General features: G+C 26.4%; 1 protein-coding gene across 1 annotated transcript; it reads left to right on the top strand.

Annotated features, from left to right (window-relative positions):
* The first annotated feature begins 46,501 nt into the window (after positions 1-46,501).
* Positions 46,502-48,245, top strand: LOC145828892 (kelch-like protein 26). Its single transcript, XM_082936638.1, has 2 exons — positions 46,502-46,546; positions 47,439-48,245. Exons 1-2 carry the CDS (start codon positions 46,502-46,504, stop codon positions 48,243-48,245), a joined length of 852 nt encoding a protein of 283 aa, XP_082792764.1.
* Positions 48,246-72,089: the final 23,844 nt, after the last annotated feature.

Below are 72,089 nucleotides of genomic sequence, written 5' to 3'. Positions count from 1 at the left end.
TTAAACGATTTTAATGAGACGTAATCTTAAAAATTGAAGTTCAAACTAAATTCAAAATATGATGTAGTATTGTAAGTTAAGTTCCAAGTGAAAAAAAATATTTTGCTTAAATGTCAGCAATTAACTTGTCTCGAAAAGTTATATTGTTACCAGACATTCTTTTGAAAAATTTGTTGCTTTAATAGCGTGTAATTAAGTGTGGATATTGGGACTTACTAAAATAAAAACAATGAACACCAAAGTAAAAACAGAAAAGTTGATTGAAAAAACAAAACTTAAATCTTATAATTTGTTTCCTTAATTGTCCGAAATATTATAATACCTAATTTTAATATATATTTTTTACTCTAATTAAAATAGTTTTCAATTAGCACCTAGTTGTATTTAGATTTATTTTATTTTTACGTCCAACTTGTCTCAATTTATGTTCAAGTTCAGTTTTACATTAATACGAAATAAATGTTTAAACGGGTTAAATTAATATTTAAAACAGCTTAAGTTATTTTTTAAGTATTTAGATAAATTTTGTCAACTTAGTTTTATTATTTTTTTTTTGTCAAGTCAAAGTGACGATTGGCGCAAAATATGGCACTATTAAAAATGATGCCACGCAGACAGAGCGCTTTGTACAAAGTGCAATCATAAAAAATTAATAGTTCGTGGAAAAGTGACATCTATGCAAAACTGACGCTATGAAAAAATAACTCACCGAGCAAAAGTAATGCTGAGTAAAAATAACGTGAAAAACTGATATGGTGGGAATTGATTCAAATGGGAACTGATCGAGTGGGAACTGTGCGCGGGTTGAACTGAACGGTTCCCATTAAATGTATAAAAATTAAACTTAAAAAATCACAAAGCTTTTATTTTAAACTCATTATATTGCTATAAGTAAGTAAAAAAAAATCACAAATAACGGTTGACTTGACATACCAAGAAGATTTGAAAATATTAGTTTACTACTATTCTTTGAGTATTCAAATCATGCTAGCTTCTGAAAACTTGTTAAGTGCTTTGGGTATTTTAAACATTTTGCATATTGTTACGTCACACAAGCTAGTATGCTTAGTATCTGAAAAAATATTCTAATAAATTAGCTACTGATTTAAAAATATTTGTACTCATGTTATGATCAATCAACTTAACTTAATTAAAACTCTTAACAGTTTTATTGTAATAAGTTGGACAATTATGACAAAGCCATTTATAACATTTGTAACTTCATATTGTAAATTTCGATAAGTAAAAGAGTAGTTATAATTATTCCAAACTTTGTTATTTTTAAATTTTACACATTTTGTACTTTTGTTTAATAATGACTGTTTAAAATTTTAGGGATTTTGCATTATTTGTTATCTTTGTCACATAAGCTGCTATGCTAAGTATCTGAAATAAATACTATCTTAAAGTTACGACCACCATATCACTGTTTGCAATGGAAACCACTTTGTTCCAACAGCGATCAATTCCTACCCGCGTACAATTCCCATCCAATCAAATTCGAACGACCAAAGGCTTTAGTAATAGTAAAAAAAAAAAAGTTAGTGGTTATCGAGCGGTTCCAAGTAATTCAAATAAACTGCATTAGAGACATTTTGGAAACTATGGAAGTTTTAATTATTTTGTATTTTTAAATTATAACTATTTTATATTCTCAAAGTGATAAGTTTTATACTAAAAAGTTTAAAAAATAAACAATTTACAGGCACTTTATAAATTATTAGTATATGTTATCAAAAAGATACTAAATTGAGCAAGTCATAATAATTATACTATATACTTATTGTGTATAGTAAGCTACCGTTTTGTGCAGTCTAACTTTATTCAAATTTTAGTTATGGAAACATAACAAAATAAATAAACTACTTAATAAAAAAAAATTAATGCCCATAGGGAATGGACAATTAAAAACGAATAATTGAAACAAGATTAGTCCGAACTCATACCATCGTATTTTCTTCTTTTTTAATACTTTCTCTTACGACGATATCTTCTTTTCCTCTTTCTATTAACATCATCGTCATTCTGATAATAACCGTCACTTGTGGTGAACGACTCACACATCTGATCAAAGATTGTGGTGCTTCTGGACGTGAGCTCTTTGCGCTTTATCAGAGCGAACTTGTTCCACTTGACTCGTATTCTGTCCCACGGCTCGTCGGGGTTCGAGGACAGAAACTCCGGCTCCTTTGCCAGGAACATTCGCGTTATGCTGTCAACGTAATGTTCTTCCAATTGGGAAGAATTAGTGGAAGGCATTTTATTTCAGTGGTTTTTTGCTAAATGAATGCAAACTAAACACTGTTCATCAAATTTTATAACTAATACATACGTCATAATAGAATTTTGTAAAACTGCTGAAATTTTGTTTTTGTGCATTTGCATATATAGTTTTGAAAGCAAAAAAATATTATGTTCCATTTAGTTCGTTCTAAGCTTTATTATGTAACAGTATTTTAATGTCTGAAATAATGCTTAAAAATTATCAATGATTAGAACGAATAAATTGTATTGACTGTCATAAAAAATGATCTTTTATTATTGTTTTTTAAGCATAACTTTAATGAATCATATATACTTTTTCATATAGTTTTCAAAGATAAAAAATTACGTTAAGTAAGTCATCTATGAATTAAATTCGTAAGTTTTACTAATTTTAATTTTATACATTTTAAAATGGTTCTAGCGTTTGTTAATAAAAGTGTGTAAAACTTGTAGTGTTGTAAACTTTCAAAAAGAATTTATGCTTAAATATAACACTTTACTTTTAAAATAACTTATATGATGCTGAAAAAGTTTTAAATCTCCTTTTTTTCTCTTCAAACAACTTTGTAAATTTTGATATTAGAAATATGGTTTAGATAAAAATTTCCTATTTAAAGCAAGAAAGTTGAGCGAAATACTTAACGTCTGTACGGTACAGATTTAACATGTTAGTAGATATAATTACTCTTTAGTACTTCTTAAATGAAGGAATATGATTGATGTAATGACATACTTTTTACTGTATTTGGGTCCTAATTTTATTTCAGCTAATAAAGTTTGGGTGAGAAAGCAAAAGATGTATAGATAATATTTTCAAAAGCTTAATCATAGCTTGTAATTATTCTAAGCTAATAAATCTTTTAACTTCAGGTAAAATTTCCTGACTACTTATTTTTAGTTTGTTGAACTTTAGAGTAAGCTAAAAAAATAAGCATTTTAACGTGTATGTTTAAAAATTAAAATAAAATGTGGTAATGTTTTAGAAATAACCGATAATTTTAATACTTATGTACTACACTTAAATTATTAAAGCTGATTAATTGTTTTCTTAACTATACGGATATTCAAAACAAAAGTTTTTAATTTTCTTCAAACTTTTTATATAAACACTATGTTAGAAATTTTAATTAACAAAAAACCTTTGATAATTATATACTCAACTTTTTTCAAGATTTACTTAATTGAAAACAAAAAGTAAATCGTTCAAATTCTGCAAAATTGTTTTAAAAACTCATTAAAAACAGAGTTAAAATAAATGAATTGTAACTAAAATTTTTTGAACCATAAATCATTAAGAGACAACAAAGAAACATAAATAAGATATTGTTTCTGTAAGAATCAACAAACACAAGTTTAAGTTCCATTTGGACACAAAATAAAAATAATAAAAGTAAGTTTTTTTGGTCCTGTTGTACTCCCAATATTCATCTTTGATGGTGTCAAAAAAATAGTACGCTGTTTTACTTATTAGACGTGAAGTGTTGTTTACTGACTTGGTTTGTGCTTTCAAGTGCGTTTTAGCAATTAGTGATTATACATACTTTAAATTAACAGTATAATGAAAAGTTTTTTATTTTGACTTTGCTGTAATTTTTAAGAACTAGGGGAAGTTCCGTTGTTTAATAATAAAAAATACTTTTTTTCCTACATTGTCCTAGCGAAAAGAATGAAGAAGAGTAAAATGTGATTCTCTTCTAGCAAAAAGTAAGAGTAATGTTAAAATGAAATTTTCTTTAAAATTGGTAAAAAGAGGAAGTCTAATGGAATACCAGTTTAACTGTAATGTGTTAGTTGAACATCAAATATTAAAAAACCAGTCAACCAGAAAGTAAGTTGATCTGAAAAAATTTTACGATTTTAAGATAAAGCTATAAAAACCAGCCAATATCAATCAAATACTGCAATCAGAAGTGATATTCTAGTCAGTCAAGACCTTTCAGATTAATTCCATAACTAAACATGTTTGTTACTTTATTGTTCATTGTGAAGTTCTTTTTTAATTAATGTTTGTTATTTATAATTGATTTTTTTGTTTTAATTCCAAGCAGATAATTCTTAATTTAACTAAACATTGTTATAGTTAATATTACATACCTGTTGAATTTAACTTCTGTTTAAAAATTTTGACAACATAAACAGTATTTTCTAAAGTATTACATCCTTTATTTTTAAGTGTGTGATATGTTCTTTAATATGTAAACATAACGAACAAAAGTCATTCCTAGCTTTCACAAGTAGCATTAAATTTCTTTAGATATCATTTAGTTCTAAGTTAATTTCAAGTTTAGTTATGGTTTTTAGTGTGGTTGTACACATTAAACTATAAATTTACAATTTATAGTTGTTTTCAACACTATTCAGTTTTTAGAATTATTACAAATTTGCAAGAATTTAAAACAGGGTTTACCAAACTAGGTTAAGTTGCCCCCTTCGGAGCCATTATTGAAATTTAGGAGGCCATAAGCAGCAAAGGGGATAAAGGGGGGCCACATGGAGGTCTATGCGGTCATAATGTGAGACGACTTCAACTAGACATTTTGAAGTTGATGATCAAAAGCAATAAAAAACTGGTCATGGGCGATTTTTAAAGGTAATGTTGAAACATATACTATATTTTATAGAAAAAAACTTAGGAAATTTAGGGAGACAAAAGCTGTAGAAGGGATAACCACAAGGTCAAAACTTAAAATTCACACACTTACACTAGATATTTGGAGTTGACAATGAAGATCAAAATAAGGTTTTATGCATTTTTAATGATAGTTTTTTATGAAATCTATAAAAAGAGAAATTAAAAAATATTAGGAAACCTTGATTTAATAGAAAAATATATGTTATATTTATAGTTTAACATTATTTTTATCTTTGATTACTGCATTTAGAGTAGTATTGAAATCTGCTAATCCAATATAAGAAAATATGTGTAGTAAATACATTATTTTAAAACAAACAAACTAACCTCTAGTAATTTATATTTAAAATAAATTGAAAAGCTTTATTTTCAACAAATGAATATTTTTAAAGGAAATATATTTTAAATCATTTAATAATGGATTTTGAATGCAGTATATGTTTAGATAATTTGTTTTTAGTAAACACTGATGTTTCTGTTACGCAATGTGGTCACGTTTACCATAAATCTTGTTTAGAAAGTGCAACGCAGATTAACAAAAGATGTCCAATATGTAATACTGAAAATATAAACGTTGTAAAAACCATATATCCAAATGTCTATAAAGAACTCAATTATAGTTGCTGTTCAAATGATACAAAAGAATTTATTGAAGAAATTTTAGACAACGAAAGAGAAAAAAGAGTAATATTTCTAAATATGATTAAGAAACTAGACAAAGAAAACACAAGTCTAAAAGAAACTAATTCAAGTTATCAAAACAACCTTAAAAGTGTTAAAATGTTTCTACAATGCTTCCACAAAGATATTAAAGACCTGAAAATAAAAAACGAACTAATCACATCAGAGAACAATACATTATTAGCTGAATTAAAAAAGTTTGATAATGGCAAAGAAAACGTACCCGGAATCTTAAATGTCAAGTATGGAAAGCAAATTGAGCAAGATTATCGTAATGATAATCTTTCTGGCGAAAACTTTTATGATTCATGTAATGATAGTTGTTGTAGCGATGAAACTTATTATTCTTGTAATGATGATTGTTCAAGATGTAAAGAATCTTTTGTTTTTAAAGGTTCGTTAGATTTGGAAAAATATATAAAAAATACTTATTTTTAATTTTTACTTAGCATTTTTTAGTGTATCACACCTAGTTATTGATTACTAATAACATTAGTCTAATAGCCGCTTTTATTAATAATAGTTTGTGATTTTGTAATTAAATGATTTTTTTTAAGCAAAATAACTTTTGATTATTAATATTTTCTCTATTTTCTTTAACAATATTTACAGACTGGAATAGCAGTAACGAGAATGAATTTGATAAAAAGAACAACAAACTGCAAAGTTCTGGTGACAAACTGAATATAAGTTTATTGGATAAACATTCACAAAAGATTATTTTACACGAAGTAAATGAAAAGCTCAATGACATGAACGATTGCGAAAATAAAACTATTATGTTAATAGTAGTGATGTACCGGACCCACAATTTCGGGTCCGGCCGGACCCGGATCCGGACTTTTTTTTCAAGCTAGAATCTGGCCGGAACCGGACCCGGACTTTTTTTTCAAATTAGAATCCGGCCGGAACCGGATCCGGACTTTTTTTTCAAATTAGAGTCCGGCCGGAACCGGATCCGGACTTTTTTTTCAAATTAGAATCCGGCCGGATCCGGATATCAGACAAAAATGGCAATATCCGGCCGGACCCGGATAGTGAGTCCGGTACATTACTAAAATAAACTAGCCTGAGTCAGAATGAGGTTTTTAAAAACTGAAAAAAAGAACTTTAATCTAATAATAAGTAGAACAGCTAGCCACAAGGTTTACAAGTTTAGATGTTATTTACAATTAAAAATCTGAAATCAAGTTCATGAACAAAATACACTAGAAAATTACAAAATATTGAAAACTGGATCAGCTCAAACTCATTCAAAATCTAAAAGAAAACTAGCCTGAGTTTTTATAAAAAAACTAAACTAGCCTGAGGCAGTCAAAGATTTTCTAAAATTCCCAAAAATTTTCAAACTAGCAGGGTTGCCACTGTTTAATTCAATAAAACTAGCTAGAGTGAGTATAAACAAGCCTGAGTCAGAATGAGGTTTTTAAAAACTGAAAAATTACTTTAATCTAATAATCAGTAGAACAGCTAGCAAAGGTTGACAATTTGGTAGTAAAGTTGTGGACTGATTGTGGTACACTTAACTTATTAGTACTACCCATCATAATTAAATCCTACCTTATTTAATTAATATCTAACAAATACTAAATTCTAACTGAGACTACTTTCTATAACCAGACACGACAGTTTTGAGTGATGAATCTTTTATATAAAACACAACAAGAAATACTAGCATATACAAAATTATTAATTACTTTGGTAACACTTTAAAAGCTGGAAGCTATTTAAATCTATATCAAAAGACTTAAAACAAAAAACTAAAATTTAAATAAAACTTTTAGTAAACAAGAAACTGTAAAATTTTTAATAAACTATTAAACTATAAACCTGGCTTAAATATTTAAACAATTAATCACCTGTTGAAATATTCACTTTTAAGACAAAACACCACTACTTACAATAAGCATTCACAAAAACGTTCAAGATATTTTGTTGGTTCAAGCTACACACCAAACTAACTAACTGCTTACATATAAACTGCCTGTCATGTTCTGATGTTTTGTTGCATCAGTATTTAGTTTGAAACATTTCGTCATATGATTCTCATTGGCTCGTACATTCAACCGTATTAACTCTAAATATTCTCTGAGCTCGACTTTAAACAATAAATAATGCAAGTATTCATTCCAAAGTTTTCAATTTTACAACATATGTAAAGAGTTGCATTTCATGAAATGTGTATTTATAGTTTAAATGTAAACAAATGTAAATTAGTCACATGTACAAAATGAGCCAATCACGGTAGGTGTTTAATTTTAACTGACAAAAATGAATCTTATTAATTTTCACAGGGTTTTTTTTTGAAAAAATACTTTTCAGTATGCTCTTTTTTACTAACTAGATCCGGGTCCGGCCGGATCTCTGTAAGGATCCGGCCGGACCCGGATCCGGACTTTTTTTTCAAATTAGAATCCGGCCGGAACCGGACCCGGACTTTTTTTTCAAATTAGAATCCGGCCGGAACCGGATCCGGACTTTTTTTTCAAATTAGAGTCCGGCCGGATCCGGATATCAGACAAAAATGGTAATATCCGGCCGGACCCGGACCCGGATAGTGAGTCCGGTACATCACTAGTTAATAGTAGAAAGGATAATCAAATTTGAGAAGGAGAACAATTTCATAAAAGAACAAAACAAAAAAAATCAGGTTGACCTAAAATCATTTAAAGCTTCACTGAAAACCGCTCAAAAGGATACTGAAAGTTTAAAAGAAAACTACAGAATGTTGCAGAAAAACAATAGAAAAATCCTGGCTAAACTAAATAGTATAAAAAACTTAAAAAAAAGTGTTAAAGTTGACCACTCTGAAGATAAAAGAAAGAAAAAGTTAACAAAAGTAGACAATAACCATCTCTACAGGAAAAACCTAATTAATGGTTTGTTTACATTAAATAGTTTGGTTTTATTTTTGGAACCTTTGTATAAATTTTATTAACATATTTTAAAACTATTGTAGTTCTTAAAAAATCAACAAAATTTTCATTTTATACTTATTATATTACTTGAAGTACTTTCAAATTTTTCTATACAAAACAAGTTGATTATAAACTTTAGTTTCTTTTATTTACTTTACATTAAACTTGTTTGGTGAGAAGAATTTCAAAATAGTTCAAACAATATAATGAGTAAAAAAAAACATTTTTTTTTTGTTTTGAAGTATAACACATTTTATATATCGAGTTAAGATAAAGACAAAAAAATCATAATGAATAATTGACATACTTTAGGACAGTTAGTTTAAGTATCACATCATTCTTACTGTTCTAGCTTTGTATATGTTTTATATATCTCATAATCTATAACTCAAAAAAGTGATAACAAGGAAATTAATTTAACAACAATTTAATATTTTTTTATTTGAGATCGACATTGAACTACTTGATAAAACATAACTTAAAATAAACAGAAAAAAAGATAGAAAATAATGATGATGTGCATAAAATACAAAGTATTGATGATAGAAACAGTATAGTAATAACTGGTGGAATAACAACAAAATCACAGAGCGGATCGGAACCTTACATAGACAGTAATGCTGTTTACATATATGATTTCAAAACAAACACTTATAATTTACACTCAAAACTAAGTTCTTCAAGGTTCCGTCATCAATCTACTACTATTGGAAGTAACATTTATTTATTAGGAGGTATGAGAAATGACAGCATATTATCCGACAATGAGGTCTTAACAGTTGGTCAGAAGTTGACAGTTCCACCAATGCGTAACGGAAGAGAACGTTTCGGAATGTGCTCATTTGCCGGGTGCATTTTTTTGGCCGGAGGAATTCATAAGAAGATGGAAAGTTCCGCGAAGTGTGAAGTTTACAGCGCAGAGAGTAACGAATGGAGTGAAGTTTGCAGTATGAACACAAGTAGATTCGCGTTCGCGTTGACATATTTCCAAGATAAAGTGTGGGCAATCGGTGGTGTTTCGATCATGAATGTACTGGACACGGTGGAGTTGTACGATTTAGGTGAGAACAAATGGACAACAGCTGACGTCAGGCTTCTTCAAAAACGAGCCGGTCACAGGGCTGTGGTTCACGACAAAAAAATTTTTGCCATCGGTTGTATAAGTGATATGAATATAGAAACATATTCAGTAGAAGTTTACTCGAGCGTGATGAATCAAATCACTTGTGTGGCTGACATGAACATAGCACGCTCATACTTTGGATGCAGTGTACTTGGTAACAAGATTTTAGTCTTCGGGGGTTATTTGAACGAAAAACAAATGAGTGATTCCGTGGAGGTTTATGACATTGAAAACGATGTTTGGTCAAAAGGTCCAAGTTTACCTATCCCGTTAGCTTCTTTTGGTTACTCAACTAATAATAAGTTATCTTACTGTTATGATAAATATCTTTCTACGTACAAACTTATATGTTTAGTAATTTTTTGAAATTTATTTATGTTTTGTTTAATAGCAAACTATGATGTAAATTTTAATAACGAGTTTTGAATGTTTTTATTAATAACATTTCATAATCGATCTTTTTGACTACTCGAAATTTCTTGAATTTATTGAATACTGACATCTAACTTTTCTTTTTTGTCATATACTTATGACTACTATTAAGTTTTAAGATGGTAACTTAAAGTTTTGCACTAAATTAAATATAAAAAGTAGATTAAAAAAGACCTCTCTACGCATCTAATTTAAGTCATAATATTTATATAAGCTTTTTGTAATCTAATTGATCTAAAAAAAAAACTATCTTTAAGTAAATTCGATTTTAAAAATCTATTCTGAACTATTGAACTTAAAAGTGCAAAAGAATCTTTAACAACCTATTATTATTTTTCAATTTTTAATTGAATATAAAAAATAGAATAAAAGTAAGATAAATATAGTAAGCTGTTTTACTTATTAGACGTCATGTGTTGTTTACTGACTTGGTTTGTGCTTCAAGTTCTCTTTAGCTTGATTATAGTTACTTTAATTAAACTGTACAACAGAATCGAACTTTACAATGAACTTTGAAAAAAATGCAAGATTTTAGTTTTTATCTCAACAAACATCTCAATTTTTCAGTATTATTTACAACTACTATTACTTCAACTACAAATTTTGAATTAATCGCACTACATCTAGATTATCCCTTGTCCTTAGTTCACTTTATAAAGTATAAGTGTAACAAATATAAGAGTTTAAAGTTTCTTTTAGTAGGCAATAAAGTTAAACATTACGGATAACAGGTGTTTTTTAACTAAGTCTAGCTCGGCAAACTGTTACCCGGTCGATAGGTTGCGGCGAATCAAACATACCTGGTCTGCGATATCTGGAATGCTTTATTTTGTAAGTTCAATTTGTCTTGTAACTTGAACAAAAAGTATTATAATTTCTAATAGATTTAATGTTTGGACGGAAAAAAAATAAGCTAACGATATTTTCAGAGGACTAATTACAAATATTTTCTTAGAACAAATTTACATGTGCTAAGTTCAGTCATATTATTTTTATTTCACAACAGTAGCAAATTTTAAAATTAATTAGATGAAGTACTAGCTAATTAAAAAACAAAACAGCTAAATCAGGTGTTTTTTAATAACTCATGGCTAAATAAGGTAAGATATTTTCCTAACCATTCCGGAAAGGTTAAAAAGTATCAAGTAAACTTACATTTGGTGTTCATATCTAAATTCGTTTAGATTCTTTCAACTTACATATAAAGTATAGTAATGAGACTTCTTTAATATTAATATTATTAAGATAGCATTAGTTTACAACGTATCTTTATTTAATGTTTTTACAGTTTGAATTGTTTATTTTTTAAAAGTTAATATTTATTTAAATTTTTTAAATCTTTTTTTGTTTTCTTCAAAATTAATTTAGTTATATTTTAGTGTTAAATAATCTACGATTAAAATTAATTAACTTCAATCTCCTTTAAAACAAAAAATAACCTTATAAGTTAGTATCATCACAAACTTAAACTTTTCTATAAAAACAAATTGTCACTTATTAATCAGCCTTAAATACAACAACTTAAATTTAAACGAGTCTTTTCTGAAAATATTACTTTATAATATTTATAAAACAAGTAAATTAATCACAAGCAATTAGATATTAAAATGTAAATTAAGAATGTAGTTATGCATTTAAAATGCTTGATATAGAAAAATTAAAACAATGGCAGCTGCATTATATTTTTTACATAAATATCATTTTAAACTGAAGGTCAATTACATAACATATTCTCATTAATTTTGAGAGTGACCAAAAGCGTAACAAGTTGCATTTAGATAGACTGTTGAATTGAACCCTTTTTTAATTAAAAATAAATCAACTCTCGCAGATTTTTTCAATACTTACAATTTACTTTTAAATTAATTACATGTAACTTTACATCTTTGATACCAAATATAAAAAGTAATACTTACAGTCTCCTTCATGAGTTATGTTAACTTGGAATTCAGCGTGTTTGTTTTGTTTCTAAATTTTATAAACTACAACATTATAATAGTAAAAGATAGACTCTATAACAAAAACAGTTTGTGAGCTTATGAAAAGTTTAAGTGTTACTTCATTTTATGAGTACTAGTTGGTTCTAGTGAATCAAAGCAATATACTATTAATTGTATCTAGAAGATGCTTCTAATCAACAATCCACATAAAAAAAATTCAACTATCAACTTTTAAAGTCAATGGTTTTAAACGGAAACCTATTTCATTTGTTTTAAGTAACTACACATACTTCTTTAAAACATTAAGTGTTGAATTAAAACAAAAAAAAAGTCTGTATATTTCAAAAAAAATAAACGAATATATATCACTGACTTTATACTTTAAAAAATCTAAAAATTTATTTTATTACACGGTTGCCACTGGTTTTTTGAGAAATTCCTTTAAGGTTTTCTGAATTTCTTCCAGGTTTTTAAAAGTACACGTATTTTGGGTTTACTTTTAAATCAAAGTTAAGTTTAATCGTGTTAAGTAGTATAGTAACATTAAGATGATACTGTAAAGCGACTCTAAATAAATTTTAAGATAGAAAAAAAATGATGATGTCAAAAATTTTTATCTATAAGATAGATATTTGGTGAAAAATCAAAATTTTACTACTTATTATGTTAAATTGTTTAAAATTCAAGATTATTTTGTGATATTTGTCAGAAATTTCAGGTTTTTAAGTTGTTTTCTTTCAAACTCCAGGTTTTTCCAGGGTTACAGGTTTTATGGCAACCCGACCATTAGTCTAAGTTTGCTAACATTATAATTTTACTTTTGAATTATACTAAAATCAAATATACTAGAAGTACATTTAAAGGTGGTAAACTTTTGTTACGAATGCAAACAAAAAAATTACCATAAGTTTAAAAAACACTAATACTGTTCTTAGAATTTTATGGAAATCGAAAGCAGGGTTATAATAAAATAAAGATGAAAGATAGATTTAAAAGTAAAACTAGATAAACTTTTACAATAACTACTATTATTTTTAGACAAAGCTTAATTGAATAAGAATCATCGATAAGTTCAACTTTTTTAACCAGTATAAAATAAAAAAAATTGTCAAGGGCAAGACGTTAAAAGGTATCCGTCAGGTGATTTTCGAATACTGATAGGTTTTTCGTGCACTAGGTACTAGAACCAAATGTTTTGAGCGTATTTGTTTTGTCGGTTCATAATATATAACAATAATTGATATTATTTATTAAACACGAAAAACAGTTCATCAATGAGATGAATAAACATAGCTGATGTGCAAAACATTTTGTTCTGAACAGTCTTGCTGAACTAATAATGACAAATATGCAAAACTAAGTTATAATAAGATTGGCATTAAAAATTTTTAATAGTCTGTTAAGTTTCAATTGAAAATCCGTATAGTTAAAAGTTACACAAGTTACTTTTATTTTTATTTAAGTACTTATCGTTACAAAAAGACCGCTAAAAATGTTTTTTAATCAATTTTATCGAAAATGTAACTAACGACTTTAATGTTTTCTTAATTATTTAGCTGTATTAACGAACTTTATAAAGGTTTTGAACGATTAACACTTTTTCAATTTCATATCGATTCAAGTTTTTTTGTAGTTTTTACCATATCAGTATAAAGCAATCTACAGAAACGTAAACATTTGTGAAAAAAAACTCGCTTTTCAAGACCTTGTTTATTTAGCTTTAAGTATTCGTTTATACTAAGTTTTGTACTGACAATTAGTTTTTACATTAACTATACTCTCTAGATCTATTAGTTTCATAAATATTGAACAAATTGAATACATCTAAAATGTATACAAATAGGTCAGTGTAGCTTTCTGTTATTAAATAACAAACTATTGTAAAAAATCTATTTCAATGCTGTATATTTAGTTTAAATGATGTGAGAAAATAAAAAAAGTAAGTGTGAGAGATGATCTTGTACTATTGAAATGGTTTTGGTGAGTCAAAAAGAACTTAACATTTTATAATTTATGTTTTTTTGTGTTACAAAAGAGCAAATACAGATAGAAGATATATAACAAGATGAATTTTAAAGTAGATGAACCTCAAAATAAACTAACATGAAGAACTAACTTTTATTTTAAATTAAATTGACTCTCTGTGTTGTATGTTTTAAGATTAAATATCTGTGGTTGACAAACATACAAAATTGAAAAACTTTTGAAACAGGGATGACAATATCATTTCCTGAAGTTTTATCAAGAAGATTAGAATCTATTAAATCAGAAAAAATAACACAATAAGACAAATAGCTTGCAACAAGAAGACAAACTAAAAACTCAATAATATAATATTTTTTCAAGAATAATATTAACTAATTATAGTTTATTTTTTATTAAAACATGTTTTAAAGATTTTATAAATGCTTAGGTTAGTTAAAGTTTTTATTTTTACAAGATTAATATACACAAATTATAGTTTTTTTATTGTATTTTCGAACTTTATTTTTTAACTTAAACTAGTTTTAAAGATTTTATAAATGCTTATCTAAGATTTTTTAGCAAAGTTGAAAGATTTAAATTGTACATTGTTGCAACACACTCAAAGTATTCTGGAAAACTCTAGGATATTTAGAGTTTTATTTTTGAACTCAGGCTGACTCAGTATAGTTTTCTTTTATCTACGAAAAACTTGGTTTGTTAGTAATGTCATAACATATTTTTTTCTAGATTTGAATGAGATTTTGCTGGCTAGTTTTAATAAATCTTTATTTTATAACTAATTTTGTAAAAAAACATTGATAAATTTAAAAAGTTAGTCTTTTTTCAATGATATAGAAAAAAAATTAGGACTTTTCAGACAGTTAAAGGTCACTCAGGACAGTTTTTTTTTTTTAATTGACATGATAGAATTTTGTATTTAGATATATCTTAACCCTAAGAGCTAATTTTACAGTATCACGTTTGATAGTGAAGTTTCAAACAAGATTATAATGAAGAATTGTTTAAATTTTTTTTTATATATTAGACAGATTGTATAGTATAAAAATGAGTGATTTTAGTTTTACCGAACCAATGACAGTTTAAGAATTAAAGGCACTTAATTTTGACAAGTTAAGTAAGCAGGAAAAAGTGAATGTCAAGTTACGAGGGAGGCCAACACCAATGATTCAGTTAAGTAAACCTTCTTCTAGTAATGGAAAATAATATACAAAAAGTTTCAAGAAAAATTATTTTCAGGAAAAAGATTTGCTTTTTTTAAGTAGGGTGGATAATTCTTTGTATTGTTTTCCATGTTTATTATTTAATATAGGTGCTAGAGGTAATTTTGTTAGGTCAGGTTTTACTAATATCGGTTGTATTGCTGTAAGGATGAGGGAACATCAGAGTACTGAGGACCATATATATAGTTTGGTTAGTCTTAAGCTTTTATCCAAATCAGGTATTGAGGAATGTTTAGGATTTGCTCAAAATAAGTGCATTTCTGATTATAATAAAAAAGTAAAGGTTATAGTTCTTTTAGGTTCTCATAAGTTGCCATTTAGGGGAGATAACGAAGGGAATTTATTAGTAAACAAGGGGATATTCTTAGACATGTTAGATCTCTTGACAGATGATAGCCCTATACTTAAAACCCATTTAAATAGTAGCTTAGGTTCAAATTGTAAGTTAACTTCCCAGACATCCAAAATGAAGTTTCATATAGTGTGCTTCAGGTATATAGGAGAAAAGTTATTTTTGAAATACGTCAGGCTAAATATCTAGCAGTAATAGCAGATTGAAGCACTGATATTAGTGGTCAGACACAGTTAGTTATTGTTTTTAGGAATATTAAGTCATCAGGTGAGGTTGTTAGGCGTTTTTTGGGTTATTTCTGTCCAGAATCAGTAAATTCAAAAGGTATTTCTAAATAAATTTTGGAGCAGCTTAAGATTGTGCAAGAGGAAAATCAGGAAAAAACTTAAAGCTCAGACTTTTGATAGAGCAAAGGTAAGGGAAGGAAAGGAAAAAAAGAGTTCAGGCTAGAATTAAGAATGTTTATAAGAGGGCTCACTACACACATTGTCATTTCCACTAAATGCAGTTGGTCATTAAGAAAGCATGTCAGCAAAACGAGGAAAGTATCAAGTTTTTTGAAAACATAAGGAAAGTTTCATCTTTTTTTAATAAATCAGTTAAAGTAAAAAAATTGAACAGAAATTAAAAGGAGGAAATTTACCAACAGGATCTGATACCAGGTGAAGTTATTTTAGTAGAACTTTGAAGAGGTTAGTTTCCTACTACAGTCAGTACAAGCTTGTTATCAGGAAGTATCTACCAAAATTAAAGTATAAAAAACTGTTTTTAAAGCTAAGAAGTTTTAGACTCTTTTTGATAGTGAATTTTTTATTTAATTTTTTAAGTTTTTTTAAACCTAATTTTTCTCTGGTAGAGTTCATTTTTCTTAAGTTACAAAGTGCTAGATCCACAGCAAGTTCCGTGAACAACAGCTTCAGAGAATTTAGAGAGTATATTGAAGATATAAAAGTAACTGAAATTCCTTTTGAAATTCAGGAAACAGCTAGTGAGGTTATTAGTAAAACTTTAGTTGAGTTGGAGAAAAGATTTGAAAATGTTAAGACAGGTCATTTGGTGGCACATCAAATATTTACAAAAGATTTTTATAAAAGTTGTTCTGAAGTGCAGTTAAGTGAGTCTTTTAGTAATATTTCTGAAATTTATCCTTCAATTAATATTAATAAACTTAAGCCACAATTTGAAATTTATTACCAAAGGGATAGCTGGTGTGAAGAATCATTGGAAAGATTATTAAAAAAATTCAAAGAAGAAGGTCTAGATACTATTTTTAGTGAAATAATGAGTTTAGGAGAGATTATTGTTACAATCCCTATGTTAACTTCGGAAGCTGAGAGGAAATTTTCTTGTACGAAAAGGTTAAAAAACAGGTTAAGAAGTAGGATGATCAATACCAGGTTAAATGCATTAGGAGTACTTACTATGAAAAATCTATGGTTAATGAAATGGTTCTAGCAGAAAAGGAAAGTTTCCAGGAAAAAGTTTTAGACATTTTACTAAGCAAAAAAATAGGAAAATGAACTTTTTTTACAAAGGAAAAAATACTGTCGTGTAATTTTTTTTATTTATTGTTTTATTTATTTTTATTCTTCGTATTATGACGTCATCACACGTTATTCTGGAATTTTTTTCAGATTGTAACTGTTTTGAGCTAGATACGTCCCTGGTATAAAGTAAGCTGTTTTGACTATTTCTTTTAAAATTTAAAGTTGTTTAAAAATTTAGAAATATTTAACAGTTGAAGATTAAGTGTATAAGTGGAAGAAAAAATAGTTGTAAAGTAATTTTTATTACTTCAAATATTTATATCTCAAAAAGTGTTATCAAACAGTTTTAGCGTTTTTAATTGTCTGATAAGAAAAAAAAAAAAAATTATTTAAGTTATGGAGCACTAAAAGAGCTAAAATGTTAAAATTTGTTTTTAGTTAATTTTTTTATTTGTAGGAATATTAGCTTAGAATTGAACAGTTAATGGTAGAAAGTAAATCATTATCATAAATTACACTTAGTAGTTTACCCAGTTCATAAGACCAAGTTTAAAAGTAAAGTGTAGAACATATTTACAAATGAAGTATCAATAAGCATAACATTAGTTTACTTTTACTGCTTTTATAACTTCATATAAGAAACATTATTTATCTTCCGTTAGATGTACTGAAAATAGTGAAAGAAGTTTTTTAACTGAATAAAATTTAGCTGCAATGTAGTTTAGTTGTTATGTAAGTTATAATTGTAGTGAAAATGAGCTTATGTTTTTAAAAGAAGCCTTGTTAAAAATGTACACATTTTATATAGTTTACTAGAAGACTTTAGTATATAATAGATTGAAAACTCTAATGAATATTTTGTATTGACCTGTTTATAACAATTTAATTGATTGTGATTTATTAGAAATAAGATGTTTGTTTTATAAAACTTGGAAAAATCTGGAATTTGACAATTTAGGCTAAAAAATTCTGTAATGTTAAGCAATTTTTACATGTAAAGTAGTAAAATTTCTATTTGACACATCAAATGTATCGTAAAGATAATTATTTTTGTCATCATTAGAAATATATTTACTAATAAACACATTTAAAAAAACTTTAAGATATTTTTAACCTTTAATTAAATTTTAAACTTAAAATAGACCCGAAAACGTGCAACTTTGAAAACCTGAAAGAAATTTTGAAAACTCTGAAAAAAATTTTGAAAACCTGGAGAAAATTTTCCAAAAACATCTGGAAACCCTGTTTTTAGACTAATTTAACATTTTTATACTTTATAGTTTTTTTTTTGACTTTGCTGTAACTTTTAAGAACTAGGGTAAGTTGCGTTGTTTGTTAAAAAAAATACTTATTTTCCTACATTGTCCTAGCGAAAAGAATGAAGAAGAGTAAAATGTGATTCTCTTTTATCAAAAAGTAAGAGTAAGGTTAGAGTGAGATTATCTTTGAAAATGGTAGGAAGAGGAAGTCTAATCAAGTACCAGTTTAACTGTAACATGTTAGCTGAACATATAATATTGTAAAACCAGTCAACCAGAAAGCAAGTTGATCTGAAACTAGTTTACATTTTTAAGATATAGCTATAAAAACTAGCCACAGTGTGATTGCAGTAATATTCTAGACAGTCAAGACTTTCCAAATTTTAATTCCATAATTGAACTTATTTGTTAATATTTTGTTCATTGTGAAGTTTTTTTATTAATATTTATTACTTATAGTTGATTTCTTAGTTTTAATTCCAAGCAGATAATTCTTATTCTGATTATAGATTGTTATTTTATATTTTTTAGATCTAACGCTTGTGTAAAACTTTTTACCACATATAGAGAATCTTCTAAGGTATGATAACATTTAAGTTTTATCGATTAATATGTCCTTTAATATAATATATAACAACTAAAATTCATACCTAGTCTCTATAAGTAGTATACAATTTTTAATAATCATTTAGTAAGTAAGTTTTAAATTTACTTATGGTTTTTAGTGTGGTGTTACACTACACTATTAACTTACATGGCATCATCAAGGTAAAATAATCACTAGCTTTTGAGATAATAATTAATTAAGATAAACACAGTATTTTACTGAAACAAATCTTCTTGTATATATGGATAAGCTTTTAAATTAAGGCAATTTTCGTCAGTTATTTATCTCACATTCTCTATATGTATGACATTTTCAATAAATAGTGCATTTTGTTTTATAGTAGATTTAAAATAAAACATACAGTAAAGCATTCATTTAGTTTTAAGAAGCAATACTCATAATTATTATATAACTTATTAAAAGCCGTTTAGATTTTACCATAACCACAAGGACATAGGTGGTTGAAAGTATTATCAGGCAATAAGGGCTGATATTAATTAAATTACCATAGGTTGTTTATACTGTAAACAAAAAAAGGTATAGTCACAGTTAAAGTTACAAAGTTACTATAAAACTAATAAATTTTAAGTCAACCAAGTCACTATTGAACTGACAAATTCTAAGTCAACAAATTCACTATAGAAATGAAGAAATTTAAGTCCACAGAGTCATAATAGAACTAAAAAAATATAAGTCCACAATTTCATTATAGAATGGACAAACTCTAAGCCCCCTAGGTCAAACTAAACTTTAATATTTTAATTCCAAAAAGTCAATATAGAACTAACAAAATCTAGTCTACAAAGTCACAATAGAATTGATAAAATATAAGTCCAAATAGTTTTCAGGAGTATTGACAATGTATGAGTACAAATAAGTCAAAAAGATGTTGACCAATTTTAAATCATGAAGTCATGTTAAATATATATTAGACTCTTGATTCTTATTAGCATTATATAAACACATTATTTAGTAGTAAATAAGAAGGAAAAACCAGTAACATGCTGAAAATATTTATGAACTTGTATCATAGGCATGACAATTGGATGATATTTTTAGTTGAAAAAGTTGTTTACAAAATAATGTTGATTTTATTTTATTGTCTTACAACTAATACTCTGAATGTTTTTTTTGAGAAACTGGTGCTATTAGTTTATTCAAATGTGGAGCTTAAATACCATCTTTTGAATATTTTTTCTCATATTTGTGTACTAAAATGTCTTTTATTTTTTAGTTTTAACAGGGTTTATAAAAAACCTGGTGTCCTGGAAAAACTTAAAATTTGACAATTTAGGCTGAACAAACCTGCAATACTAAGCTCTTTTTACATTTAAAATAGTAAAATTTCTGCTTGACACATAAAATGTATCGTAAAGATAATAATCTTGTATCATCATTAAATGTATTTTTTATTATTAAACCCTTTTAAAGAAGCTTTAAGATATTTTTAACTTTAAATAAAAATAGACCCGAAAATGTGCTATTTTAAAAACCTTGAAGAAATTTAAAAACTAGTAAAAAAATTGAAATCCTGAAAAATATTTTCCAAAAACACTTGGCAATCCTGTTATAAGTCGAACTCAATTTTTTTTACTTTATAGTTTTCTATTTTGTTTCTGCTGCAACTTTTTAGAACTAGGGGAAGTTGAATTGTTTCTTTACAAAATTTACTATTTTTCTACATTGTCCTAGTAAAAAGAATGAAGAAGAGTAAAATGTGATTCTCTTCCTAACAAAAGGAAGAGTAAGGTTAGAGTGAGATTGTCTTTGAAAATGCCAGGAAAAGGAAGTGTAATGGAATACTAGTTTAACTGTAAAGTGTTAGTTGAACATCAAATATTATAAAACTGGTCAACCAGAAAGCAGGTTGATCTGAAAAAAGTTTACATTTTTAAGATGTAGCTATAAAAACCAGCCACAGTGTGATTGCAGTGATGTTCTAGTCAGTCCTTACAGATTAATTCTATAACTGAACTTATTTTTTATTATATTTTTCATTGTAAAGTTTTTTTTATTAATATTTGTTACTTATAGTTGAATTTTTAGTTTTAATTCCAAGCAGATAATTCTTATTCTAATTATATATTGTTATTTTATATTTTTTAGATTTTACTCTTGTGTAAAAGTTTTTACCACATATAGAGAATTTTTTAAGGTATGAAATCATTTAAGTTTTATTGGTTAATATGTTTTATTATATAAATATAACCACTAATATTCATACCTAGTCTTTATAAGTAGTACAGAATATTTTAATTATCATTTAGTAAGTAAGTTTAAAAATTAAGTAATGGTTTTTAGTGTGGTGTTACACTCAACTATAAACTTACTTGGCATCATCAAGGTAAAAAAATCACTAGCTTTTGAGATAGTAATTAATAAAGACCAACCCAGTATTTTACTCAAACAAATCTTCTTGTATATATGAAAAACCTTTTATATTTAAGGGAATTTTCATAACCTTTTTATCTCATGTTTTCTTAGTGTTTAACATTTTGTTTACCAGCAGATTAAATTAAAATTTACAGTGAAGCATTCATTTAGTTTTAAGAATCAATACTCATATTTATAATTTAACTTATTAAAAGCCCTTGAGGTTCTACAATAACCACAAGGACATAGGTTGTTAAAAATATTATCAGGAAATAAGGTGTCATTTTGATAAAATTACCATAGGTTGATTATACAGTAAATAACAAAGGGTATAGTCGCAGTGATAGTTATAAAGTTATTATAGAACTAATAATTTTTAAGTCCACAATATTACTATCAAATTGACAAATTCTAAATACACAGAGTCAATATAAAACTGAAAAAAATAATTCCACAAAATCAAAATAGAACTTAAAAATTTTAAGTCCAAAATTTCTTTATAGAAATGACAAACTTTCAGACCACTAACTCAAAGTAAAATTTACTTATCTTAATTTCAAAAAGTCAATATAGAATTGAAAAAATAAAATTCCACAATGGCGCAACAGAATTAAAAAAATTTAAATCCACTAAGGCACAACAGAACTAAATCCACTAAGATCGTAAAGATATGTAAAGATAATAATCTTGTATCATCATTAAATATATTTTTTATTAATAAACCCTTTTAAAGAAGCTTTAAGATATTTTTAACTTTCAACCAAATTTTTAAATAAAAATAGACCCGAAAATGTGCTATTTTAAAAACCTTGAAGAAATTTTGAAAACTAGTAAAAAATTTGAAATCCTGAAAAATATTTTCCAAATACACTTGGCAATCTTGTTATAAGTCGAACTCAATTTTTTTTACTTTATAGTTTTCTATTTTGTTTCTGCTGCAACTTTTTAGAACTAGGGGAAGTTGGATTGTTTCTTTACAAAATTTACTATTTTTCTACATTGTCCTAGTAAAAAGAATGAAGAAGAGTAAAATGTGATTCTCTTCCTAACAAAAGGAAGAGTAAGGTTAGAGTGAGATTGTCTTTGAAAATGCCAGGAAAAGGAAGTGTAATGGAATACTATTTTAACTGTAAAGTGTTAGTTGAACATCAATTATTATAAAACTGGTCAACCAGAAAGCAGGTTGATCTGAAAAAAGTTTACATTTTTAAGATGTAGCTATAAAAACCAGCCACAGTGTGATTGCAGTGATGTTCTAGTCAGTCCTTACAGATTAATTCTATAACTGAACTTATTTTTTATTACATTTTTCATTGTAAAGTTTTTTTTTATTAATATTTGTTACTTATAGTTGAATTTTTAGTTTTATTTCCAAGCAGATAATTCTTGTTCTAATTATAGATTGTTATTTTATATTTTTTAGATTTTACTCTTGTGTAAAAGTTTTTACCACATATAGAGAATTTTTTAAGGTATGAAATCATTTAAGTTTTATTGGTTAATATGTTTTTTAATATATATATAACCACTAAAATTCATACCTAGTCTTTATAAGTAGTATAGAATATTTTAATTATCATTTAGTAAGTAAGTTTAAAAATTAAGTTATGGTTTTTAGTGTGGTGTTACACTCAACTATAAACTTACTTGGCATCATCAAGGTAAAAAAATCACTAGCTTTTGAGATAGTAATTAATTAAGACCAACCCAGTATTTTACTCAAACAAATCTTCTTGTATATATGAAAAACCTTTTATATTTAAGGGAATTTTCATAACCTTTTTATCTCATGTTTTCTTAGTGTTTAACATTTTGTTTACCAGCAGATTAAATTAAAATTTACATTGAAGCATCATTTAGTTTTAAGAATCAATACTCATATTTATAATTTAACTTATTAAAAGCCCTTGAGGTTCTACAATAACCACAAGGACATAGGTTGTTAAAAATATTATCAGGAAATAAGGTCTCATTTTGATAAAATTACCATAGGTTAATTATACAGTAAATAACAAAGGGTATAGTCGCAGTGATAGTTATAAAGTTATTATAGAACTAATAATTTTTAAGTCCACAATATCACTATCAAATTGACAAATTCTAAGTACACAGAGTCAATATAGAACTGAAAAAAATAAGTCCACAAAATCAAAATAGAACTTAAAAATTTTAAGTCCAAAATTTCTTTATAGAACTGACAAACTTTCAGACCACTAACTCAAAGAAAAATTTACTTATCTTAATTTCAAAAAGTCAATATAGAATTGAAAAAATAAAATTCCACAATGGCGCGACAGAATTGAAAAAATTTAAATCCACTAAGGCACAACAGAACTAAATCCACTAAGTAAAAATAGAAATGAACAATTTTAAGTCCATAAAGTTATTATAGAACTAACAAAGTTTAGTCCACAAAGTCACAATAGAATTGACAAAACATAAGTCCAAATGGTTCTTAGGAATATTGACAATATATGAGTACAAATAAGGCACAAATATGTTGACCAATTTTAAACATAAGAATTCATGTTAAATATATATTAGACTCTTGATTGTTATTAGCAATATAAAAAAAGACATTATTTATTAGTAAATAAGAGGGAAAAACCAGTAACATGCTGAAAATATTTAGGAACTTGTATTACAGGGGTTTGCATAGGCATGACAATTGAATGATATTTGGTTGAAAATTGTTTCTAAAATATTGTTGGTTTTACTTTTTTGTCTAATAGTTTGAAACTTTTCAAATTAATACTCTAAATTTTATTTTGAAAAACTGAGTACTTTTAGTTCTTTTAGATGTGAGAGCTTTAATACCATCTTTTGATTATCATTTTCTTATTTGTCTACTAAAATGTATTTTATTTAATTAGATTTAACAGCTTTGCCAAAAAACCTGGATTCCTGGAAAAACCTGGAATTTTTCAATTTAGGCTAAAAAATCCTGTAATGTTAAGCAATTTTTACATGTGAAGTAGTAAAATTTCTGTTTGACACATCAAGTGTATCGTAAAGATAACAATTTTTGACATCATTAGAAATATTTTCACTAATAAACACATTTAAAGAAGTTTTAAGATATTTTAAACCTTAAATTAAATTTTAAATTAAAAATAGACCCGAAAATAAGCAACTTTAAAAACCTAAATAAATTTTGAAAACCAGGAAAAAAATTTTGAAAACCTCGAGAAATTTTTCAGAATATTTCTGGAATCCAAATTTTAAGACTTGATCAACATTTTTATATTTTCTTTTTTTTTTTCTGCTGTAAATTTTAAAAATTAGGGGAGGTTGGACTTTTTATTCATAAAATTACTTTTTTTTTCTATTTTCTTAGCAATAAGAAGAGTAAAATGAAGAAGAGTAAAATGTGATTCTCTTCTAGCAAATAGGAAGAGTAAGGTTAGATTGAGATTCTTTTTGAAAATGGCAGGAAGAGGGAGTGTAATGAAGTACCAGTTTAACTGTAATATGTTGGTTGAACATCAAATATTATAAAACCAGTCAACCAGAAAGTAAGTTGATCTGAAACAAGTTTACATATTAAGATGTAGCTATAAAAATTAGCCACAGTGTGATTGCAGTGATATTCTAGTCCAAAGATTTCCAGATTTTAATTCCATAATTGAACTTATTTATTAATATTTTGTTCGTTGTGAAGTTCTTTTTTTATTAATATTTGTTACTTATGATTAATTTTTTACTTTTAATTCCAAGCAGATAATTCTTATTCTAGTTATAGATTGTTATTTTATATTTTTTAGATTTAACGCTTGTGTAAAAGTTTTCACCACATATAGAGAATTTTCTAAGTTATGATATCATTTAAGTTTTATTGGTTAATATGTCCTTTAATATAATATTTAATCACTAAAATTTATACCTAGTCTTTATAAGTAGTATAGAATGATTTAATAATCATTTAGTAAGTAAGTTTTAATTTTAGTTATGATTTTTAGTGTAATGTTACCTTAACTATAAACTTACATGGCATCATCAAGGTAAAATAATCACTAGCTTTTGAGATAATAATTAATTAAGACCAACACAGTATTTTACGCAAACAAATCCACTTGTATATATGAATAACCTTTTAAATTTAAGGCAAATTTCGTCACTTTTTTATCTCACTTTCTCTTATATGATTCTTATATGATTATATATCATTTTTAATTAATAGTGCATTTTGTTTTACAGTAGATATAAATAAAATTTACAGTAAAGCATTCATTTAGTTTCAAGATGCAATACTCACAATTATTATATAATTTATTAAAAGCCATTGAGGTTTTACCATAACCACAAAGACATAGGTGGTTGAAAATATTATCAGGCAATAAGGGCTGATATTAATAAATCTATTATAGGTTGATTACACTGTAAACAACAAAGGGTATAGTCACAGTGAAAGTTACTATAAAGCTAATAAATTTCGAGTCCACAAATTCAATATAGAAATGAAGTAATTTAAGTCCACTAAGTCAAAATAGAACTTATAAAATACAAGTCCATAATTTAATTATAGAATAGACAAACTTTAAGCCCCCTCAGTCAAAGTAAAACTGAAAAAATTTAAGTCCAAAAATTCGATATAGATCTGAAAAAGTATAATTCCACAAAGGCACAATAGAACTGTAAATATTTAAATTCACAAATAAAAATAGAATTGAAAACTTTTAAGCCCACAAAGACACTATAGAACTGACAAAATTCAATCAACAAAATCACATTAAGAAAACTGCAAAGTATAAGTCCAAATAGTTCTCAAGAATATTAACAATATATAGTTACAAAAAAAAAATGTTGAATAATTTCAAATTATTAGAAGTCATGTTAAATACATATTAGACTGTTGAATGTATTAGTATTATAAAAAAAAAGACATTATTTATTAGTAACTAAGAGGCAAAAACCAGTAACATGCTGAAAATATTTATGAATTTGTATCATAGGGGTTAGCATAGGCAAGACATATGAGTGATATTTTTAGTTGCAAAAGTTGTATTCAATAAAATGTTGAATTTTATTTTGTTTAACAACTTAAATTATTTCAAATTAATACTCTAAAACTTTTTTTTATTGAGTTACTGAGCTTAAATACAAACTTTTCATTTTTTTTTCTTATAATTGTCTACTAAAAAATTATTTTAAATTAGTTTTAGTAGCGTTGCCAAAAAACCTGGAATCCTGGAAAAACCTTGAGATTTAAAATTTAGAATAAAAAAAAATGTAATATTATGCAGTTTTTAAAATTAAAGTAATAAATATTTTATTTTACACATAAAATGTTATGTATAGATAATATTTTTTGTCATCATTAAAAATATTTTTTATTTATAAACACAATTGAAGAAGCTTTAAGATATTTTTTACCTTAAATCAAATTTTAAATTAAAAATAGATTTGAAAACGTGAAACTTTTGAATACTGGAAGACAATTAAAAAAGTCTGGAGAAATTTTCGAAAAACATCAGGAAACTCTGTTTTTAGACTAATTCAACATTTTTATATTTTATTATTTTTTATTTTGTCTTTGCTGTAACTTTTTAGAACTATGGGAATTGCATTGATTGTTAATAAAAGTTACTTTTTTTCTTCATTGTCCCTAGCAAAAAGAATAAAGAACAGTAAAATGTGATTCTTTTTTAGCAAAAAGGAAGAGTAAGTTTAGAGTGAGATTCTCTTTAAAAATGGCAGGAAGAGGATGTGTAATGGAATACTAGTTTAACTGTATTATGTTAGTTAAACATCAACTATTATAAAACCAGTCAACCAGAAAGAAAGTTGTTCTGAAACAGGTTTACATTTTTAAGATATAGCTATAAAAACTAGCCACAGTGTGATTGCAGTGATATTTTAGTCAAGAGCTTTCAGATTAATTCCGTAACTGAACTTATTTTATATTTTTTTTGTTCATTTTGAATGTTTTTTTAATAATGTTTGTTACTTATAATTGATTTTTTAGTTTTAATTCCGAGCTGATAATTCTTATTCTAATTATACATTGTTATATTATATTTCTTAGATTCTCATGTGTAATAGTTTTTACCACATATAGAGTATTCTCTTAAGTAAATTTTTTTGTTTTATTGTTTGATATGTTCTTTAATATAGAATATAGCCACAAAAAATCCTGCCTAGTCTTTATAAGTAGTATACAATATCTTTAAATATAATTTTGTTCTAACTTAAGTTTAAATTTATTTGTGGATTTTAATGTGGTTATACACTACATACACTATAACCTTACATAGGGTCACCAAGGTAAGAAATCACTAGCTTTTCAGAAAGTAAATTACTAAGACCAACGCAGTATTTTACCCAAAGAAATCTTAATTGTTTTTATACATAACCTTTTCAACCAAAACAAGGTAAAAAATTCCCAGTGTTTTAGGAAATAGTTGAGTAAGACCAAGTCAGTATTTAAAAAAAAATGTATTTACTTATACATACAATATTTTATCTTTAAGGCACTGTTTATATTTTATTTCTCATATTTTCTTATATTTTTGACATTTTCATTTAGTAGTTAGTTTAGTTAACAAGTAAATTTAGAGAGACTTTAGTATAAAGCTTGCATTTAATTTTTAAGTACCAATACTCATATTTACGGTTTACTCTTTTGAAAGCCCTTGAGATTTGACCAGAAAGACATAGGGGGTTGAAAAAATCATCAGGCAATAAGTGGTAATATTGATGAAAGTACCATAATGGGATTAATATGTAAACAACAATGGATAATGTCCCAGTAAAAGTCACGATAACCCTATAGATCTAACAAATTTCAAGTCCACAATGTCAAAATGTAATGACAAATTTTAGTCCACAGAGTCAAAATAGAATTGACAAAATATAAGTCTACAAAGTCAAAATAAAACTGACAGAGTATAAGTCCACATTTTCCATATAGAACTGACAAACTTCAAGTCTACAAAGTCAAAATAGAAGTAACTAATATATGTCCACAAAGTCAAAATAGAACTGACAAATATAAGTCTACAATGTCATTATAGAAATGAAGTTTTCAATTCTGCCAAATCAAATCAGAACTGACTAATTTTAAGTTCACAAAGTTACAATAGAAATGAATAACTCTAAGTCCACCAAAACACTATAGAAATGACAAAATATAAGTCCACAAAGTCAAAACAGAACTACTAAAATTTAAAACTAGAAAAAAAAAAGAAACTAACAAAGTTTTATTACACATAGTTAGTACAGAACTGAAAAATTTAGTCCACAAAATTACAACAGATCTGACAAATTATAAGTCCGATTAGCTCACATAAATATTAAGAATACATAAGTACAAATAAGTGACAAAAAATGGAGACCAATTTTAAGTCACATTAAGTCATGTTAAATTAATGTGAGATTCTTGAATTTTACTAGTCTTATAGAAATAGACAATATTTATTTGTAACTAAGACAAAAAACACCATTAACGAGCTTGAAAATTTTAGGAAATTGTACTATATGGGTTTGCATATGCATGAGAATTGATTTACAGTTCTAGTTGATAAAGTTGTTTCCATTAAAATGTTGATGTTATTGTTTTGCCTAGTTTTCTAAAAGTTTTGCTATTTAAATAATATGAAAAAGTTTTTACAATTTTTTTGTACTGTTAGTATTATAAAATTTAAGAACTTTAACACCATATTTAATTATTCTTTTATTCTAATACTGTCTACTTATAAGTTTTAAATTAAATTAGTTATAAGACTGATTTAACATTTTGTATGTTATACATTTTTGTTTCTGCTTTAACTTAAAATACCTGAGGGTAGTTGCATTGTTTGTCAATAAAATTCCTTTTTTTTTTTCTTTATTCTCCTAGCAAGTAGAAGGAAGAAGGGTGAAATAAGATTCTCTTCTAGCAAAAAGGAAGAGGAGGGTTAGAGTGTGATTTTATTTGAAAATGGAAAGAAGAGGAAGTGTAATGGAATACCAGTTCCACTGATGCGCCTTTAGGTTAACATCAGACATTATAAAACAAGTCAACCATAAAGCAAGTTGATCTGAAAATTTTTTATAGTTTTAAGATAAAGCTATAAAAAACAGCCACAGTGTGATTGCAATGATGTTCTAGTCAGGACTTTCCAGATTAATTCCATAACTGAACCTATTTGTGATTATATTGTTTATTGTGAAGTCTATTTTAAATTAATGTTTTTACTTATATATGATGTTTTGGTTTTAATTCCAAGCAGATAATTCTTAATTTAATTAAATATTGTTATAGTTAATAGTATATTCCTGTTAATTTTAACTTTTGGTTAAAAAGTTTTGACAACATTTAAAGTATTTTCAAAACTATTTTATCCTTTATTTTTTAGTGTTTGATTTGTTCTGTAATATAAAACCTGACCACCGAAAGTCATGCCTAGATTTAATAACTAGCATGGAATATCTTTAAATATCATTTATTTCTAAGTTAATTCTTAACTTAGCAACGGTTTTTGTGTGGTTGTACACTAAATTAAGACCTGACAACATAAAGTTGTTTTGAACACTATTCAGTTTTTAGATTCCTTACCAATTTGTAAGAATTTATTACAGGGTTTTCCAAACTGGGCCTAGTTCCCCTCCCTTCCGAGCCATTACAGAATTTAGGGGCCATGAGCTGCAAAGCGGCCACTGAGGGATTTATGAAGTCATAAATTTAGACTTAAACTACGCATTCTGAAATTTATGATTAGCAGCAATAAAAGACTGGTCTTGGGCATTTTTGAAATAGTAATACTTAAACTAATACTAGATTTTATGGAAAGAATTTAGGAAATTTTGGGAAACAAAAGCTGTAAAAGGGGGAGCCACAAAGTCGTAACTTGAAACTTACAAACTTAAACTTGAAATTTGGAGTTGATAATGAAGAGCACAAAAAAAAGGTCTTATACGTTTTTAATGGTAGTTTATTAAGAAATCTTGTTAGAGGGGGCAATAGGTTTTGTAATTTTTCTAAAGAAGCATTTTGAAATAAAGATAAGGAAACTCTAATCTAGTAGAACAAGGTGTGTTATATTTATGGTTTAACATTATTTTTAAGTTTTGTTAGTGCATTTAAAGTAATGTTGAAATCTGTTGGGCCAATATAAGAAGGTAGTTTGAATAAATATATTATCTATAAATATATATTGTAACTTCTAGTATTTTAGATTTTTGAAATATTGAAAAGCTTTATTTTTTAATAATTGAATATTTTTTAAAGGAATTATACTAAAAAGTCATACAAAAATGGATTTTGAATGCAGTATATGTTTAGATAATTTGTTTTCAGTAAACACTGATGTTTCTGTTACGGAATGTGGTCACGTTTATCATAAATCTTGTTTAGAAAGTGCCATGCAGATTAACAAAAGGTGTCCAATATGTAATGCTGAAAACATAAACGTTGTAAAGACCATATTCCCAAATGTCTACAAAGAACTTAATTACAGTTGCTGTTCAAATGATACAAAAGAATTTATTGAAGAAATTTTAGACAACGAAAGAGAAAAGAGAGAAATTTTTCTAAATATGGTTAAAAATCTAGACAAAGAAAACACAAGTCTAAAAGAAACTAATTCAAGCTATCAAAACAACCTTAAAAGTGTTAAAGTGTTTCTACAATGCTTCCAGAAGGATATTAAAGACCTGAAAATAAAAAGCGAACTAATCACATCAGAGAACAATACCTTGTTAGCTGAAATAAGAAAGTTTGATAATGGCAATGAAAACGTACCCGAAATGTTAAATGTAAAGCATGGAAAGCAAATTGAGAAAGACTATCCTAATGATAATTTTACTGGCGAAAACTTTAATGGTTCGGGTAGTGATAGTTGTTCCAGCGATAAAACTTGTTATTCTTGTAATGATGACTGTTCCAGATGTATAGAATCTTCGAAAAATAAAGGTTTTAAAGATTTTAAAGAAAATAACAAAAATACTTATTTTTAGTCTTTACTTAGCATGCTTTTAGTATATTACACCTAGTTAATGATTACTAATAACATTAATCTAATTGCAGCTTTTTATTAATAATAGTTTATGTTTTTGTAAATAAATAAAAAGTTATAGGTGAAGTATTTTTGATTATTAGTATAGATCTTTATTTTTTTAAAACAATTTTTACAGACTTCAATAGCAGTAACGATAATTACTCTGATGCAAAGAACAACAAACTGAATATAAGTTTACTGGATAAATATTTGAAAAAGAGTATTTTACACAAAGTAAAAGAAAAGCTCAATGACATGAACGATTGCGAAAAAAAAACTTTCAAGTTAATAGTAGAAAGGATAATCAAATTTGAGAAGGAGAACAATTTCATAAAAGAACAAAACAAAAAAATTCAGGTTGACCTAAAAACATTTAAAGCTTCACTGAAAACCGCTCAAAAGGTTACTGAAAGTTTGAAAGAAAACTACAGAATGTTGCAGATAAATAATAAAAATATCTTAGCTAAACTTAATAATATAAAAAACTTAAAAAAAAGTGTTGAAGTTGACCACTTTGAAGATAAAAGAAAGAAAAAGTTCACTAAAGAAGACAATGACCAACTCTACAGGAAAAACCAAATTAATGGTTTGTTTACAGTAAATAGTTTAGTTTTACTTTTTGAACCTTTTTATAAATTTTATTAACATATTTTAAAACTATTGTAGTTCTTAAAAAATCAATAAAAAAAATTCATTTTATACTTATTATATTGTTTAAAGTACTTTCAAATTCTTCTATAGCAAACTAGTTGATTACAAACTTAAGTTTTTTTATTTAGTTTATATTCAACTTGTTTGGTGAAGAAGAATTTTAAAAAACTTCAAACAATATAATGAGTAAAAATTAAAAACTTTTTCCCTTTCTTTTTGTAGTATAACAGTTATTATATATCGAGTTAAGATAAAGACATCAAATCATAAAGATCAATTGACATTCTTAAGGACGATTTGCAAAGTTTAAGTATCACATCATTGTTACTGTTCTAGATTTTGTATATGTTTTATACAAATATAGATATACTTTAAAGCATTAAATCAAAAAAAAAAGTGATAACAAGGAAATAAATAATTTAACAACAATTATTTTTTTTTATTTGAGATATTAAATGAACTACATGATAAAACATAATTTAAAATAAACAGAAAAAAAGACAAAAAATAATGATGATGTGCATAAACTACAAAGTATTGATGATAAAAACAGTATAGTAATAACTGGTGGAGTGACAACAAAATCACAGAGCAGATCAGAACCTTACATACACAGTAATGCTGTTTACATATTTAATTTCAAAACAAACATTTATAATTTACATTCAAAACTAAGTTCTTCAAGATTCAGTCATCAATCTGCTACTATTGGAGGTAACATTTATTTAGTTGGAGGTGTTATAAATAACAAAACATCATGCGATAATGAGGTCATAACAGCTGGTCAGAAGTTGATAGTTCCAGCAATGCATAATAAAAGAAATAATTTTGGAATGTGCTCATTTGCCGGGTGCATTTTTTTGGCTGGAGGAGCTCATCATCGTTTTGAAAGTTTCGCGAAGTGTGAAGTTTACAGCGCAGAGAGCGGTGAATGGAATGAAGTTTGCAGCATGAACACAAGTAGAATAGCGTTCGCGTTGACATATTTCCAAGATAAAGTATGGGCAATTGGCGGTGTTTCAAAGTTTAAAGAACTGGACACGGTTGAGACGTACGATTTAGGTGAGAACAAATGGACAACAGCTGACGCCAGGCTTCTTCAAAAACGATTCGGTCACAGTGCTGTGGTTCACGACAAAAAAATATTTGTCATAGGTGGTCTAATTGATATGACTAAAGAAACATGTTCAGTTGAAGTTTACTCGAGCGCGACGAATCAATTCACTTGTGTGGCTGAAATGAACATAGCACGCTCGTACTTTGGATGCAGTATACTTGGTAACAAGATTTTCGTCTTCGGGGGTTATTTTAGTAAAAATCAAATGAGTGATTCCGTGGAGGTCTATGACCTTGAAAACGATGTTTGGTCAAAAGGTCCAAGTTTACCTCTACCATTAGTTTCTTTTGGTTGCTCAACTAATAATTTGTGATCTTACTGTTAATTATTTTTTTAATTTATTTATTTACAAAGGCAACAATGTTTCTCCCCTAAGGGATCTTCAGGCCTGTAAAATAAGATAAACATAAGACGATGGACAACTTAAGAAAATACAATAATGCAAAAAATTATAATTGAATTAAAATTAAAAATATATAGTGCTATTACTAGATAATTAGTTAACAAAATTAAAAGTTTTATAACAATGAAAAAGACTTTTTTAAAATTTTGAATATGATTTATACTTACAATAGATGATTTGTTCTATATAGATTTGGATTTAGCTTATAACAACACAAAACAAAATGGCGCTTAACAAATGAGGGTACAAGTAATAACAAAAACAGAACTAAGTAATGAAAGAATTAATACGCTAAGTTTTAAAATAAAATTTCCTAAAGTGCGGGCAGGTGTAGAAGAGCTCTTGTCTTTTGTTTAAAATTCGTTTCTTATTAGCAAGTGCTATTTCTATTTTTTCCAAATTGCAAGTCTTACAGATTTTACCTATATTCTTCATTTCCCTGATCTTGTGCATTATGCTCCATCTTAAATCGTAGCTGGTGTTATTGTTTTTTAGTCTCCAAATGTACTTGGAAAGCTCTGTTCCCTTGTTGTTTTCATTCTTAATATCACTAATGTGCGCATACCATCTCTTTTTCAACTGGCTTCCTGTGGATCCTATGTATTCTTTTGTTTCGATCTGACTGGTAATCGTCGCCTTATAAACAACATTCCCCTGCAAACATTTGCCACTTAAGGGGTAGGAGTCTTTGTCGCGGCAGTTGCACGTTTTTTCCTCTTGGTTATTCTTATGATTCAGTTTATTTAGTATCTTCTTATTGTGGCTTCTTATTAGTGATTTGACATTATCCATACAACAGTATGATATTTTGCAATTACTTCTGTTGAAGATCTTTTTCATGCTCTCTGTTTTGAAATGTTTGTCAATTAGGTCTAAGAATTTCCCCCCAATGTTGGTTTTTACTGACTGGCAGTATGGGGGATTAAAAAAACATAATTCTTATTTTCTCAATCATTTTGGGTAGGTTTTTCTTGATTATCTTCGGGTGGTTGAAGTCACTACTGATATATCTGATTGAGGAGTTTTTTTTTCTGTATGGCATATAGCAATTGTTTGTGAGGTTTGTCTCCTTAACCAAAGTTGTCGAGACCTGTTGTGCCCAAGGAATAATCCTTGCATATATCTTACTGTTAATGAAAAAAAATCTTTCTACTTACAAACTTTTATGTTTAGTAATCTTTTTGAAATTTATTGATTTTTTGTTTAAAAGCAATTCATGATTTAAATTTTAATAACGAGTTTTGAATGTTTTTATTAATAACATTTCATACTCGATCTTTTTGACTACTCAAAATTTCTTGAATTATTTGAATACTGACATTAAACTTTTCTTTTTTGTCATATACTTATGACTACTATTAAGTTTTCAGATGATAACTTAAAGTATTGCACTAAATTAGTATAAAAAGTAGATTAAAAAAGACCTCTTTACGCATCTAATTCAAGTCTCTAATATTTATATAAGATTTTTGTAATCTAATTAAGCTTTATAAAAAATTATCTTTAAGTAAATTCGATTTTGGAAATTTATTCTGAACTATTGAACTTGAAAGTGCAAAAGAATTTTTAATTTATTATTATATTTTCTAGTTTTTAATTGTTGTTATAAAAAGTAAAATAAATGCAAAACTAAATTAGTAGGCTTTTTTACTTATTAAATGTTCAGGTGTTGTTTACTGACTCGGTTTGTGCTTAAAGTTCTATTTTGCCTGATTATATTTAATTTAATTAAACTGTACAACAAAATCGAAGTTTATTATAAAATTAAAAAAAAATGCAAGATTTTAGTTTTTATCTCAACAAGCATCTTAATTTTTCAGTATTATTTACAATTACTACCACTTCAACTACAAAATTTGAATTAATCGCACTACAATTAGATTATCCCTCGTCCTTCTTCACTTTATAAAGTATAATTGTAACAAATATAAGGGTTCACAGTTTATTACATTAGGAAATAAAGTTAAACAGTACTGGTAACCGGTGTTTTTTTAAATAAAACGTGTTTTTTAACTAAGTCTAGCTCGGCAAACTGTTACCCGGTCAATAGGTTGCGGCCAATCAAACATACTTGGTCTGCGATATCTGGAATGCTTTAATAGTTAAGTTCAATTTGTCTTGAAATTTGAAAAAAAAAGTATTATAGTTTCTTTTAGAATTAAGGTATGGACGGAAAAAAATAAGCTAACGATATTTACAAAGGACTAATTACAATTTTTTTCTTAGAAAAGGTTACATTTGCTAAGTTCAGTCATATTATTTGTATTTCATAACAGTAGCAAATTCTAAAATTAAATATATGAAGTACTAGCTAATTAAAAAAAAAACAGTTAAATCAGGTGTTTTTTAAATAACTAATGGCTAAATGAGGTAAGATATTTTCCTAACTATTTCGGAAAGGCTGAAAAGTACTAAGTAAACTTACATTTGATGTTCATATCAAAATTCGTTTAGATTCTTTAAACTTACATATAAAGTATAGTAATTAGACTTATTTAATATTGTTATTATTAAGATAGCATTAGTTTACAACGTATCTTTATTTAATGTTTTCACAGTTTGAATTGTTTATTTTTTAAAAGTTAATATTTATTTAAATTTTTAAACTGTTTTTCTTTTTATTTTCTTCAAAAATAATTTAGTTATATTATAATGTTAAATAATCTACGATTAAAATTAATTAACTTGAATCTGTATTCAGAGGAAAACTAAGTTTATAAGTTTTTATTATCACAAACCTAAATTTTTCTATAAAAACGAATTGTCACTTATTAATCAGCCTTAAATACCATAACTTTAATTTAAACTAATGTTTTTAAAAGTAATACTTTACTTTACGATTTATTAAACAAGTAAATTAATCACAAGCAATTAAATCCTTAAATGTATATTAAGAATGTAGCTATTCATTTAAAATGCTAAATATACAAAAAGTAAAACTATGGAAGCTGCATTCTGTTCTTTTTTACATAAATATTTTTTTAAACTGATGGTCAATCACATAACATATTCTCATTAATTTTGATAGTGACCAAAAGCGTAACAAGTTGAGTTTAGATAGACTGTTGAATTGAACACTTTTCTAATTAAAAATAAATAAAGTCATCAAGATTTTTACAATACTTATCATTTATTTTTAAATTAATCATATACAACTTTTGTATATAACTTTTTGCAAAAAAAAAATGTAACATAAAATAGTAGGCTGTTTTACTTATTAGATGTTCAGGTGTTGTTTACAGATGGTTTGTTCTTCAAGTTCGTTTTACCTATTAGTGGTTATACTTTATTTTAAGTAATAATCGAAGTTTATAATAAAGTTTGAAAAAATTATATTGCAATATCTTGGATGCTTTATTGGTTAAATTAAATTAGTCTTGTAATTGAAAAAATAATAGTGAAATTTTTAATAGATTTACTGTTTCAACGAAAAAAAATTAAGCTAACGGCATTTACAGGTGGAGCTAAAGCTCCAGCGTTCCACCCCACGCGACGCCCCTGGTTGAAATACCTAAAATATTTGAAAGTCTTAATTTACTACTATTCTTTGAGTATTGAAATCATGCTAGCTTCTTAAAACTTGTTAACTGCTTCGGGTATTTTAAACATTTTACATATTCTTACGTCACATAAGCTAGTATGCTTAGTATCTGAAAAAATATTCTAATAAATTAGCTACTGATTTAAACATATTTGTACTCATGTTATGATCAATCAACTTAACTTAATTAAAACTCTTAACAGTTTTGTTGTAATAAGTTGGACACTTATGACAAATCCATTTATAACATTTGTAACTTCAAATTGTAAGTTCGATGATTAAAAGAGTAGTTATAATTATTCCAAACTTTGTTATTTTTAAATTTTACGCATTTTGTACTTTTTTTTAATAATGACAACTTAAAATTTTAGAGATCTTGCATAATTGTTACGTCACATAAGCTACTATGCTAAGTATCTGAAATTTATACTTTCTTAAAATAACGACCACCTAAAACTGTGTGTAATGGCAACCACTTGATTCCAACCGCGATCAATTCCCACCCTCCTAAATTCCCACCCAATCAAACTCGAGAACCGCGAACGACCAAGGGTTAAGTGATAGTAAAATAAAAACAAAAAAATAAAAATTGGTGGGAATCGATCGGTTCCAATAAAAAAAAACTGCATTAGAGACAGTTTGGAAACTATGGAAGTCTTAACTTTTTTTATTTTTAAATTATAACTATTTTATATTTTCAAAGTGATAAGTTTTATACAAAAAAGTTTGAAAAAGAAACAGTTTACAGTAACTTTATAAACTATAAATATATGTTGTCAAAAAAATGCTAACTTTAGCTAGTCATAATAGTCATACTATATACTTATTGTGTATAGTAAGCTACCGTTTTTTGCAGTCTAACTTTGTTCAAATTTTAGTTATGAAAAAAAAAACTACATAAATAAACTACTAAATAAAAAAACTTCATGTCCATAGAGAATAGACAATTAAAAACATGTAATTAAAATAAGATTAGTCCGAACTCACACCATCGTATTTTCTTCTTTTATAACTTTTTCTCTTACGACGATATCTTCTTTTCCTCGTTCTATTAGCATTATCCTTGTTTTGATAATAACCATCACTTGTGGTGAACGACTCACACATCTGATCAAAGATCGTGGTGCTTCTGGACGTGAACTCTTTGCGTTTTATCAGAGCGAACTTGTTCCACTTGACTCGTATTCTGTTCCACGGCTCGTCGGGGTTCGAGGACAGAAACTCCGGCTCCTTTGCTAGGAACATTCGCGTTATGCTGTCAACGTAGTGTTCTTCCAATTGGGAATTAGTGGAAGGCATTTTATTTTCAGTGGTTTTTTGCTAAATGAAAGCAAACAAAACACTGTTCAACAATTTTAACAACGCATATAGTTTAGACTTTAAAAAAATCACAAAGTTTTTATTTTAAACTTATATTAATGCTTTAAGTAAGTTAAAAAAATCACAAATAATGGTTGACATCAGTTGCGTCGCGTGGTCTTTTTTTAAGTTAACTAAAGAACAAATTACAAGTACTACATTTCGATATTTAAAACAAAAGTATTAAACTGAAACAACTTCAGTATTAGAGTATTTTGAAATAGTTATTTGAATGAATATATTTCTAGACGAGGGGTCGACAAGCTGCGGCCCTTAAAACCAAAATCTGCTGCAAGATGCTTTACGGCACAAAATGTACCTCTTTAAAAACAATTAATGCAATATATATAGTATAAGCTTACAAATAGGTTTTTATTTTAAAAAGTGCTCTACTAAGAATCAAATTATACATTTCTGGTTTAAAAAAGTATTTGTTACTTCAAATATTTTGGACTGGTTATGAAATGTTATAATGTTTGAAGCTCACGCACTACCAAGGATGCGAGAAAGGGTATGACGTAGTCAGAGGTTCGAAGCAACGAGGTTGTACGAGGTGACGTCAACATGGAGCACAAGGTACCGGGGAAATACAACGAATGGACCGACCCTCGCCAAACGCCAAAATTTTAAACAAATCTCTTTTGCAATTTAGTTTAAATTTCTTGTACATTTTGTGATGCTTGACTGCTGATCCTATCACGTTTGTTAAACTTAGACTTTAAAATAAACTTGTCATTTATAATAATTAGTTTATTTATCGAATAAAAGGTGTTTAATGCAGTTTGAATGAATCTTTTTTGCAATTTAGTTTAAATTTCTTGTATATATTCTGATGCTTGATTACGGGGGCTACTATATTTTGTTAAAATTAAGTTTGAAACAAACTTTTTATTTGTAATGATAAGTTTATTTTTATCAAAAGTTACGCTTAACTCAGTTTGAATGAATTTATTTTGCAGTTTAAATTAAATTTCTTGTATTGTCGACAAAACTCTTTTAAAATGATAATATAATTATTACAGAACTATATAAAGAGCTTAAATTTGTATTGTCACAAAGCAAAATGAAATAGAATGACTGTTTTAAACTATGATTTCGATAATAAAACTATAGCTTCTTATTTTTTATTTTAAGTACACTATAAGAGTAGAATCTTAGCTAAAAACAAACAATCAAATGCAATCATAAAGAATTGTAAAAGACTATATGTTTGAAAAAGCTGTTATTGGTAATAGTATTTAATATTATTCGAAACAGTTTAACACAACATATAGCAAAAATAAAGATATTAATTTGAATGTTACCAAGTATAAAAAAATATTTTTAAACGCCAGTATTTATCAAAAGTTTTTTATTTAATTATATGTTTTTTTGTTGTACTTCAAAAAAGTTCTAAGATTAAAGTGTTTATGAGCGAGTGTTGATTTAAATACACACTTGATTAAAAACTAATGCATCATTTAAGAATAAGAACTACAACCAAGCTAACAAAGATTAAAAAGCCAATAAAAAGTTAAATAAATGTAAGTTAAAAAGTTATGCAGTGAGGACTCGAACTCGGGTCTCTGGATTGGAAGGCACTGGTGGTGACCTATCCGCCATCATTTCAGTTGGAGGCTCACACATTTTCGAGATTATATAAAAAAATTATTTTCATAATATTTTTTTTAATTTATACTTAAATATAAGTCAATAAGCAATTTACTTTGTTTTATAAAACTTACCTGTCTAAAAACACTTCTGAAAAGTTTTAGAAATTTTATATTTTCTATTATAGCTTTTGTACAATGTCTTTTAATACAAAACATCGTTAGTTACAAAACAACGTTTAAGTGCATATAATTTAATTAGTTTATTATATTATCAAATTGTTCACAATTTCATAGTGCTTATGCCTAAAATTAAATATGAAGTTTGGCAACTATCAATAAAACTCGAACCCAAAATGATTTAATGGATTAAGCACAACGGAGTTAATTTGAAGCTGTATTAAAAAGTAGTGTATAAATACAACATTAAACAAACTTTGATGATTTTTATACCTTTCAAAGACAGTTCACTTGCTATCACACATTTGCACAATTATTTAATTTTACTATTAGTGTTATCCCCAACCCTTACCGTTGGTCGGTAATGTTTTTTGGTTAACATATTCAAAGAAGGTTTTCTGGTATTATTTCTCGTTTTTTGAAAAAAATAACTGGAAATTCAAGAAAACTTACAAAAAGACATAAAAGTTACATAAAATCAAGAAATTCCACAACAAAACTTCATTTGAGTCGTTTCAAATTGTCCACAATACACTTACATTTAAAATAAATCAGCTTAAAACTCTAAGGTCGCTTTTTTTGGATCCCATTTTGCATTGGGGTGGTAATTAGAAAATCGGTTTGAGGTAAGGTGAAAGTTTTTTCAAATCATCTAAGTCAACACAGAAGAATTAACACCAAGGCATAACTTTTTTCTAACAACTTTTCAAACCAAATTTCAGTTCTTTGTGTTTGTTTTTAATTACATTAGAACTATTTTATTCAATGTATGTTTTTTGAATTAAGTTTATTCTATTCGTTGATATTTATAAATAAGTTCTGTTACGGAATTATTGTTGTAAGAACGGAATTTAAAATTAAATCGTTTAAAGTTTATCTAAATTCGTTCTAGAAGCTACTTTTGTACATAAAAAGGTTAAAGAATAATTTAAGATACTGACTAAATAAAACTAAAATATTAATAAAATTTTATCAACAAAAGGTGCTAATCGCTGGACAAGCTTAGCTTATCAGGATCTCCAGGATTTAACGCCTTATAACGTTACATCTTAAAATACTATATGGTTAGATTTTTACAAAAAAAATAAAGAGATCTCAATTACTAGAGCAAAAACATTATATTTTATTCTTTCAAGACTTTGCAAACTATGTTTCGGTTAAAGACGTCGTAAGTGCTTAAATGAGTATAGAATACTTTAATTTTAAATAATTTTATTTAGCTTTTATTTTTTAACTTTACTATAAATGATTATTATACTTTTCATTTGAAAAATTCTTATAAACATAAAACTGTTTGTTTTACACAAAACTTTTACGTGAATTTTAATATTTAAACGTTTTCAATTCAAAAGCTGCATTAGCAGAGCAAAAGGCAGTTTTGATTTTTGTTGCTTAAGTCTAAATGAAAAGAACAAAACTTATTAAATGCTTTGATAACTAGAAAAATTGAGCAAACAAAAACTTTCGTTTGTACATTTAAAGTATTAGAACTTTTTAAATTATACAAAGTTAAAACTTTTCCAGCTATAACTAGCTATTATAAAAAGACAGATGCAAATACAACTTAACAGTTTATATACTATATATTACCGAAAACCAGAACTAAAGCAAAAGAGTTATATTATAAAACTAAAGTCAACACTAAAATAGCATCTATATCACAAAATAAAAACAAAATTTCAAGTTTGATAAACATCACCAGCATTTACGTTAATGTTTTGATATTTTGTTGATATATTTATCAGTAATTGTGTCCAATTTACTGGTTATTAATTTATTTACCTCTATTCGTTCCATTCACACAAGGAAATTTTCAAATAATATATTTACGAAATATAATACAATGATATTAAAAAAATCAAATTACAATAAGAGAAGTGTTATATATAGAATAATAGATTGATTGTCTACTCTAAAACCATACCATTTGGAGTACTACATCAATGTTATATACTATAAGACATAAAAATTTACTGTAGTTCGAATATATTTAATACCAAACATACAATCGGACACTTAAAAGCATATAAAACTAAAACTATGAGAAAAATAACATACTAATCAAGACTGTATCATGACGTAGTGGGTAAATTAAATTTCAACTAAAACACTTAAATTAAATGGATAAAAAAAGACATTTCGTTACTATGATAATGCATACAATTTGTAGAATTTTATGTGGACAATTTAAGACGCTTTTTATTTGAAATTTTAACTTAATTAGTGGTTAGGAGGAAACTATTCTCACTTAAAATACATGAGTAGTTACTCGTACATCAAACAAATAACTAATATGATACCAAACAGCAGAGTGAAAAACAAAAAAAAAAAAGAGCAAAGTAGTAGAAGTGAGTTGGCCTAGCGAAAAGCAGCCAACGAAGACAAACAAAAGAAGAAAACTGAAGACAAAACGAAAATCTTAACTTTCTTCTAAATACAAATAATTAATTAAATGATATTTGCAAGTAGCATGAATTGTTTTGTCTAACTTTGATTAAACTAAAGTAGTGCCATAACTAAATTTTAATTAATCGTTATACACAAATAAACTAAGGTGTAATTTATTAAAGAGACATACTTAGTATTTAATACTATGTAACAATGTATTTGGTTAAGTTACAAGTAAATGATATAGATAAATAAGATTACAAAGTAAGTTGAAGTGTTTATTATAGAATAATACCAGGCTGTCTACTACAAAACTGTATTATTTGTAGTACGACACCATGGATACATACTATAAAACATAAAACTTTACTTGTAACTTATATATGTTAAAAATGATTTTAAAAGAAAAATAACATACTAAAAAAAATTTGCGTTACTACTCGTACATGAAACAAAAAACTAATTAGGTGCCGACCAGCATAAGGACGCGGCCTATCGGAGCAGCTCTTGCTCCCGGGACTTTTGCACAAATAACGAAAGCTGTCCGCCACCACTTTAACTCAAAACCGAACTACACTTGAAGCTCAGTACCACACTTTTATGTGGTTTGGCGGTCAGGCTTACTACCTGAACTTCAAGCGTAATTAGGTTTTCAAGAAAAAATGGTATGGAAAAAAGTGAAAAATTTGGGAGGTTTATTACATTTTATTACATCAGTGGAGGTTTATGACATTGAAAACGATGTTTGGTCAAAAGGTCTAAGTTTACCCCTCCCATTAGCTTCTTTTGGTTGCTCAAGTAACAATTAGTTATCTTACTGTTTATGAAAAAAAATCTTTCTACTTACAAACTTTTATGTTTAGTAACCTTTTTGAAATTTATTTATGTTTTGTTTAAAAGCAAACCATGATTTAAATTTTAATAACGAGTTTTGAACGTTTTCATAATAAAATTTCATACTCGATATTTTTTACTACTCAAAATTTTGAATTTATTGAAAATACTGACATTTAACTTTTCTTCCTATTCATATACTTATGACTACTATTAAGTTTTAAGATGGTAACTTAAAGTTTTGCACTAAATTAAGTATAAAAAGTAGATTAAAAAAGACCTCTCTACGCATCTAATTCAAGTCTCTAAGATTTATATAAGCTTTTTGTAATCTAATTAAGCTTTAAAAAAAACTACCATCAAGTATATTCGATTTTGGAAATCTATTCTGAACTATTGAATTTAAAAGTGCAAAAAAAACCTTTGATATATTATTATGTTTTTTAATGTTTAATTGTTGTTATAAAAAATAAAATAAAAGTAACATAAAAATAGTAGGCTGTTTTAATTATTAGCCGTCAGGTATTGTTTACTGACTTGGTTTGTGCTTCAAGTTCTCTTTAGCCTGATTATAGTTACTTTAATAAAACTGTACAACAGAATCGAAGTTTATAATAAACTTTTTAAAAAATGCACGATTTTAGTTTTTATCTCAACAAACATCTTAATTTTTCAGTATTATTTACAATTACTATTACTTCAACTACAAAATTTGAATTAATCGCTCTACAACTAAATTATCCCTCGTCCTTAATTCACTTTATAAAGTATAAGTGTTTAAAGTTTATTACAGTAGGAAATAAAGTTAAACAGTACGGGTAACCGGTGTTTTTTTAAATAAAACGTGTTTTTTAACTAAGTCTAGCTCGGCAAACTGTTACCCGGTCGATAGGTTGCGGCCAATCAAACATACCTGGTCTGCGATATCTGGAATGCTTTATTAGTTAAGTTCAATTTGTCTTGTAACTTGAAAAAAAGTATTATAATTTCTAATAGATTTAATGTTTGGACGAAACAAAAAAAAGCTAACGATATTTTCAGAGGACTAATTACAAATTTTTTCTTAGAAAAAAGTTAGATGTGCTAAGTTCAGTCATATTATTTGTATTTCATAACAGTAACAAATTTTAAAATAAGTTATATGAAGTACAAGATAATTAAAAAAAAAACAGTAAAATCAGGTGTTTTTTAAATAACTAATGGCTAAATGAGGTAGATATTTTCCTAACCATTTCGGAAAAGTTGAAAAGTATCAAGTAAACTTACATTGGTGTTCATATCTAAATTAGTTTAGATTCTTTCAACTTACATATAAAGTATAGTAATCAGACTTCTTTAATATTATTAATATTAAGATAGCATTAGTTTACAACGTATCTTTATTTAATGTTTTCACAGTTTGAATTGTTTGTTTTTAAAAAGTAAATATTTATTTAAATTTTTAAACTGTTTTTATTTTTGTTTTCTTCAAAAATAATTTAGTTACATTTTAGTGTTAAATAATCTACGGTTAAAATTAATTAACTTGAATCTCCATTAAAAGGAAAATTAAGTTTATAAGTTTGTATATCATCGCAAACTTAAATTTTTAATAAAAACAAATTTTCACTAGTTTATCAGCCTTAAATACCATAACTTTAATTTAAACTAGTCTTTTCTGAAAATAATATTTTACTTTACGATATTTATTAAACAAGTAAATTAATTACAAGCAATTAAACCCTCAAATGTAAATTAAGAATGTAGTTATTCATTTAAAATGCATAATATACAAAAAGTAAAAATATGGAAGCTGCATTCTATTTTTTTTTACATAAATATTTTTTTAAACTGATGGTCAATCACATAACATATTCTCATTTATTTTGAGAGTGACCAAAAGCGTAACAAGTTGCATTTATAAAGATTGTTTAATTGAACACTTTTCTAATTAAAAAAAAATAAAGTCTCGCAGATTTTTACAAAACTTATAATTTATTTTTAAATTAATCATATATAACTATTTATCTTTGATACCAAATAGAACAAAAATAATACTTACAGTCTCCTTCATGGGTTATGTTAACTTAGAATTCAGCGTGTTTGTTTTGTTTCTAAATTTTATATGTTACAATATTATAATAGTTAAAGATAGACTCTATAACAAAAACAGTTTGTGAGCTTATGAAAAGCTTAAGAAATCATTTTATGAGTAATAGTTGGTTCTAGTGAATCAAAGCAATATACTATTAAAAGTATCTAAGAGATGCTTCTTATTAACAATCCACATAAGATAAAATTCAACTATCAACTTTTAAACTCAATGGTTTTAAACGGAAACCTATTTCATTTGTTTTAAGTAACTACACATACTTCTTTGAAACATTTAGTGTTGAATTAAAACAAAAAAAAAAGTATGTATGTTTCAAAAAAAATAAACGAATATATATCACTGACTTTATACTTTATAAAATCTAAATAATTATTTTATTACCTGGTTGCCACTGGTTTTTTGAGAAATTCCTTTAAGGTTTTCTGAATTTCTTCCAGGTTTTTAAAAGTACACGTATTTTGGGTCTACTTTTAAACTAAAGTTAAGTTTGAGCTTAAAAACCGTGTTAAGTAATATAGTAACATTAAGATGATACTGTAAAGCGACTCTAAATAAATTTTAAGATAGAAAAAAAATGATGATGTCAAAAATTTTTATCTATAAGATATATATTTGATGCAAAATCAAAATTTTACTACTTATTATAATAAATTGTTTAAAATTCAAAATTATTTTGTGATATTTGTCAGAAATTTCAGGTTTTTAAGTTGTTTTCTTTCAAACTCCAGGTTTTTCCAGGGTTACAGGTTTTATGGCAACCCGACCATAAGTTTGCTAACATTATAATTTTACTTTTGATTATATTGTTTGTAATTTTACTTTGAAGTATACTAAAATCAAATATACTAGAAGTACATTTAAAGGTGGTAAACTTTTGTTACGAATGCAAACAAAAAAATTACCATAAGTTTCAAAAACACTAATGCTGTTCTTAGAATTTTATGGAAATTGAAAGCAGGGTTATAATAAAATAAAGATGAAAGATAGATTTAAAAGTAAAACTAGATAAACTTTTACAATAACTACTATAATTTTTAGACAAAGCTTAATTGAATAAGAATCATCGATAAGTTCAACTTTTTTAACAAAAATAAAATGAAAAAAATTGTTAAGGGCAAGACGTTGAAAGGTATCCGTAAGGTGAGTTTCGAATACTGATAGGTTTTTCGTGCACTAGGTACTAGAACCAAATGTTTTGAGCGTATTTGTTTTGTCGGTTTATAAAATATAACAATAATTAATATTATTTATTAAACACGAAAAACTGTTCATCAATGAGATGAATAAACATAGCTGATGTGCAAAACGTTTTGTTTTGAACAGTCTTTCTGAATTAATAATGACGAATATGCAAAACTAAGTTAATTTTTTATTTAAACTTGCCAATACTTAAAAATAAACATCTCCATCGTTTCTGGCAGAAAATTTAATGCGAAAAAACTGCAAAAAAGTATTAAAACGATGAAAAACAAGCTTTTTTTTAAACTTTGTTTTCACTGTGCTGTCTTATGGCAAGTTTAAACAGGAAAATTTATTTTATCTCGTGATAAAAAACTTAAGTTTCTTTTATTTAGTTAATATTCAACTTGTTTAGTGAAGAAGAATTTTAAAATACTTTAAACTTTATAAAAAGTTAAAATAAAAATTTTTTCGTTTTTTTTTTGTAGTATAACAGTTTTTATATATCGATTTAAGATAAAGACAAAGAAATCATAAAGAATTATTGACATACTTAGGGACGATTTGAGAAGTTATCATACCGTTGTTACTGTTCTAGATTTTTTATACGTTTTATATGAACATAAAACTACTGAAAAGCATTAACTCAAAAAAAATTAATAACAAGGAAACGAATTAATTTAACAACAACATAATTTTTTTTTGTATGAGATCGACATTGAACTACATGATAAAACATAATTTAAAATAAATAGAAAAAAAGATAAAAAATAATGATGATGCGCATAATATACAAAAAATTGATGATAAAAACAGTATATTAATATCTGTTGGATTGAGAACAAAGTCACAGAGCGGATCAAAACCTTGGATACTCAGTAATGCTGTTTACATATATGATTTTAAAACAAACACTTATAATTTACACTCAAAACTAAGTTCTTCAAGGTTGAGTCATCAATCTGCTACTGTTGGAGGTAACATTTATTTATTTGGAGGTATTAGAAATGACATCACATCATCCGATATTGAGGTCATATCAGTTGGTCAGAAGTTGACAGTTCCACCAATGCGAAACGAAAGAAAACTTTTTGGAATGTGCTTATTTGGTGGGTGCATTTTTTTGGCCGGAGGAGCTCATAAGAATATGGAAAGCTCCCTGAAGTGTGAAGTTTACAGCGCGGAAAGTGGCGAGTGGAGCGAAGTTTGCAGCATGAACACAAGTAGACTCGCGTTCGCGTTGACATATTTCCAAGATAAAGTGTGGGCAATCGGTGGTGTTTCGAACATGAATGTACTGGACACGGTTGAGACGTACGATTTAGGTGAGAACAAATGGACAACAGCTGACGTCAGGCTTCTTCAAAAACGAATAGGTCACAGGGCTGTGGTTCACGACAAAAAAATATTTGTGATCGGCGGTTTAATTGATAAGTATAAAGAAACATGTTCAGTTGAAGTTTACTCGAGCGTGACGAATCAGTTCACTTGTGTGGCTGAAATAAACCTAGCACGCTCGTTCATCGAATGCAGTGTACTTGGCAATAAGATTTTCGTCTTCGGGAGTTTTTTGAACAAAAATCAATTGAGTGATTCCGTGAAGGTCTATGACATTGAAAACGATGTTTGGTCAAATTTCCAAATTTACCTCTCCCGTTAGCTTCTTTTGGTTGCTCTAGCAACAACTAGTTATCTTATTATCTAACAAAAATACATTATACTTACAAACTTTTTGTTTTATAGCTTCTTTAATACTCAAAGTTTTTTCGTTTAAAAGCAAACCATGACTAAAATTTTAATAACGAGTTTTGAATATTTTATTAACAACTTATACTCGATCTTTTTTGGTCCTTAAATTTCTTGAATTTTTGATGCTGACATTAAACTTTTCTCATCGTCATATACTTCTGACTATTATTAAGTTTAAAGATGGTAACTTAGAATTTTGTACCAAATTTAATATAGCTTTTTGTAACCTAATTAAGTCTTAAAAAATAACTATTTTTAAGTAAATTTTATTTTCGAAATTTATTTAAACAATTGAACTCAAAAATGCTAAAGAACCATTGGATAACTTATTATTATTTTTTTATTTTCTAAACGTTGCTATAAAAATAAAATAAATGTAATAAAAAATAGTAGGCTGTTTCACTTATTAGATGTTCAGGTGTTGTTTACTGATGGTTTGTTCTTCAAGTTCGTTTTAGCTATTAGTGGTTATACTTTACTTTAAGTATTAATCGAAGTTTACAATAAAGTTTGAAAAAATTATATTACTTTTTATATTAAGAAGCATTTTAATTTTTGAATATTATTTTCTATTGATTCAACTACAAAATTTGAGTTACAACACTTTGATAGTTTACTTGTGTTTAGCTCGTTTAACAATATTGTCGTTTTAGTACTTTTTATTTAAGAAGATGTTTTAATCATAATTAAATGTTAAAAGTTTGCTTAAACTTGTATTTTACTTTAACTGTTTGTCTGGTATCATTTTTAAATGCAGTTTTAAGCAACATATTAAATAATTCCTTATTTTGTTAAAATAATTTTACCAAGGCTCGTGTATAAATACTGTTATAAGTTTTCATTATGTCAAGTCTATGTCTTACAAGCCAGATCACCGTACAACGTAGAATTACTTTAAATGACTTTTAATTTTTTTTGTTTTACTAAAAACTCGATGTAACTTTTGAATTATGCACACTTAAACATTTGAAAATAAGTTTTTAAAATGATAGGCTAAAACTAATTAGAATTGTTTATGTATTTCTTTTAAACGATTTTAATGAGACGTAATCTTAAAAATTGAAGTTCAAACTAAATTCAAAATATGATGTAGTATTGTAAGTTAAGTTCCAAGTGAAAAAAAATATTTTGCTTAAATGTCAGCAATTAACTTGTCTCGAAAAGTTATATTGATACCAGACATTCTTTTGAAAAACTTGTTGCTTTAATAGCGTGTAATTAAGTGTGGATATTGGGACTTACTAAAATAAAAACAATGAACACCAAAGTAAAAACAGAAAAGTTGATTGAAAAAACAAAAGTTAAATCTTATAATTTGTTTCCTTAATTTTCCGAAATATTATAATACCTAATTTTAATATATATTTTTTACTCTAATTAAAATAGTTTTCAATTAGCACCTAGTTGTATTTAGATTTATTTTATTTTTACGTCCAACTTGTCTCAATTTATGTTCAAGTTCAGTTTTACATTAATACGAAATAAATGTTTAAACGGGTTAAATTAACATTTAAAACAGCTTAAGTTATTTTTTAAGTATTTAGATAAATTTTGTCAACTTAGTTTTATTTTTTTTTTTTGTCAAGTCAAAGTGACGATTGGCGCAAAATATGGCACTATTAAAAATGATGCCACGCAGACAGAGCGCTTTGTACAAAGTGCAATCATAAAAATTAATAGTTCGTGGAAAAGTGACATCTATGCAAAACTGACGCTATGAAAAAATAACTCACCGAGCAAAAGTGATGCTGAGTAAAAATGACGTGAAAAACTGATATGGTGGGAATTGATTCAAATGGGAACTGATCGAGTGGGAACTGTGCGCGGGTTGAACTGAACGGTTCCCATTAAATGTATAAAAATTAAACTTAAAAAATCACAAAGCTTTTATTTTAAACTCATTATATTGCTATAAGTAAGTAAAAAAAAATCACAAATAACGGTTGACTTGACATACCAAGAAGATTTGAAAATATTAGTTTACTACTATTCTTTGAGTATTCAAATCATGTTAGCTTCTGAAAACTTGTTAAGTGCTTTGGGTATTTTAAACATTTTGCATATTGTTACGTCACACAAGCTAGTATGCTTAGTATCTGAAAAAATATTCTAATAAATTAGCTACTGATTTAAAAATATTTGTACTCATGTTATGATCAATCAACTTAACTTAATTAAAACTCTTAACAGTTTTATTGTAATAAGTTGGACAATTATGACAAAGCCATTTATAACATTTGTAACTTCATATTGTAAATTTCGATAAGTAAAAGAGTAGTTATAATTATTCCAAACTTTGTTATTTTTAAATTTTACACATTTTGTACTTTTGTTTAATAATGACTGTTTAAAATTTTAAGGATTTTGCATTATTTGTTATCTTTGTCACATAAGCTGCTATGCTAAGTATCTGAAATAAATACTATCTTAAAGTTACGACCACCATATCACTGTTTGCAATGGAAACCACTTTGTTCCAACAGCGATCAATTCCTACTCGCGTACAATTCCCATCCAATCAAATTCGAACGACCAAAGGCTTTAGTAATAGTAAAAAAAAAAAGTTAGTGATAATCTAGCGGTTCCAAATAATTCAAATAAACTGCATTAGAGACATTTTGGAAACTATGGAAGTTTTAATTATTTTGTATTTTTAAATTATAACTATTTTATATTCTCAAAGTGATAAGTTTTATACTAAAAAGTTTAAAAAATAAACAATTTACAGGCACTTTATAAACTATTAGTATATGTTATCAAAAAGATACTAAATTGAGCAAGTCATAATAATTATACTATATACTTATTGTGTATAGTAAGCTACCGTTTTGTGCAGTCTAACTTTATTCAAATTTTAGTTATGGAAACATAACAAAATAAATAAACTACTTAATAAAAAAAAATTAATGCCCATAGGGAATGGACAATTAAAAACAAATAATTGAAACAAGATTAGTCCGAACTCATACCATCGTATTTTCTTCTTTTTTAATACTTTCTCTTACGACGATATCTTCTTTTCCTCTTTCTATTAACATCATCGTCATTCTGATAATAACCGTCACTTGTGGTGAGCGACTCACACATCTGATCAAAGATTGTGGTGCTTCTGGACGTGAACTCTTTGCGCTTTATCAGAGCGAACTTGTTCCACTTGACACGTATTCTGTACCACGGCTCGTCGGGGTTCGAGGACAGAAACTCCGGCTCCTTTGCTAGGAACATTCGCGTTATGCTGTCAACGTAGTGTTCTTCCAATTGGGATTTAGTGGAAGGCATTTTATTTTCAGTGGTTTTTTACTAAATGAATGCAAACAGAACACTGTTCAACAATTTTAACAAGTTATACATACGTCATAATAGAATTTTGTAAAACTGCTGAAATTTTGTTTTTGTGCATTTGCATATATAGTTTTGAAAGCAAAAAAATATTATGTTCCATTTAGTTCGTTCTAAGCTTTATTATGTAACAGTATTTTAATGTCTGAAATAATGCTTAAAAATTATCAATGATTAGAATGAATAAATTGTATTGACTGTCATAAAAAATGATCTTTTATTATTGTTTTTTAAGCATAACTTTAATGAATCATATATACTTTTTCATATAATTTTCAAAGATAAAAAATTACGTTAAGTAAGTCATCTATGAATTAAATTCATAAGTTTTACTAATTTTAATTTTATACATTTTAAAATGGTTCTAGCGTTTGTTAATAAAAGTGTGTAAAACTTGTAGTGTTGTAAACTTTCAAAAAGAATTTATGCTTAAATATAACACTTTACTTTTAAAATAACTTATATGATGCTGAAAAAGTTTTAAATCTCCTTTTTTTCTCTTCAAACAACTTTGTAAATTTTGATATTAGAAATATGGTTTAGATAAAAATTTCCTATTTAAAGCAAGAAAGTTGAGCGAAATACTTAACGTCTGTACGGTACAGATTTAACATGTTAGTAGATATAATTACTCTTTAGTACTTCTTAAATGAAGGAATATGATTGATGTAATGACATACTTTTTACTTTATTTGGGTCCTAATTTTATTTCAGCTAATAAAGTTTGGGTGAGAAAGCAAAAGATGTATAGATAATATTTTCAAAAGCTTAATCATAGCTTGTAATTATTCTAAGCTAATAAATCTTTTAACTTCAGGTAAAATTTCCTGACTACTTATTTTTAGTTTGTTGAACTTTAGAGTAAGCTAAAAAAATAAGCATTTTAACGTGTATGTTTAAAAATTAAAATAAAATGTGGTATTGTTTTAGAAATAACCGATAATTGTAATACTTTTGTACTACACTTAAATTATTAAAGCTGATTATTTGTTTTCTTAACTATACGGATATTCAAAACAAAAGTTTTTAATTTTCTTCAAACTTTTTATATAAACACTATGTTAGAAATTTTTATTAACAAAAAACCTTTGATAATTATATACTCAACTTTTTTCAAGATTTACTTAATTGAAAACAAAAAGTAAATCGTTCAAATTGTGCAAAATTGTTTTAAAAACTCATTAAAAACAGAGTTAGAATAAATGAATTGTAACTAAAATTTTTTGAACCATAAATCATTAAGAGACAACAAAGAAACATAAATAAGATATTGTTTCTGTAAGAATCAACAAACACAGGTTTAAGTTCCATTTGGACACAAAATAAAAAAAATAAAAGTAAGTTTTTTTGGTCCTGTTGTACTCCCAATATTCATCTTTGATGGTGTCAAAAAAATAGTACGCTGTTTTACTTATTAGACGTGAAGTGTTGTTTACTGACTTGGTTTGTGCTTTCAAGTGCGTTTTAGCAATTAGTGATTATACATACTTTAAATTAACAGTATAATGAAAAGTTTTTTATTTTGACTTTGCTGTAATTTTTAAGAACTAGGGGAAGTTCCGTTGTTTAATAATAAAAAATACTTTTTTTCCTACATTGTCCTAGCGAAAAGAATGAAGAAGAGTAAAATGTGATTCTCTTCTAGCAAAAAGTAAGAGTAATGTTAAAATGAGATTTTCTTTAAAATTGGTAAAAAGAGGAAGTCTAATGGAATACCAGTTTAACTGTAATGTGTTAGTTGAACATCAAATATTATAAAACCAGTCAACCAGAAAGTAAGTTGATCTGAAACAAGTTTACATATTAAGATGTAGCTATAAAAATTAGCCACAGTGTGTTTGCAGTTATATACTAGTCAGAAGACTTTCCAGATTTTTATTCCATAATTGAACTTATTTATTAATATTTTGTTCATTGTGAAGTTTTTTTTTTATTAATGTTTGTTACTTATAATTAATTTTTTTGTTTTAATTCCAAGCAGATAATTCTTAATTTAATTAAACATTGTTATAGTTAATATTACATTCCTGTTGAATTTAACTTCTGTTTAAAAATTTTGACAACATAAACAGTATTTTCTAAAGTATTACATCCTTTATTTTTTAGTGTGTGATATGTTCTTTAATATGTAAACATAACGAACAAAAGTCATTCCTAGCTTTCACAAGTAGCATTAAATTTCTTTAGATATCATTTAGTTCTAAGTTAATTTCAAGTTTAGTTATGGTTTTTAGTGTGGTTGTACACATTAAACTATAAATTTACAGTTTATAGTTGTTTTCAACACTATTCAGTTTTTAGAATTATTACAAATTTGCAAGAATTTAAAACAGGGTTTACCAAACTAGGCCAAGTTGCCCCCTTCGGAGCCATTATTGAAATTTAGGAGGCCATAAGCAGCAAAGGGAATAAAGGGGGGCCACATGGAGGTTTATGCGGTCATAAATTGAGACGACTTCAACTAGACATCTTGAAGTTTATGATCAAAAGCAATAAAAAACTGGTCATGGGCGATTTTTAAAGGTAATGTTGAAACATATACTATATTTTATAGAAAAAAACTTAGGAAATTTAGGGAGACAAAAGCTGTAGAAGGGATAACCACAAGGTCAAAACTTAAAATTCACACACTTACACTAGATATTTGGAGTTGACAATGAAGATCAAAATAAGGTTTTATGCATTTTTAATGATAGTTTTTTATGAAATCTTTAAAAAGAGAAATTAAAAAATATTAGGAAACCTTGATTTAATAGAAAAATATATGTTATATTTATAGTTTAACATTATTTTTATCTTTGATTACTGCATTTAGAGTAGTATTGAAATCTGCTAAGCCAATATAAGAAAATATGTTTAGTAAATACATTATTTTAAAACAAACAAACTAACCTCTAGTAATTTATATTTAAAATAAATTGAAAAGCTTTATTTTCAACAAATGAATATTTTTAAAGGAAATATATTTTAAATCATTTAATAATGGATTTTGAATGCAGTATATGTTTAGATAATTTGTTTTTAGTAAACACTGATGTTTCTGTTACGCAATGTGGTCACGTTTACCATAAATCTTGTTTAGAAAGTGCAACGCAGATTAACAAAAGATGTCCAATATGTAATACTGAAAATATAAACGTTGTAAAAACCATATATCCAAATGTCTATAAAGAACTCAATTATAGTTGCTGTTCAAATGATACAAAAGAATTTATTGAAGAAATTTTAGACAACGAAAGAGAAAAAAGAGTAATATTTCTAAATGTGATTAAGAAACTAGACAAAGAAAACACAAGTCTAAAAGAAACTAATTCAAGTTATCAAAACAACCTTAAAAGTGTTAAAATGTTTCTACAATGCTTCCACAAAGATATTAAAGACCTGAAAATAAAAAACGAACTAATCACATCAGAGAACAATACATTATTAGCTGAATTAAAAAAGTTTGATAATGGCAAAGAAAACGTACCCGGAATCTTAAATGTCAAGTATGGAAAGCAAATTGAGCAAGATTATCGTAATGATAATCTTTCTGGCGAAAACTTTTATGATTCATGTAATGATAGTTGTTGTAGCGATGAAACTTATTATTCTTGTAATGATGATTGTTCAAGATGTAAAGAATCTTTTGTTTTTAAAGGTTCGTTAGATTTGGAAAAATATATAAAAAATACTTATTTTTAATTTTTACTTAGAATTTTTTAGTGTATCACACCTAGTTATTGATTACTAATAACATTAGTCTAATAGCCGCTTTTATTAATAATAGTTTGTGATTTTGTAATTAAATGATTTTTTTTAAGCAAAATAACTTTTGATTATTAATATTTTCTCTACTTTCTTTAACAATATTTACAGACTGGAATAGCAGTAACGAGAATGAATTAGATAAAAAGAACAACAAACTGCAAAGTTCTGGTGACAAACTGAATATAAGTTTATTGGATAAATATTCACAAAAGAGTATTTTACACGAAGTAAATGAAAAGCTCAATGACATGAACGATTGCGAAAATAAAACTATTAGGTTAATAGTAGAAAGGATAATCAAATTTTAGAAGGAGAACAATTTCATAAAAGAACAAAACAAAAAAAATCAGGTTGACCTAAAATCATTTAAAGCTTCACTGAAAACCGCTCAAAAGGATACTGAAAGTTTAAAAGAAAACTACAGAATGTTGCAGAAAAACAATAGAAAAATCCTGGCTAAACTAAATAGTATAAAAAACTTAAAAAAAAGTGTTAAAGTTGACCACTCTGAAGATAAAAGAAAGAAAAAGTTAACAAAAGTAGACAATAACCATCTCTACAGGAAAAACCTAATTAATGGTTTGTTTACATTAAATAGTTTGGTTTTATTTTTGGAACCTTTGTATAAATTTTATTAACATATTTTAAAACTATTGTAATTCTTAAAAATCAACAAAATTTTCATTTTATACTTATTATATTACTTGAAGTACTTTCAAATTTTTCTATACAAAACAAGTTGATTATAAACTTTAGTTTCTTTTATTTACTTTACATTAAACTTGTTTGGTGAGAAGAATTTCAAAATAGTTCAAACAATATAATGAGTAAAAAAAAAATCTTTTTTTTTGTTTTGAAGTATAACACATTTTATATATCGAGTTAAGATAAAGACAAAAAAATCATAATGAATAATTGACATACTTGAGGACAGTTAGTTTAAGTATCACATCATTCTTACTTTTCTAGCTTTGTATATGTTTTATATATCTCATAATCTATATCTCAAAAAAGTGATAACAAGGAAATTAATTTAACAACAATTTAATATTTTTTTATTTGAGATCGACATTGAACTACTTGATAAAACATAACTTAAAATAAACAGAAAAAAAGATAGAAAATAATGATGATGTGCATAAAATACAAAGTATTGATGATAGAAACAGTATAGTAATAACTGGTGGAATAACAACAAAATCACAGAGCAGATCGGAACCTTACATAGACAGTAATGCTTTTTACATATATGATTTCAAAACAAACACTTATAATTTACACTCAAAACTAAGTTCTTCAAGGTTCCGTCATCAATCTACTACTATTGGAGGTAACATTTATTTATTAGGAGGTATGAGAAATGACAGCATATTATCCGACAATGAGGTCTTAACAGTTGGTCAGAAGTTGATAGTTCCACCAATGCGTAACGGAAGAGAACGTTTCGGAATGTGCTCATTTGCCGGGTGCATTTTTTTGGCCGGAGGAATTCATAAGAAGATGGAAAGTTCCGCGAAGTGTGAAGTTTACAGCGCAGAGAGTAACGAATGGAGTGAAGTTTGCAGTATGAACACAAGTAGATTCGCGTTCGCGTTGACATATTTCCAAGATAAAGTGTGGGCAATCGGTGGTGTTTCGATCATGAATGTACTGGACACGGTGGAGTTGTACGATTTAGGTGAGAACAAATGGACAACAGCTGACGTCAGGCTTCTTCAAAAACGAGCCGGTCACAGGGCTGTGGTTCACGACAAAAAAATTTTTGCTATCGGTGGTATAAGTGATATGAATATTGAAACATGTTCAGTAGAAGTTTACTCGAGCGTGACGAATCAATTCACTTGTGTGGCTGAAATGAACATAGCACGCTCATACTTTGGATGCAGTGTACTTGGTAACAAGATTTTAGTCTTCGGGGGTTATTTGAACGCAAAACAAATGAGTGATTCCGTGGAGGTTTATGACATTGAAAACGATGTTTGGTCAAAAGGTCCAAGTTTACCTATCCCGTTAGCTTCTTTTGGTTACTCAACTAATAATAAGTTATCTTACTGTTATGATAAATATCTTTCTACGTACAAACTTATATGTTTAGTAATTTTTTGAAATTTATTTATGTTTTGTTTAATAGCAAACTATGATTTAAATTTTAATAACGAGTTTTGAATGTTTTTATTAATAACATTTCATAATCGATCTTTTTGACTACTCGAAATTTCTTGAATTTATTGAATACTGACATCTAACTTTTCTTTTTTGTCATATACTTATGACTACTATTAAGTTTTAAGATGGTAACTTAAAGTTTTGCACTAAATTAAATATAAAAAGTAGATTAAAAAAGACCTCTCTACGCATCTAATTTAAGTCATAATATTTATATAAGCTTTTGTAATCTAATTGATCTAAAAAAAAAACTATCTTTAAGTAAATTCGATTTTAAAAATCTATTCTGAACTATTGAACTTAAAAGTGCAAAAGAATCTTTAACAACCTATTATTATTTTTCAATTTTTAATTGAATATAAAAAATAGAATAAAAGTAAGATAAATATAGTAGGCTGTTTTACTTATTAGACGTCATGTGTTGTTTACTGACTTGGTTTGTGCTTCAAGTTCTCTTTAGCTTGATTATAGTTACTTTAATTAAACTGTACAACAGAATCGAACTTTACAATGAACTTTGAAAAAAATGCAAGATTTTAGTTTTTATCTCAACAAACATCTCAATTTTTCAGTATTATTTACAAGTACTATTACTTCAACTACAAATTTTGAATTAGTCGCACTACATCTAGATTATCCCTCGTCCTTAGTTCACTTTATAAAGTATAAGTGTAACAAATATAAGAGTTTAAAGTTTCTTTCAGTAGGAAATAAAGTTAAACATTACGGATAACAGGTGTTTTTTAACTAAGTCTAGCTCGGCAAACTGTTACCCGGTCGATAGGTTGCGGCCAATCAAACATACCTGGTCTGCGATATCTGGAATGCTTTATTAGTTAAGTTCAATTTGTCTTGTAACTTGAAAAAAAGTATTATAATTTCTAATAGATTTAATGTTTGGACGGAAAAAAAAATAAGCTAACGATATTTACAGAGGACTAATTACAAATATTTTCTTAGAACAAATTTACATGTGCTAAGTTCAGTCATATTATTTTTATTTCACAACAGTAGCAAATTTTAAAATTAATTAGATGAAGTACTAGCTAAATAAAAAACAAAACAGCTAAATCAGGTGTTTTTTAATAACTCATGGCTAAATAAGGTAAGATATTTTCCTAACCATTTCGGAAAGGTTAAAAAGTATCAAGTAAACTTACATTTGGTGTTCATATCTAAATTCGTTTAGATTCTTTCAACTTACATATAAAGTATAGTAATCAGACTTCTTTAATATTAATATTATTAAGATAGCATTAGTTAACAACGTATCTCTATTTAATGTTTTTACAGTTTGAATTGTTTATTTATAAAAGTTAATATTTATTTAAATTTTTTAAATTTTTTTTTTGTTTTCTTCAAAATTAATTTAGTTATATTTTAGTGTTAAATAATCTACGATTAAAATTAATTAACTTCAATCTCCATTAAAAGAAAAAATAACCTTATAAGTTAGTATCATCACAAACTTAAACTTTTCTATAAAAACAAATTGTCACTTATTAATCAGCCTTAAATACAACAACTTAAATTTAAACGAGTCTTTTCTGAAAAAATTACTTTATGATATTTATAAAACAAGTAAATTAATCACAAGCAATTAGATATTAAAATGTAAATTAAGAATGTAGTTATGCATTTAAAATGCTTGATATAGAAAAAGTAAAACAATGGCAGCTGCATTATATTTTTTACATAAATATCATTTTAAACTGAAGGTCAATTACATAACATATTCTCATTAATTTTGAGAGTGACCAAAAGCGTAACAAGTTGCATTTAGATAGACTGTTGAATTGAACACTTTTCTAATTAAAAATAAATCAACTCTCGCAGATTTTTTCAATACTTACAATTTACTTTTAAATTAATTACATGTAACTTTAAATCTTTGATACCAAATATAAAAAGTAATACTTACAGTCTCCTTCATGAGTTATGTTAACTTGGAATTCAGCGTGTTTGTTTTGTTTCTAAATTTTATAAACTACAACATTATAATAGTAAAAGATAGACTCTATAACAAAAACAGTTTGTGAGCTTATGAAAAGCTTAAGAAATCATTTTATGAGTAATAGTTGGTTCTAGTGAATCAAAGCAATATACTATTAAAAGTATCTAAGAGATGCTTCTTATTAACAATCCACATAAGATAAAATTTAACTATCAACTTTTAAACTCAATGGTTTTAAACGGAAACCTATTTCATTTGTTTTAAGTAGCTACACATACTTCTTTGAAACATTTAGTGTTGAATTAAAACAAAAAAAAAAGTCTGTATATTTCAAAAAAAATAAACGAATATATATCACTGACTTTATACTTTATAAAATCTAAATAATTATTTTATTACCTGGTTGCCACTGGTTTTTTGAGAAATTCCTTTAAGGTTTTCTGAATTTCTTCCAGGTTTTTAAAAGTACACGTATTTTGGGTCTACTTTTAAACTAAAGTTAAGTTTGAGCTTAAAAACCGTGTTAAGTAATATAGTAACATTAAGATGATACTGTAAAGCGACTCTAAATAAATTTTAAGATAGAAAAAAAATGATGATGTCAAAAATTTTTATCTATAAGATAGATATTTGGTGAAAAATCAAAATTTTACTACTTATTATGTTAAATTGTTTAAAATTCAAGATTATTTTGTGGTATTTGTCAGAAATTTCAGGTTTTTAAGTTGTTTTCTTTCAAACTCCAGGTTTTTCCAGGGTTACAGGTTTTATGGCAACCCGACCATTAGTCTAAGTTTGCTAACATTATAATTTTACTTTTGAATTATACTAAAATCAAATATACTAGAAGTACATTTAAAGGTGGTAAACTTTTGTTACGAATGCAAACAAAAAAATTACCATAAGTTTAAAAAAGACTAATACTGTTCTTAGAATTTTATGGAAATCGAAAGCAGGGTTATAATAAAATAAAGATGAAAGATAGATTTAAAAGTGAAACTAGATAAACTTTTACAATAACTACTATTATTTTTAGACAAAGCTCAATTGAATAAGAATCATCGATAAGTTCAACTTTTTTAACCAGTATAAAATAAAAAAAATTGTCAAGGGCAAGACGTTAAAAGGTATCCGTCAGGTGATTTTCGAATACTGATAGGTTTTTTGTGCACTAGGTACTAGAACCAAATGTTTTGAGCGTATTTGTTTTGTCGGTTCATAATATATAACAATAATTGATATTATTTATTAAACACGAAAAACAGTTCATCAATGAGATGAATAAACATAGCTGATGTGCAAAACATTTTGTTCTGAACAGTCTTTCTGAATTAATAATGACAAATATGCAAAACTAAGTTATAATAAGATTGGCATTAAAAATTTTTGATAGTCTGTTAAGTTTTAATTGAAAATCCGTATAGTTAAAAGTTACACAAGTTACTTTTATTTTTATTTAAGTACTTATCGTTACAAAAAGACCGCTAAAAATGTTTTTTAATCAATTTTATCGAAAATGTAACTAACGACTTTAATGTTTTCTTAAATATTTAGCTGTATTAACGAACTTTATAAAGGTTTTAAACGATTAACACTTTTTCAATTTCATATCGATTCAAGTTTTTTTGTAGTTTTTACCATATCAGTATAAAGCAATCTACAGAAACATAAACATTTGTGAAAAAAAACTCGCTTTTCAAGACCTTGTTTATTTAGCTTTAAGTATTCGTTTATACTAAGTTTTGTACTGATAAATAATCTTTACATTAACTATACTCTCTAGATCTATTAGTTTCATAAATATTGAACAAATTGAATACATCTAAAATGTATACAAATAGGTCAGTGTAGCTTTCTGTTATTAAATAACAAACTATTGTAAAAAATCTATTTCAATGCTGTATATTTAGTTTAAATGATGTGAGAAAATAAAAAAAGTAAGTGTGAGAGATGATCTTGTACTATTGAAATGGTTTTGGTGAGTCAAAAAGAACTTAACATTTTAAAATTTATGTTTTTTTGTGTTACAAAAGAGCAAATACAGATAGAAGATATATAACAAGATGAATTTTAAAGTAGATGAACCTCAAAATAAACTAACATGAAGAATTAACTTTTATTTTAAATTAAATTGACTCTCTGTGTTGTATGTTTTAAGATTAAACCTCTGTGGTTGACAAACATACAAAATTGAAAAACTTTTGAAACAGGGATGACAATATCATTTCCTGAAGTTTTATCAAGAAGATTAGAATCTATTAAATCAGAAAAAATAACACAATAAGACAAATAGCTTGCAACAAGAAGACAAACTAAAAACTCAATAATATAATATTTTTTCAAGAATAATATTAACTAATTATAGTTTATTTTTTATTAAAACATGTTTTAAAGATTTTATAAATGCTTAGGTTAGTTAAAGTTTTTATTTTTACAAGATTAATATACACAAATTATAGTTTTTTTATTGTATTTTCGAACTTTATTTTTTAACTAAAACTAGTTTTAAAGATTTTATAAATGCTTATCTAAGATTTTTTAGCAAAGTTGAAAGATTTAAATTGTACATTGTTGCAACACACTCAAAGTATTCTGGAAAACTCTAGGATATTTAGAGTTTTATTTTTGAACTCAGGCTGACTCAGTATAGTTTTCTTTTATCTACGAAAAACTTGGTTTGTTAGTAATGTCATAACATATTTTTTTCTAGATTTGAATGAGATTTTGCTGGCTAGTTTTATTAAATCTTTATTTTATAACTAATTTTGTAAAAAAACATTGATAAATTTAAAAAGTTAGTCTTTTTTCAATGATATAGAAAAAAAATTAGGACTTTTCAGACAGTTAAAGGTCACTCAGGACAGTTTTTTTTTTTAATTGACATGATAGAATTTTGTATTTAGATATATCTTAACCCTAATAGCTAATTTTACAGTATCACGTTTGATAGTGAAGTTTCAAACAACATTATAATGAAGAATTGAATAAATTTTTTTTTATATTTTAGACAGATTGTATAGTATAAAAATGAGTGATTTTAGTTTTACCGAACCAATGACAGTTTAAGAATTAAAGGCACTTAATTTTGACAAGTTAAGTAAGCAGGAAAAAGTGAATGTCAAGTTACGAGGGAGGCCAACACCAATGATTCAGTTAAGTAAACCTTCTTCTAGTAATGGAAAATAATATACAAAAAGTTTCAAGAAAAAATATTTTCAGGAAAAAGATTTGCTTTTTTTAAGTAGGGTGGATAATTCTTTGTATTGTTTTCCATGTTTATTATTTAATATGATGCTAGAGGTAATTTTGTTAGGTCAGGTTTTACTAATATCGGTTGTATTGCTGTAAGGATGAGGGAACATCAGAGTAATGAGGACCATATATATAGTTTGGTTAGTCTTAAGCTTTTATCCAAATCAGGTATTGAGGAATGTTTAGGATTTGCTCAAAATAAGTGCATTTCTGATTATAATAAAAAAGTAAAGGTTATAGTTCTTTTAGGTTCTCATGAGTTGCCATTTAGGGGAGATAACGAAGGGAATTTTTTAGTAAACAAGGGGATATTCTTAGACATGTTAGATCTCTTGACAGATGATAGCCCTATACTTAAAACCCATTTAAATAGTAGCTTAGGTTCAAATTGTAAGTTAACTTCCCAGACATCCAAAATGAAGTTTCATATAGTGTGCTTCAGGTATATAGGAGAAAAGTTATTTTTGAAATACGTCAGGCTAAATATCTAGCAGTAATAGCAGATTGAAGCACTGATATTAGTGGTCAGACACAGTTAGTTATTGTTTTTAGGAATATTAAGTCATCAGGTGAGGTTGTTAGGCGTTTTTTGGGTTATTTCTGTCCAGAATCAGTAAATTCAGAAGGAATTTCTAAATAAATTTTGGAGCAGCTTAAGATTGTGCAAGAGGAAAATCAGGAAAAAACTTAAAGCTCAGACTTTTGATAGAGCAAAGGTAAGGGAAGGAAAGGAAAAAAAGAGTTCAGCCTAGAATTAAGAATGGTTATAAGAGGGCTCACTACACACATTGTCATTTCCACTAAATGCAGTTGGTCATTAAGAAAGCATGTCAGCAAAACGAGGAAAGTATCAAGTTTTTTGAAAACATAAGGAAAGTTTCATCTTTTTTTAATAAATCAGTTAAAAGTAAAAAAATTGAACAGAAATTAAAAGGAGGAAATTTACCAACAGGATCTGATACCAGGTGAAGTTATTTTAGTAGAACTTTGAAGAGGTTAGTTTCCTACTACAGTCAGTACAAGCTTGTTATCAGGAAGTATCTACCAAAATTAAAGTATGAAAAACTGTTTTTAAAGCTAAGAAGTTTTAGACTCTTTTTGATAGTGAATTTTTTATTTAATTTTTTAAGTTTTTTAAAACCTAATTTTTCTCTGGTAGAGTTCATTTTTATAAGTTACAAAGTGCTAGATCCACAGCAAGTTCCGTGAACAACAGCTTCAGAGAATTTAGAGAGTATATTGAAGATATTAAAGTAACTGAAATTCCTTTTTAAATTCAGGAAACAGCTAGTGAGGTTATTAGTAAAACTTTAGTTGAGTTGGAGAAAAGATTTGAAAATGTTAAGACAGGTCATTTGGTGGCACATCAAATATTTACAAAAGATTTTTATAAAAGTTGTTCTGAAGTGCAGTTAAGTGAGTCTTTTAGTAATATTTCTGAAATTTATCCTTCAATTAATATTAATAAACTTAAGCCACAATTTGAAATTTATTACCAAAGGGATAGCTGGTGTGAAGAATCATTGGAAAGATTATTAAAAAAATTCAAAGAAGAAGGTCTAGATACTATTTTTAGTGAAATAATGAGTTTAGGAGAGATTATTGTTACAATCCCTATGTTAACTTCGGAAGCTGAGAGGAAATTTTCGTGTACGAAAAGGTTAAAAAACAGGTTAAGAAGTAGGATGATCAACACCAGGTTAAATGCATTAGGAGTACTTACTATGAAAAAATCTATGGTTAATGAAATGGTTCTAGCAGAAAAGGAAAGTTTCCAGGAAAAAGTTTTAGACATTTTACTAAGCAAAAAAATAGTAAAAATGAACTTTTTTTACAAAGGAAAAAATACTGTTGTGTAATTTTTTTTATTTATTGTTTTATTTATTTTTATTCTTCGTGTTATGACGTCATCACACGTTATTCTGGAATTTTTTTCAGATTGTAACTGTTTTGAGCTAGATACGTCCCAGGTATAAAGTAAGCTGTTTTGACTATTTCTTTTAAAATTTAAAGTTGTTTAAAAATTTAGAAATATTTAACAGTGGAAGATTAAGTGTATAAGTGGAAGAAAAAATAGTTGTAAAGTAATTTTTATTACTTCAAATATTTATATCTCAAAAAGTGTTATCAAATAGTTTTAGCGTTTTTAATTGTCTGATAAGAAAAAAAAATAAAATTATTTAAGTTATGGAGCACTAAAAGAGCTAAAATGTTAAAATTTGTTTTTAGTTAATTTTTTTATTTGTAGGAATATTAGCTTAGAATTGAACAGTTAGTGGTAGAAAGTAAATCATTATCATAAATTACACTAAGTAGTTTACCCAGTTTTTTAAGACCAAGTTTAAAAGTAAAGTGTAGAACATATTTATAAATGAAGTATCAATAAGCATAACATTAGTTTACTTTTACTGCTTTTATAACTTCATATAAGAAACATTATTTCGATTATTTATCTTCCGTTAGATGTACTGAAAATAGTGAAAGAAGTTTTTTAACTGAATAAAATTTAGCTGCAATGTAGTTTAGTTGTTATGTAAGTTATAATTGTAGTGAAAATGAGCTTATGTTTTTAAAAGTAGCCTTGTTAAAAATGTACACATTTTATATAGTTTACTAGAAGACTTTAGTATATAATAGATTGAAAACTTTAATGAATATTTTGTATTGACCTGTTTATAACAATTTAATTGATTGTGATTTATTAAAAATAAATTGTTTGTGTTAAAAAACGTGGAAAAACCTGGAATTTTACAATTTAGGCTAAAAAATTCTGTAATGTTAAGCAATTTTTACATGTACAGTAGTAAAATTTCTATTTGACACATCAAATGTATCGTAAAGATAATTATTTTTGTCATCATTAGAAATATATTTACTAATAAACACATTTGAAAAAACTTTAAGATATTTTTAACCTATAATTAAATTTTAAACTTAAAATAGACCCGAAAACGTGCAACTTTGAAAACCTGAAAGAAATTTTGAAAACCCTGAAAAAAATTTTGAAAACCTGGAGAAAATTTTCCAAAAACATCTGGAAACCCTGTTTTTAGACTAATTTAACATTTTTATACTTTATAGTTTTTTTTTTTTGAATTTGCTGTAACTTTTAAGAACTAGGGTAAGTTGCGTTGTTTGTTAATAAAAATTACTTATTTTCCTACATTGTCCTAGCGAAAAGAATGAAGAAGAGTAAAATGTGATTCTCTTTTATCATAAAGTAAGAGTAAGGTTAGAGTGAGATTATCTTTGAAAATGGTAGGAAGAGGAACCAAATCAAGTACCAGTTTAACTGTAACATGTTAGCTGAACATAAAATATTGTAAAACCAGTCAACCAGAAAGCAAGTTGATCTGAAACAAGTTTACACTTATAAGATATAGCTATAAAAACTAGCCACAGTGTGATTGCAGTGATATTCTAGCCAGTCAAGACTTTCCAAATTTGTATTCCATAATTGAATTTATTTGTTAATATTTTTTTCATTGTGAAGTTTTTTTTTATCAATATTTATTACTTATAGTTGATTTTTTAGTTTTAATTCCAAGCAGATAATTCTTATTCTAATTATATATTGTTATTTTAAATTTTTTAGATCTAACGCTTGTGTAAAACTTTTTACCACATATAGAGAATCTTCTAAGGTATGATAACATTTAAGTTTTATCGGTTAATATGTCCTTTAATATAATATATAACAACTAAAATTCATACCTAGTCTCTATAAGTAGTATTCAATTTTTAATAATCATTTAGTAAGTAAGTTTTAAATTTACTTATGGTTTTTAGTGTGGTGTTACACTACACTATTAACTTACATGGCATCATCAAGTTAAAATAATCACTAGCTTTTGAGATAATAATTAATTAAGATAAACACAGTATTTTACTGAAACAAATCTTCTTGTATATATGAATAAGCTTTTAAATTTTTCATGACATTTTCAACAAATAGTGCATTTTGTTTTATAGTAGATTTAAAATAAAACATACTGTAAAGCATTCAATCAGTTTTAAGAAGCAATACTCATAATTATTATATAACTTATTAAAAGCCGTTTAGATTTTACCATAACCACAAGGACATAGGTGGTTGAAAGTATTATCAGGCAATAAGGGCTGATATTAATTAAATTACCATAGGTTGTTTATACTGTAAACAAAAAAAGGTATAGTCACAGTTAAAGTTACAAAGTTACTATAAAACTAATAAATTTTAAGTCAACCAAGTCACTATTGAACTGACAAATTCTAAGTCCACAAATTCACTATAGAAATGAAGAAATTTAAGTCCACAGAGTCATAATAGAACTGAAAAAATATAAGTCCACAATTTCATTATAGAATGGACAAACTCTAAGCCCCCTAGGTCAAACTAAACTTTAATATTTTAATTCCAAAAAGTCAATATAGAACTAACAAAATCTAGTCTACAAAGTCACAATAGAATTGATAAAATATAAGTCCAAATAGTTTTCAGGAGTATTGACAATGTATGAGTACAAATAAGTCAAAAAGATGTTGACAAATTTTAAATCATGAAGTCATGTTAAATATATATTAGACTCTTGATTCTTATTAGCATTATATAAACACATTATTTAGTAGTAAATAAGAAAAAAAAGACCAGTAACATGCTGAAAATATTTATGAACTTGTATCATAGGCATGACAATTGGATGATATTTTTAGTTGAAAAAGTTGTTTACAAAATAATGTTGATTTTATTTTATTGTCTTACAACTAATACTCTGAATGATTTTTTTTGAGAAACTGGTGCTATTAGTTTATTTAAATGTGGAGCTTAAATACCATCTTTTGAATATTTTTTCTCATATTTGTCTACTAAAATGTCTTTTATTTTTTAGTTTTAACAGGGTTTACAAAAAACCTGGTGTCCTGGAAAAACTTAAAATTTGACAATTTAGGCTGAACAAACCTGCAATACTAAGCTCTTTTTACAATTAAAATAGTAAAATTTCTGCTTGACACATAAAATGTATCGTAAAGATAATAATCTTGTATCATCATTAAATGTATTTTTTATTAATAAACTCTTTTAAAGAAGCTTTAAGATATTTTTAATTTTAAATAAAAATAGACCCGAAAATGTGCTATTTTAAAAACCTTGAAGAAATTTTAAAAACTAGAAAAAATTTGAAATACTGAAAAATATCTTCCAAAAAAACTTGGCAATCCTATTATAAGTCGAACTCAAATTTTTTTACTTTATAGTTTTCTATTTTGTTTCTGCTGCAATTTTTTAGAACTAGGGGAAGTTGAATTGTTTCTTTACAAAATTTACTATTTTTCTACATTGTCCTAGTAAAAAGAATGAAGAAGAGTAAAATGTGATTCTCTTCCTAACAAAAGGAAGAGTAAGGTTAGAGTGAGATTGTCTTTGAAAATGCCAGGAAAAGGAAGTGTAATGGAATACTAGTTTAACTGTAAAGTGTTAGTTGAACATCAAATATTATAAAACCAGTCAACCAGAAAGCAGGTTGATCTGAAAAAAGTTTACATTTTTAAGATGTAGCTATAAAAACCAGCCACAGTGTGATTGCAGTGATGTTCTAGTCAGTCCTTACAGATTAATTCTATAACTGAACTTATTTTTTATTATATTTTTCATTGTAAAGTTTTTTTTTTATTAATATTTGTTACTTATAGTTGAATTTTTAGTTTTAATTCCAAGCAGATAATTCTTATTCTAATTATATATTGTTATTTTATATTTTTTAGATTTTACTCTTGTGTAAAAGTTTTTACCACATATAGAGAATTTTTTAAGGTATGAAATCATTTAAGTTTTATTGGTTAATATGTTTTATAATATAAATATAACCACTAAAATTCATACCTAGTATTTATAAGTAGTATAGAATATTTTAATTATCATTTAGTAAGTAAGTTTAAAAATTAAGTTATTGTTTTTAGTGTGGTGTTACACTCAACTATAAACTTACTTGGCATCATCAAGGTATAAAAATCACTAGCTTTTGAGATAGTAATTAATTAAGACCAACCCAGTATTTTACTCAAACAAATCTTCTTGTATATATGAAAAACCTTTTATATTTAAAGGAATTTTCATAACCTTTTTATCTCATGTTTTCTTAGTGTTTAACACTTTGTTTACCAGCAGATTAAATTAAAATTTACAGTGAAGCATTCATTTAGTTTTAAGAATCAATACTCATATTTATAATTTAACTTATTAAAAGCCCTTGAGGTTCTACAATAACCACAAGGACATAGGTTGTTAAAAATATTATCAGGAAATAAGGTGTCATTTTGATAAAATTACCATAGGTTGATTATACAGTAAATAACAAAGGGTATAGTCGCAGTGATAGTTATAAAGTTATTATAGAACTAATAACTTTTAAGTCCACAATATCACTATCAAATTGACAAATTCTAAGTACACAGAGTCAATATAGAACTGAAAAAAATAAGTCCACAAAATCAAAATAGAACTTAAAAATTTTAAGTCCAAAATTTCTTTATAGAATTGACAAACTTTCAGACCACTAACTCAAAGTAAAATTTACTTATCTTAATTTCAAAAAGTCAATATAGAATTGAAAAAATGAAATTCCACAATGGTGTGACAGAATTAAAAAAATTTAAATCCACTAAGGCACAACAGAGCTAAATCCACTAAGATCGTAAAGATATGTAAAGATAATAATCTTGTATCATCATTAAATGTATTTTTTATTAATAAACCCTTTTAAAGAAGCTTTAAGATATTTTTAACTTTAAACCAAATTTTTAAATAAAAATAGACCCGAAAATGTGCTATTTTAAAAACCTTGAAGAAATTTAAAAACTAGTAAAAAAATTAAAATCCTGAAAAATATTTTCCAAAAACACTTGGCAATCCTGTTATAAGTCGAACTCAATTTTTTTTACTTTATAGTTTTCTATTTTGTTTCTGCTGCAACTTTTCAGAACTAGGGGAAGTTGAATTGTTTCTTTACAAAATTTACTATTTTTCTACATTGTCCTAGTAAAAAGAATGAAGTAGAGTAAAATGTGATTCTCTTCCTAACAAAAGTGTTAGTGTTAGAGTTAGAGTGAGATTGTCTTTGAAAATGCCAGGAAAAGGAAGTGTAATGGAATACTAGTTTAACTGTAAAGTGTTAGTTGAACATCAATTATTATAAAACTGGTCAACCAGAAAGCAGGTTGATCTGAAAAAAGTTTACATTTTTAAGATGTAGCTATAAAAACCAGCCACAGTGTGATTGCAGTGATGTTCTAGTCAGTCCTTACAGATTAATTCTATAACTGAACTTATTTTTTATTATATTTTTCATTGTAAAGTTTTTTTTTTATTAATACTTGTTACTTATAGTTGAATTTTTAGTTTTATTTCCAAGCAGATAATTCTTGTTCTAATTATAGATTGTTATTTTATATTTTTTAGATTTTACTCTTGTGTAAAAGTTTTTACCACATATAGAGAATTTTTTAAGGTATGAAATCATTTAAGTTTTATTGGTTATTATGTTTTATAATATAAATATAACCACTAAAATTCATACCTAGTCTTTATAAGTAGTATAGAATATTTTAATTATCATTTAGTAAGTAAGTTTAAAAATTAAGTTATGGTTTTTAGTGTGGTGTTACACTCAACTATAAACTTACTTGGCATCATCAAGGTAAAAAAATCACTAGCTTTTGAGATAATAATTAATTAAGACCAACCCAGTATTTTACTCAAACAAATCTTCTTGTATATATGAAAAACCTTTTATATTCAAGGCAATTTTCATAACCTTTTTATCTCATATTTTCTTAGTGTTTAACATTTTGTTTACCAGCAGATTAAATTAAAATTTACAGTGAAGCATTCATTTAGTTTTAAGAATCAATACTCATATTTATAACTTAACTTATTAAAAGCCCTTGAGGTTCTACAATAACCACAAGGACATAGGTTGTTAAAAATATTATCAGGAAATAAGGTGTCATTTTGATAAAATTACCATAGGTTGATTATACAGTAAATAACAAAGGGTATAGTCGCAGTGATAGTTATAAAGTTATTATAGAACTAATAATTTTTAAGTCCACAATATCAATATCAAATTGACAAATTCTAAGTACACAGAGTCAATATAGAACTGAAAAAAATAAGTCCACAAAATCAAAATAGAACTTAAAAATTTTAAGTCCAAAATTTCTTTATAGAATTGACAAACTTTCAGACCACTAACTCAAAGTAAAATTTACTTATCTTAATTTCAAAAAGTCAACATAGAATTGAAAAAATAAAATTCCACAATGGCGCGACAGAATTGAAAAAATTTAAATCCACTAAGGCACAACAGAACTAAATCCACTAAGTAAAAATAGAAATGAACAACTTTAAGTCCATAAAGTTATTATAGAACTAACAAAGTTTAGTCCACAAAGTCACAATAGAATTGACAGAACATAAGTCCAAATGGTTCTTAGGAATATTGACAATATATGAGTACAAATAAGGCACAAATATGTTGACCAATTTTAAACATAAGAATTCATGTTAAATATATATTAGACTCTTGATTGTTATTAGCAATATAAAAAAAGACATTATTTATTAGTAAATAAGAGGGAAAAACCAGTAACATGCTGAAAATATTTAGGAACTTGTATTACAGGGGTTTGCATAGGCATGACAATTGAATGATATTTGGTTGAAAATTGTTTCAAAAATATTGTTGGTTTTACTTTTTTGTCTAATAGTTTGAAACTTTTCAAATTAATACTCTAAATTTTATTTTGAAAAACTGATTACTTTTAGTTCTTTAGATGTGAGAGCTTTAATACCATCTTTTGATTATCATTTTCTTATTTGTCTACTAAAATGTATTTTATTTAATTAGATTTAACAGCTTTGCCAAAAAACCTGGATTCCCGGAAAAACCTGGAATTTGTCAATTTAGGCTAAAAAATCCTGTAATGTTAAGCAATTTTTACATGTGAAGTAGTAAAATTTCTATTTGACACATCAAGTGTATCGTAAAGATAACAATTTTTGACATCATTAGAAATATTTTCACTAATAAACACATTTAAAGAAGTTTTAAGATATTTTGAACCTTAAATTAAATTTTAAACTAAAAATAGACCCGAAAATGAGCAACTTTAAAAACCTAAATAAATTTTGAAAACCAGGAAAAAAATTTTGATAACCTCGAGAAATTTTTCAGAATAGTTCTGGAATCCAAATTTTAAGACTTGATCAACATTTTTTTTATTTTCTATTTTGTTTCTGCTGTAAATTTTAAAAAT

Source organism: Thalia democratica, chromosome 2 (assembly GCF_965202585.1).
Source record: "Thalia democratica chromosome 2, ktThaDemo2.hap1.1, whole genome shotgun sequence".
Lineage (NCBI taxonomy): Eukaryota > Metazoa > Chordata > Thaliacea > Salpida > Salpidae > Thalia > Thalia democratica.
The sequence above is the reverse complement of the archived record's forward strand: the minus strand, read 5'-3'. Positions and strand labels throughout refer to the sequence as shown.

Excerpts from the sequence above, each read along its gene's own strand:
- LOC145828892 (XM_082936638.1), top strand. The coding sequence starts at position 46,502 with ATGAAAAAAATTGTTAAGGGCAAGACGTTGAAAGGTATCCGTAAG. Across the intron at positions 46,547-47,438 it reads CGTTGAAAGGTATCCGTAAG|AGCGGATCAAAACCTTGGAT; the intron begins GTGAGTTTCGAA and ends ACAAAGTCACAG.